Raw genomic sequence first — 72,089 nt, forward strand, 5'->3', positions numbered from 1 at the left:
ATGTTCTTGTTGTGGTCGTCGCCTAAGGATAGGTGACGGTATTGTTTTATGACTAAACGCAAGTAAACTCGCGTTAGGTTCCTAGGAAGGTTATAGACTAGGTCAAAGTATTACTAATAACCTAATTCCCTATAACCATTGGCTCTGATACCAACTTTTCTGTCACACCCCGACCACGTAGAACATACAAAACGTGGCGGAAACGTCGGGGAGTGTTGTAACAGAATCAATTGTTTCAAATCCACAGCAATTGAAGTTTCGTTTTATTAATCAAACATGAAAGTTTACAACGTTTTAAACAAGAACCAAAGAGTACATAACATAATTTAACTAGTTCTTGTCTTGTTTTAAGTCACTAAGGCACAGGTCCGCCTAAGTATATCTTGATAAGTCCTATGCATCATCTCCTGAAAACACATGTGAAAATAGGTACGTCAGCATAAAAATGCCTGTGAGATACATTGGTTTTGTGAAAACGGAATTCATGACTTATGTTTGAGAAAATGTTTAGTCATGAACCTTGTAATTTGCTTTGTCTTGTAAATCATCTGAAAAACGATAAGATCAGATGATATGTATAAATAAGAGAACACTGTATGGTTAAACGGATAACCATGTAAAATGTGTTTGTATAAGATAAGTCGTTTGTAAAACAATGTCTCGTGAAAAGTGTCTTATTTGTATAAAATGTCATATGTCTCAAATTGAAATGATTCAAATAACGCTACGATATGTAATACCATATAAACACTTATATATAGGAAGTACCAGCGGCGTATCCACCATGCTTGTATGATATTACACACGCCTTGTTACTTAATCACTTACTCAAACCAAACCATCGAGATGAAGTGTTTAACAATTGTAGAAATGTTCGTGTATAGTCAAATGTCTATTGTCAAATGTAAATCATGTCAACAGATACAACTGGTTCACACGGTTCAACGGTTACAGACGGTTCATGTAATCAAAGGGGTAAGACGGTTCACATAGTCAAATGGTTACAACGGTTCAAAATGTAGCATAATGTGTTCATATGCTGGATGAGCATATGCAACAAAAATGCAATGTAAAACCATGTACTAAGTATGCACACAATGGGCATATATAGCATGAAATGTAATGTATAACAATGTACTAAGTACGCACACAATGGGCATACATAGCATGTAATGTAAAGCAATGTACTAAGTACGCACACAATGGGCATACATAGCATGTAATGTAAAGCAAGGTACTAAGTACGCACACAATGGGCATACATAGCATGAAATGTATTGGAAAGTGATGTGCTAAGTATGCACACAATGGACATACATAGCATAAAGACAATGAAATCATGTACTATATATGTACTATCGAACATAGCAAGTATATGATGTGAAAACCGGAAAGCATGAAAGTAACAAGTAGGCACATGCGTTTCACCCCAAAACAGTTTGGAAAACAGTAAAAGAGGGGTTCAATGTACTCACCTAAGATTGCTTCGGAGTTCTTGTATAATAACCAGATAATGCTAGAGATTACGAAATATCAAACGGCACCTAATAGGTAGCTACATTAATATACCGGACCAAAATCGGAAGGATCGGATAGTATGCGGGTTTGTAAACCAAACGAGTATGGAGACTCGTGTAATATGGTTTAACAAAGCCTACATACTAAAATGAAACCTAACCTAAGTGCTTGCGACCCGTTACGACCCGTTTAGGTAGCTTATGCTACCTTAACGCGTCGTTCGCGTAGAACGCGTTTGGAACGCCTAACATCGTGACCACAAGGTATAACCTCGGAAGGTTACAGCTATGGTCACCTAATGTGTTTGGTCGGATCCTAATGATCGACCAAATGGGTCGGGTTCGAAAGTATAAGCGATGGTTTAGATCGCTTACCTTACGACCCTATATATGCACTAAACTAAAAGTGACGAGCTAAGCATGTTAGAACATGCTTAACTAAGTTTAGAAAACAGGTTTGGCATCAAAACAAACGGCTTTGATGCTCACGAGTAGTTTGGTTACAAAATATGCAAGAATGCACATTTTGGCCGAAACTACGACTCGTCACTGAGCCTAGATAACGTGGTGATCAGTAGGTATAGTCGCCATGGACTATAACCATCGTGATCACGCTCACGTCATGAAGTTCCAAGAACATCATGTTGACCATAGGCTGGTCAATGCAGAAAGTCAACAAACGTTGACTTTCGGACTCGAAAAGCGAATAAAAGAACGAAAGAAGACTTACGGAGGGTCCCCGAATGCTAATCTAGATCAAAGAGCTCAGGTATGAAGCAATGGCATCAACTTAGAGCATTTTGATCAGATTTGTGTGGGTTTTACATCAAAGGGGGGGGTATTTATAGGAAAGGTAGAGCCGTTAGGATCGTTTCTTGAATATCGTGCCACGATCCAAGCCGTACACTTGTCACAAAGTTGTGGTGGCTTAATATGACCCTTGGCTCCTGATTTGGTGAAAGGGCATTGCCCTTTGGGTTGTTTGAAAGGCCAAGTTGTGCAAGAAAGACAAAATTCTGTTACTGAAGAGGCCATGCGGCCCGCATCAGGATCTGCCGAAACTCAGGCGGGCCGCCTGGGCCTGTCTGATCTGCACATACTTTCAAAAATGGTAGTTTTGGTCCCTGTTGCGTATTTAAGCCATTTCCGACACTTCTAAGGCCCGTAAAGCCAACTTTAAGGCCCTAAAATGACGCCTAAACATTGTGGACATGAAACATGCTCAGAAATATGTCGGATGTTGGCTCGTTTGGCCGTACGATCGCGATGTTCGGTTAATTACGACGGAATGCGCATAAGCGCGAAAAATGATCCGAATGACGCAACGAATGGATTTTTCTCATGTCAAACACTAAGGCATAATATTAGGATGCTTACATAAATTTTTGGATGTCTGGATGTATTCAGAACGTAAGTTATGCACGAAAGTGCAAACTTGTGCACTTTTTGACACTTTTAGTCCCTGAATGATCCAAAAGTTTGTTTTAGCATACCAAACCCCTCAAAGCCTATTTCTAAGCTATGTAAATGATATTTATGGTATGTTTAACTTATGGACATGTTCCGGAATGTTCGTTACAGTTCAAATTGGCATACTTTCGCAGTTTGTCAAGTTTAGTCCCTGTAAGCGAATTAACTTGTTTTTGCCATACCAAAGCCTTCAAAACTTATTTTTAAGTCATGTAAAGGTTATTTAAGGTATGTTGAGTATATGTTGATGTTCCGGAGTATTTGTCTCATTAAACTGAGTACGTTTATGCACCAATTTGCGTATAATTCTCCAGAAAGCGTTGTAGAGTTTGAAATTGAACAAGAATTGATATGTGCAAAAGATACACATATTTATACAGGATCCCAAGTATGAAATACAATATTTCATCGGCTTGGTATTTGTTTGATGGTCGCGGTGACACAGGTGTCACAAGCTGGACTTGGTATGTACACCTATACGACACGATATCTCACTTATAGGCTTATACGAGGTCAATACGGGATCTATACCACACCTATACGATACGATATCACACTTATAGGCTTATACGAGGTCAATACGTGACCTATACTACACCTATACGACACGATATCACACTTATAGGCTTATACGAGGTCAATACGTGACCTATACTACACCTATACGACACGATATCACACTTATAGGCTTATACGAGGTTAATACGTGACCTATACGACGTTATACGATACGATATCACACTTATAGACTTATACGAGGTCAATACGGGACCTAATATTTGTATTATTTTTAATTCTTATAATTCGTAATATTTGTATTATTTTTAATAATATTGTTTTTTATAAATAAATATGGAAATAGCCCAAAATACACACAATTAATTTACTTTTTTTTATAAATAAATAAATGAATACACAATAAAAAAATACAAAAATGGAGCTTTGTATACGCTGCGTATAGATCCATACGCAGCGTATGAGACAAAAATGACACAACTACCCTTGTATTTGGCTTCGTATAGCCTCAACACAAGGGTATAAAAGACATTTTCAGACCTTTATATATGCTCCTTAGAGGTCTATACGCAGAGTATTTAAACTATAAGGGTTAAAAAGATAATTTAACCACATGTTTGGGGTTAAAAATAAAAACTACCCTTTATATACGCTGCGTATAGACCTATACGCAGCGTATATAAAGGTTTGAAAATGTCTTTTATACCCTTGTGTTGAGGCTGTACGAAGCCAAATACAAGGGTAGTTGTGTCATTTTTGTCTCATGCGCTGCGTAGGGATCGATACGCAGCGTATATAAAGCTTCATTTTTGTATTTTTGTATTTTGTATCCCTTTGTTTATTTATAAAAAAAGAAAATTATTTATAAAAAAACAATATTATTGGTAAATAATACAAATATAAATTATAAAAATTAAAAATAATATAAATATTATGAATTATAAAAATTAAAAAAGAAAATTATTTATAAAAAAAAAACAATATTATTGGTAAATAATACAAATATATTGTTTTGTTATCGTTTAAATTAAATTATCGTATTCTTTTGTTTATTTATAAAAAAAAGAAAATTGTTTATAAAAAACAATATTATTTGTAAATAATACAAATATATTATATTGTTATCGTTTAAATTAAATTATCTTATCGTATTGCATCGTATCGTATCGTATCGTATTGCATCATATCGTATCGTATAGTGTATAGTATATAAGTCTCGTATAGAGGCCTATACAGGTGTTATTGTATAGTATAGTATCGTATCGTATCGTATAGTGTAGTATAAGTCTCGTATAGGTTTCCTATAGGTCTTGTATATGCATATAGGATTAGACGGGACCTAAACCACACCTATACGATACGATATCACACTTATAGGCTTATACGAGGTTAATACGTGACCTAAACCACACCTATACGATACGATATCACACTTATAGACTTATACGAGGTCAATACGTGACCTATACTACGTTATATGAAACGATATCACACTTATAGGCTTATACAAGGTCAATACGTGACCTATACACCGCTATACGATACGATATCACACTTATAGGCTTATACGAGGTCAATACGTGACCTATACGACGCTATACGATACGATATCACACTTATAGGCTTATACGAGGTCAATACGTGACCTATACTACGTTATACGATACGATATCACACTTATAGGCTTATACGAGGTCAATACGTGACCTATGCTACCCCTATACGGTACGATATCACAGTTATAGGCTTATACGAGGTCAATACGTGACCTATACGACGCTATACGATACGATATCACACCTATAGGCTTATACGAGGTCAATACGTGACCTATACTACGTTATACGATACGATATCACACTTATAGGCTTATACGAGGTCAATATGTGACCTATACTACACCTATACGATACGATACGATATCACACTTATAGGCTTATACGAGGTCAATATGTGACCTATACAACGCTATACGATACGATACCACACTTATAGGCTTATACGAAGTCAATACGTGACCTATACTACGTTATACGATACGATATCACACTTATAGGCTTATACGACGTCAATACGTGACCTATACTACACCTATACGACATGATATCTCACTTATAGGCTTATACGAGGTCAATACGGGACCTAAACCACACCTATACGATACGATATCACACTTATAGGCTTATACGAGGTCAATACGGGATCTAATATTTGTATTATTTTTAATTCTTATAATTCATAATATTTGTATTATTTTAATAATATTGTTTTTTTATAAATAAACATGGAAATAGCCCAAAATACACACAATAAATTTACTTTTTTTATAAATAAACAAAGGAATAAACAATAAAAAAATACAAAAATGGAGCTTTGTATACGCTGCCTATAGATCCCTACGCAGCGTATGCGACAAAAATGACACAACTACCCTTGTATTTGGCTTCGTATAGCCTCAACACAAGGGTATAAAAGACATTTTCAGACCTTTATATACGCTCCTTAGAGGTCTATGCGCAAAGTATTTAAACTTTGTGAAAAAATGATCCCTCAAACCTACCAAAATGACTAAAAAAATCTAATGGTTTATATACGCTGCGTATAGACCTATACGCAGCGTATATAACCCTTGTTTTCTGTGCAATGATTGCTGATAAGGCTCTGAAATCCATGGTTTATATACGCTGAGTATAGCTCTATACGCAGCGTATTGAGGTAACCCTATACGCTGCGTATTGACTGATACGCAACGTATGTAAACCCTAAGTGTGCAGATAGCCTGCCAAGGTGTGCAAATAGTGAGGGCCTAACAATAATCACTTAAGCAATGTCGCAAAAAACAAAATTGTTTAGAATCAGTTAGGCTGACCGAGCTGCACATCATTCAACATCAACAAAATAGGACCAAGTTATATTATGCAAATGACATTTCATGCCCAAACAACCATAATCAACAACAAAACAGTCATAAAACAAAGCTCAGATGCCATAAACGGCTGCATTAAAAAATATCAAGCCTAGTCCACAACAACATCACAACTATTACTCTCAAATGAGCATCAAGTCATCTTCATTGACAGAATAAGCAACCAACAAAAAGCCTACCAATAGCTGTAAAACCATAAGGATTTCGGATGAACATTAGGTTTCATCTTCACCGAACCTTTAAAAAAAGGCTTAAACCAACCAAAAAGGTGAATTCAAACACAAACGTTAACTAAATATCTCAAAACATCTCATCAAAGCATACTAAAACCAAATAAAAACAAAATCTCAAACAAACAACAACATTCGACGGTCGATAATGAGAACCCTTTTAACATCAAAAAACGACATGCAAGAAGAGATCCTTGAAAGGACAATAAAACCCATAAGAAACCATGAAACGGAAACACCACCTGGAAAACCGTCATGTTAAAGGATGGTAAAACCCTAAAAATTTCGTGGTAAAGGTAACAATAGTTAAACATATACCTAAAAAAACAAAGATGTAAACAATCGGGGCAAAGTGGGCCGCCGTATATGGCGACAGTAGGCTAAGGCGGTGGTGGTTGGGATTTCGATGATTGGCAGAGAAGCAGGAAGCTTCAAAATGAAGCCAACTACCAACAAAGCACACCCTTAAATACCCAAACATAAAACAATAGCAACACCCTTAAATACACAAACATAAAACAAATAGCAAAGCGTAAGGTACAAACACAGTTTGCATAAGGAAACAATAAAGCATGAGATACAAGTAAACATAGCTTAGATATATTGCAAATTGATAATATATAAATAGAAGTATTGAATTTTGGCTTTACTAATTTTGGCTTTAAAATAATAAAGAAAAGATACAAATAAATATAGTTTAGACAAGTTGCAAATTGAAAATATATAAATTGAAGTATTGAATTTTGGCTTTACTTTCATCGTTCTGGAGAAAGAGGTTAGCGAAAATAAGTGAAAACTGAAAATTGCAAAGTTTGGGTCAAACATACCAGTTCTGAATTGATTTTTGTGCAAAGCTCTATTAAATTGTGGGATATGATAAATAGACTCAAAATAAGGATTAATCTACCAAATTAGTCAATTTGGTAATGATTAACTACTTTAATACATTATTTTATTTTAAAGTCAAAAGTAATAATTATGTTTTTTTTGTTTTGTTTTATTTTATTTTATAATACTTTTGTTACTTTTTTACTTTTTATATTTTTATACTATTATTAGTATTAATATTAATATTAATAAATAAATAAATAATCAAGACACTTTTATAAACACGAAAGTGAAAAACTTCATTATAAATAAATAAATAAATAAATAACGAGTCTCTAATAAAAAGGTAAACGTGCAAATATTAAAACAATTAATCATGTAGATCGACAAAACCATTTCACGACGATAAAGTGGGGTATATAATTCTAGGCGCCACCTATACATGGTCTCCCAAAAAAATAAAAGATCAAAAAACTTAATGACTCACCTAATATATTTACGGAGTTTAGGGTGGAGGGTATGGTTAATCACTCTAGGATGATTGAGTGAAATCCTACCCAATAATATTATGCCATGTCAACTCCCCATTCCACTACCCATTTTGCACTCAATCAAGGGGTATGGTTAATCACCCTAGGGTGTTTGAGTTATATATTTTTTATTTTCTAGAAATTATAAACTATGCATAAATAAATAAAACATATTTTAAAGGGTGAATTACACTTTTCGTCCTTTATGTTTGTAGCGGGTTGCAATAGATGACCTTTAACTTCAATAATTACAGACACAGTCCTTTATTTATAAAACCAGTTACACTTTACATCCTTTATTCATAACCTGGTTAAAATTTTCAGTTACATATGACATGTGCAAGGCACATGAGGGCATTTCAGTAATTTTACGTTACCCTTTTATTTAAAAGAATACAAATTACAGTCATATCTTTTTTATTGTTTTCTTCTCCACTTGCCCTCACCACCAACCCACCACCATCAGCACCCTCCACCACTACCATAGCACCACCCGTTCAACTACAAGTGAGCAAAATCTCTTTGTTAATTGTTAAGCAAACCAATTTCATAAAAACACAGTAATCCCTAACAGTAATAATGCAAGAAGCAAAATTGATCAGGATCACTTATGTGTCCTAACTAAAATTAGTAAAATCCAACAACAAAGAAGCAAAACTCATGAATTTAACCAAAACCGAAGCCCCATAGACTTACTTGGGTTAGCCAGAAACCGTTTACAAGTTTATCTCCGTCGTCGACCAACCTAATGCCAGATCTAAACCAATCCGCCGCCGGAGATGTCGTTGTTTCAGTTTATGAATCACACCAGTCACCGCCTTCAATTGACCGACCTACTGCCAGATCTAAACCAAGAAGCCGCCGGAGATGCGGTTGTTTCAGTTTATGAACAACACTAGCCACCTCCGGAGATGCGGTTTTTTCAGCTTATGAACAACACCATCCACCGCCTTTAATCGACGCTAGAGATGCCGTGCGCTGGGTTACTGCTCTCCAATTCACATGAATGGCGTGCGCCGAGTTACTGCCTGAGTTCGCCAGAGTAGGTTGAATATGATGTATTGATATGGTTGGGGTTTGATTGAAAAAGAAAGAGTGAGGGTTTGCCGCTTTGGTTATACATACAGGCATCTAATATTCACCCCAGAGCTCATGAGCTGCCAATTCACATGAATGGCGTTTGATTTTGTGTTCATCAGATCAAACGATAATGCTCTCCATAACTGGCTGCTATTAGAGTGAGGGTTTGATTGAAAAAGAAAGAGTGAGAGAGAAGAGTAAGACAGGTTTGTTATATTTATGTTTATTTAGTTTTAAAATTTTGTATTAAATAACTAAAATTACAAAAGTACCCTCATGTGCCTTACACATGCCATGTCTAACTGAAAATTTTAACCAGGTTATGGATAAAGAATGTAAAGTGTAACTGGTTTTACAAATAAAGGACTGTGTCTGTAATTATGGAAGTTAAAGGTCATCTATTGCAACCCGCTACAAACATAAAGGACGAAAAATGTAATTTACCCTATTTTAAACTAAATAAAAGTACTTTTAATTAAAAAAAACAGATTACATTTAAAACTAAAAAATTAAACCATAAAATAAACCTAATATTTAGAAATTGCATGGCCAATTATATTTTTTTGCGATATCTCGTTTCCTCGCCAGAATAAACGGCAACATCTCGGGTGGAGCATGGTCGTGTGGCTCAGTAAATGTCTTCAAATCCCGATCATACATAAGTTGTTTCACCGCCTTGCATTGTTCCGCCCCTAACATTATGGTGTCTTCTTCGCGTTTCTTTCGTATACTCGTCAACTCTATCGCCCGTGCTTTTTTTTCTTCTTTCATAAGAGTATATTGCGCGAGCTTCTTGGTGAGGGCCTCTTGGCTATCGTTTGATGATGTTGCGGGCCTCTTTTCTTTCCTTTTTGTCTTGTTGGTGACGGGTCTACGTTTATGTCCGGTATATCGATCGGTTACTCGGTTCTCGGTGTACCCGTATTGTAGTTGCCTGAATCGGACGACTTTCTTTTTTGTCCCGAACTTCCACTATCTTCACCCAACAATGGTACCGGTGCCCATTTGTCATGTTTACGAACGACCTCCCATGCCTCAATATGTTGAAAACCACTCGGATATTTGGGTTTGAAATCACTTAAAGCCCTATTCATGACGTTGAGGTCGCTAACCCCACTACCACGAATACGATCCTACATAGATAACAAATATAAAGTAAAAAAAATTAAAAATAAACAATGTTATGGAAAATATTTTTTAAATGTTCAAATAAATTATTACCGCTTGTTGTCAAAGACCGTTGAAGTGGTTTATCTTAGTCAACATAGGCATCCATTTTGAACGTACTTGATGAACTGTTCGAGTACTTCCGCCGACCCTTTCGTTGTAACGGGCGAGAACTTTTTTCCAAAATCTGTCTCATTTTTGTGCATTTCCTTGTTTCTTGTTTAAAGAACAATGAACCCATGCCTTGGCTAAGGCCTCTTCATGTGTTTTCGTCCAACTTTGACGCTCTGCCTTGACTCCCTTTTGTTTCGGGTCACTTGCTTCACCAATATCATCGTCTTCATCCTCATATTCTTCTTCGTCCTCGCCACTATCTACATCCAAATATTGTGTTTCGGGGACAACCTCTAAATCTTGGTGTTCATCGTAGATAGGAAGTGGGCACTCGACATTCTCTCTTGGTGATTGAATTGGTGGGGTCCTAAATCCAAATGGATCGAACTCGGTTGTGAAGCTTGGGTGTGAAAATATTTGTGGTGGAAAATTAGGTTGGGTGCTAAAAAAAAGTTGGTTGTGAAGTTTGGGGGTAAAAAAATTGAGGTTGAGTGGTTGGTGAATATCCGTAGGAGGTTTGAACCGATGCACTTGGACCTCTAAAATCACCTTGTCTCGTTTGCGAAGCCTTTTTTCTTGAATCCGATCCTCGGCTAGCGGAACCTTTTTTCTTGGGTTCACCTTTGTTTTGTTTATCCATGGTGTTTGTGGGTGTAGAAAGAGAGATTTTTGAAAGAGTTATGTGTTTTAAATTGATTGAAAATATGGGTTTTATATAAAAAATGGGTAACGGTAAAAAAAAGGTTCAAAAATAAAAAGCAACGGTCAAACAAATTAAAGCACTCTCTCTCAATCACTTCGGTGATTACACACCGATTTTGGTATACTCTCACCCACTCACCAATCAAGTTAATCAAGTGGGTATGGTCACCGATCGGTGACTCCCACTCCCCGCATAACTCACCGAACACTATACCCCCCACCCTTATAGGCATATTTATATGGACTTTCTATGCATATTTATATGGACTTCATTTTTGTCGTACAATATATATATATATATATACACACACACAGAGATGGACTTTATATGCATATTTATATGGACTTTATAACAAGAAACCACAACCAAAAAATATATACAGAGAGATCGAGATAGACAGATAGGGGGATAGAGAGAGACAAGAGAGAGGAGAGAGAAACCCTCTCCACCGGTAAACTTAGCGGTTCTGGCATCTTTCCGATTACCTAATCGGCGCGTGAGCAACTCCAAAAGGTTTGCCTCTTCATGGTGATTCTAAAGGTGCTCACCAATTTCATTTTCGAAATGAAGTGGAGATTCCGATGAGTGACATAAGTGTCACCGGTGAAGACGACAACCGAAGAACAGAAGGCGATGGCGGAATCGTTCGGTTAGGGTTACAAAAACTGTAAGCTTGTTTTTATTACAGATCTGGTTGTAAAAAGCTTGTTTTTATTACAGAGATCTGGTTGTAAAAAGCTTGTTTTTATTACAGATCTGGTTGTAAAAAGCTTGTTTTTTTATAGATCTGGTTGTAAAAAGCTTGTTTTTTATAGATCTGGTTGTAAAAAGCTTGTTTTTTATAGATCTGGTTGTAAAAAGCTTGTTTTTTTTGGAGATCTTGTTGTTTTTAAGTTTTTCGTTTTTTGAAGATCTTGTTGGTTTTTTCAAAAACGATAATGGAGGTGTATCTGATTAGTGACAAATTCAGGTGTCCTCATAAAAAAATCATCTTTTTCCATTGAGTTGTTTTCATGAGAAATTGACATCTTCAAAAATAATAAAAGCCGGTGGTGGCTGGAGATGTACGGTGGGTGGTGGTGGCCAGAGGTGTACAGCGGGTGGTGGTGGCCGGAGATGTTGTGTCAACTTATATAGTGTATTTTTTAAGTGTTAACTGTTTGAATATTAATTATCACTCTACTAACTGTGATAATCCTAACTGTATTTTTTTTTAAATTGTTTGCAACTGTAGATCTTGGAAAAATCCGTATATAGATGTTGGAACAGGTGGGTGGAAACAAAGATTACTAAACAAACCTTATATATCATAAAAAATTAAACAGTTGTTTAAAAAAATTAAAAGGATTTGTATAGATCTTAGAAATAATAATAGAGATTATTAAAAAAAAGTCAATTGCTTTTAACTGCTATATGTGCCACCAAAAAATAATATAAAAAAAGTTGACTTGTGAGTCGATTTAACGCAACACTAAATTGTTATACTGTCTAGTTGCTTTTTAGTAATTTTTTTTGTATTGGTAATTGTTGTTATGTTTTTTTAATCTACATCTAGGTACTTTTCAATGATTATAGATAGTAGTTTTGCATTGATTCTTTATCTATCTAAATTCTTAACTTGGCATCCTAAAAATTTAGGAGTATAATTAACCTGTAACAAGTAATCTGTTTTAAGGATCTGTTTTTGCCCGTGCTTGCAAAAAATCCTAGATTTTACTACACACTATGCATCCGAAACTATTTTTTATAATGACAACTTTTGCTCCTATTCGATTGCACCAATAATCATAATTTAATCTCATTTACCCATGTTTGAACCTAATACATTACCTTTAAGAGGCATAAGCCTATACCAAGTGGGCTAGCATCATATAAGCATTAGCATATGAAACTAATTAAAACATAAGAAATGCTTGTATGCTATTAAGTATTTAATGTGTGAATGCCCTGATGATGCAAATGTATTAATTCGTTTAACACATGAAACATAGTGTAATTAACTCATATATATTTATATCTATAATTTATAATTATATATACATGCAGTTACGACCATATGCGTCTACACTCTACAGTATACTAGAGATGGGCATAATCGGGTATTCTGAGAACCCGGAACCGGGTATGGATACAAGTGAGTGGACCCGGGTTCTTAGTGAAACCGGGTCCGGGTACAAACCGGGTACACGTTAATATATTTAGAACCGGCGTAACCGGTTTCGGGTACAATGGAACCGGGTACGGGTACTGTGTGGAACCGGGTACGGGTACTGTACGGAACCGTTTACAGTGAGTTTTTCAATAAAGCTGTTGTCATACTGCTAGGAACCAGTTCCTCTGATAAAGCTGTTTTTCTTTTAAATTTTGTACTGTTAGGAACCGGTTTTTAAATATAAAAATCGATTTCGGTTTTTATTCATTTCAAATTGCATCCATTCCATCCATCTTCTTTCTTCTTCTGTAAACACATTCAAAATTCAAAGAAGAAGAATATATGGCATCGGAAGACGGAGTTGTTTTGATTTTAGAAACCAAACGTAACCCCGCAATTTGGAGAAATTTTGATTTGTGTTTGATGTCGGATAACCATGAGATGGCTAGGTGCAAGAATTGTGGGAAGTTCATGAAGGCGGCAGCCAACTCCACCCTCAAGAAGCATACCGACAAACATTGCCCGGTGACAAAGACAAAAAAGGAAGAAAAGGGCGAAGGATCCGGTTCTTCTAATGTGTAGTTTGGTGAATCCGTTTGTTTACTTATGTTTATCTTTGATGTGTTATGTGTTATGTGTGATGTTTGTTGGTTTCACTTTATGATCAATGTAACCGTTTCGTTTGTGAAATAAAAGTTCGTTTGTGAAAAAAAAATCGCATTTATAATCGTTTAAGTAGTACAAAATCGGTTCCTTCGAGACTAATCATAATCGGTTCGCGTTTGTTTGGTAACAGAATCGGTTCCTTCGGGACTGATCAAAATCGGTTCTTTCGGGACAGCTCAGAATCGGTTCCTCATATTTATTTTTTTGCTCGTTTGCTTGAGGACGGTGCGGCACTTTCACTTGCGCTACGCTTTGGTGCGGGCACTTCGGTATAATCGTCTTCGGAATCATTGGTCTCTACCTCGTCTTCCTCTTCCTCCTCTTCTTCAATAATCTTGTGCTCCAAGTCCACCTCGTCTTCGAGACTCGACTTATGTTGAACACGATCAACGCCGTCCAAATGATCTTTTAGGCAAATTGCCATCTCTAGCGACTCCGGGGTTAATCTTGTTCTTCTAATCGACAATACCCTACCACTAAGAGAAAAAACACTTTCCGAAGCTACCGTGGAAGCTTGGACCGTTAGTAAATCACGAGCCATGGTGGCTAGAATCGGGAATTCCGATTCTTTAGACTTCCACCATGCCAAAATGTCAAAATTATTATACTCCTCGGCCGTCATAGTAAGTGCATTATCCCTTAGTTTATATCGGCCGAGTTCACTAGATGGTTCGTTACCCCTTTGTTGTTTCGCCGTTTCGTCTCTAACGACGTTCAACATGGTTATGATGGGATCGACAATTGTTTCATCGTTAGAGGCCGATGATGAAGCCCCATTAAAAATGGTATGATTTTTTCCCCATACTTTTTTAAATAATGATCATAAAGTTTATTCAAAGATTCCTCAAAAACTTTTTTAGTTTTGGCTTTTAATGTTGGATCCTCCTCGTGCATATCCAACTTGTCGTAAATTTCATCAACTAACGCGTTAACACCCGCTACGTTTAAAATTGGGTTTAAAGCGGCGGCACATAAAAATACGGGTGGTAAATCCAAAAAATATTTTTTAAATTTATTGATCATTGGTGTCAACATGTCACTTGAATTTTCAAACTTTTTAAAATTAGTTGTTATCAAATACAATTCGGAAATAACTCGAGAACTAGTGGGATAATAAACACCGGAAATTAAAGTTGTTGATTTTTTGAAAACTTTTAAAAAATCACTTAGTGTTTGAATGTTATTCCAAGCCGTGTCGGGAAAAGGGTCGACTTAGTAGTCATCACTTAAAGTTGTATGAAATGCTTTTAAAGTGCTCATTTGTTTTAAAGTCATTTCAAACATATGACAAGTTGAATTCCAACGAGTTGGGATATCCCAATTAGGACCAATTAATTTTTGGTTAACTTCTTTACAAAGGTTTTTATAATCTTGATATCTTTCTTTACCACTTTTAAAAACATCTTGAAGCATAGTTCTAAAAGCTATAATAAAATCCGCTACAAATTTATTTTTTAAACCGTCTTGCACAACTAAATTAATAATATGAGCAACACATCTTGTGTGGAAAAAAACACCATCACAAATTGGTTTGTACTTCAACTTTAGTTTTTGGATCGCATTTGAGTTGTTTGAGGCGTTATCGAAAGATATTGAAAATATTTTATCCTCTAAACACTATTTTATAATTGTGGCATTCATAATTTTATAAATATTTTCTCCCGTATGAGGAGAAGGAAACTCTTCAAATGCGATCGTACGCTTCATCATTTGCCATGTATTGGGATCAACCCAATGAGCGGTGACACAAATGTATTCGGGTAAACCGTGTGGAGCCGACCACACTTCACTAGTTAAATTTACACAAGTCTTTAAATTTTGAAAAAATGCAATTAAATCTTTTCTTGCATTTTCCCATATATTTAAACAATGACGTTTTAAAGTTCGACGACTTACATGTTTGTAGCTAGGTTGAAGCGTCTCTCTAATTAGCTTAGTGTGATCGGGGTCGTCAAAGTGTCCAAAAGGCAACGCTTTTTTGATGACCAACTTCGCCATCCTATCACAAGTTATCTTTTGTTCGTAGCGGAAAATCTTACCATCTTTTGAAAGTTGAACTTGACCGGGTGTCAAATCTTTTAGAGCTTTGCAATACTTTTTCGCATGCTTCGTTAAAGTGGAATTAGAGTCCTTGCTTAACAAGGAGCCACAATGCTTGCATTGAGCCTTTTGCGAACCATCGCTCATCTCGACTAAATCCCAATTGCACCAAACATCCATATTGCGGCTATGCGATAATGTTCCCACTACAAATGGAGCATTTGAACCTTGTGGAACATTATTGACGGATGGGGAGTTTGTGCTTTTAGAGTTCTTGGAAGCCATTAAAAATATGTAAAGAAGGAGAAGAAATAGATAGAAGAAGATATGTGAATAAAAAATGAGAAAAATGGGATATATATACTGTAACCGGTTCCAACGGTCATATAGGAACCGGTTCCAACGGTAATATTTTGCATTTAATGTGTTTTAGATACTCAAGATTCGGTTCCAACGGTCATATTCATATAGGATTCGGTTCCAACGGTAATATACCGGGTATAGATAGGAACCGGGTACATACAGGAACCGGGTACGGGTAGGAACCGGGTACAGATAGGAACCGGGTACGGTTGGTTTTTTTTACAGAATATGAGAACCGGGTAATACCCGTCGGGTTTTTTTTACCTGGGACCGGTTCCTCTGAACATCGGGTAGGGATCGGAACCGGGTCCGGGTCGAGTCCACTGGAATCGGGTAGGAACCGGTTTTTATGCCCATCTCTAACAGTCTACACAGCTATTTGTTAGTTCGGATATGGGCTAACAAATGGGCTTTGGCATCTTCAACAACCCGAACATGGCCTTATGATATTTCTCACTAAAAGTGTGGCTAACTGCCTTTTATTCATTTGGGAGTTCAAAAGCATGTATATGATATTCATCTCTAATTAGAGGAAAGTTGAAACATTCCATTTGAATATATACTCGTTATAGTATCATTTATGGTTGGTTATATTTCAGGTTTGTTAATAACTTTACGGATAATTTAAAAAATAATGAAATGTAAATAGCTAATGTGATGGAAAACCCAACAAGCTACGGCTTGAAAGGTTACGTTTCAAGTCTAGTATCCTACCTTCTTTTCTTTTTTTCCTTTAGAGTGGACGGAGTCCAACTTACATGCTCTCTCGGAAAAGAGGTCCACGTGGACAAAAGCATGAAGCTCGGGAAGAAGGGAGAGTGATCGGGAAGTGCTATCTGCGAGACCTAAAACATTGTGAGTGAGGGGGACATGGAAAGGGAAACAGGGGTTTGGGAGGTACGGGAACAATGTCCCCTCCATGCGGGAACTTCAAATTTGTGGTACTGGAGTGTTTTTCCTGTGACCACTCCGTCCACCCTTATGGAGAGAGATTTCCCTGTTATAAGCGTTTTGGTTAATTTGGTTATCAAAAAAGATTCGGTTAATTCAGTTCACCATCGACTTTGGACGTGAGTAGATTTAAGTTAATTTCGTTACAAATTCGATCACATCTTGGTAGCAATCCTTTCAATTTATAAAATAAAATAAATGACAACTAATATTTCTATTTATAAAAAAATATAACATAACTTGTTGGCAAATATATATAATTTATAAAAATAATAAAATGATAAATGATGCTTTTAAAATTGGTTCGATTAATATTGTTATTTTATCTATAATATATTAAAAATATTAAAAAGGAGAAGTGATGTACAATATTGTAATTTTATCATGTTTACAAGTTATAAAGCACCATGTACAAGGATGTGTAAGTCATTTTAGAGGAGTTTCATCCAAAATTTTAAGACGGTTAATTGTGGGATTTCAGCATTCCTATTGAATGCATCGGTTTCTAATCCATTCAGCTCCTTCAATCATGTTTTTCAATTCATGATAAGAGACAGAATAAATCTCCAGAAAGATAATCGAGGGGAGAGGGGCTTGGAGAGAGAGTGCACAGTCGCCGGCTACATTATCCGGTGACCCTCTGTTACTCAGGACACGACGACGAGACCAGGGTTCCGAATAACGACCAGGGTGATGTGAGTGAAGTGACATCCGCATTTTCCGCCTGCTCTCCTCCTCTAATTCTCCGGCAAAGGACTCCTTGTCGCTTTTCTAGGTGCGGTTGCTCTGTTCCCTGCTATTTCTCTCACCGTCATCATCGCCGGTCTACAACGGCACCGATTACAAAGGGGTTTTCTTCTTTCGCCGTTAGGTATTGTTGGTATAGAGCACAAGATATGATAGTAATAATAGCAAGAACAGGAAGCTTTTCTCTATTAGAATACTAGGGTTTTTTGAGATGATTTACATGAATCACCTAGGAGCTTATTTATAACAGAAAAAGAATAGAAAAAGCTCAACTAATCCTATAGACTAGGATCACCGGAAGAACCGGTAAAGCCTAACAAAGCTACCGTTACTTTATTTGACTAACAAAGCTACCAATACTTTATTTGACTAAAAACAAAGACTAAAAAATAACTGATAAGGATTGAAATAGAATGGACTTGAGATTGAATCAACAATGGTCAAGTCCTATTAACGTTCAGGAAACTCAATGGAAGAATGAGCTTCGAAAGGTCGTTAATGGCAGTTGAGAGATAGAGAGACTAAGAAGAGTTTGTTATTATTTTCAAGATGCCCTATTCTATTACTACATATCTCTTTTATACCCAACACCTAACAACTTTACAACTGTTCATTAACTACCCCTGTAACTTCCTAACTAACTAACAACCTCTGTTGCTAACCAACCCCTGTTGGCTAAACCACTGTCAGCTAACCCCTGTCGTTCTCTAACCCAATCCACTGCTGTGAATAACCCATGTTGCCCATCCACTGCTAACTAATCCCCTATTTATTGATCCACTGACTCGTGACAGACCTTTCCATCCACTGCCCTTTAAACCACTGACCTTTTACCCATATCAATACCCCCCTGATAACCTGATCCTTGACCCCAAGGATCAAAATTTGGGAACTTTTGCATTAGTACTTTAGCATCCTCCCACGTTGCATCCTCTACACCCCTATGTTTCCACTTAATCAGCCACTGTACTACCATTCGATTGAACTTTTTAAGAATCTTAGTATCCACCACACTTTCAGGCTGTTTCTCAATTGTTTGCAAAATTTCTTTAGTAACCTCTGAAGAAGAAATGGGCTCAGGACCATAATACTTTTTAAGCATTGACACATGCACCGTAGGATGAACAGAAGACCCTTCCGGTAATTGCAGTGTGTAAGCTACTTCTCCAACCCTTGCCAAAACTAAGTAAGGCCCAAAGTATTTGGCGGACAACTTCTGACTACTTCTTTGAACTACCGATTGCTGTCTATACGGTTGTAATTTCAAATAAACCCAATCTCCAACCTTAAAACACCTTTCTGTTCTATGTGTATCGGCTAACTGCTTCATTCTCTGTTGTGCCTGGCCCAAACTAACTTTGAGAATCTTGATAACTTCCTCTCTGGTACTTAAGCTTCTGTCTATTGCTTCTACATTGCTCTCACCCGGCAGATAAGGCAAATGAATAGGTGGTGGTTGACCATAAATCACTTCGAATGGAGTGTATTTAATAGCTGAATGATAAGAAGTGTTATACCAATACTCGGCTAATGGTAACCACATCGACCAATCCTTCGGTTTCTCAAAACACATACACCTCAAATAATTCTCCAAGCATCTGTTTAAAACTTCTGTCTGACCATCCGTTTGTGGATGATAAGAACTCGACATTTTCTGTTCAATTCCTTGTAAAGCCAATAATTCCTTCCAAAATGTGCTTACAAACACTTTGTCTCGGTCAGAAACTATTGATTTAGGAGGGCCATGTAAATGATAAATGTGATCCAAATATAACTGAGCTACATCCACTGCTGTAAAAGGATGCTGCAAGGATACGAAGTGTGCTCCTTTACTTAACCTGTCAACCACTACCCAAATGACTTCCTTGTTAGCAGATTTTGGCAAGCCTTCAATGAAGTCCATAGCAATATCTTCCCATACACCTTTAGGAATAGGCAGAGGTTGCAACATACCCGGATAAGCAACTGTCTCTGCTTTGCACTGCTGACATACAACACAGTTCTTAATATAATCCATCACGTCTGCCTTTAACTTTGGCCAGTAAAACAACCTGTTTACTCTATTTACCGTGGCATGTACCCCCGAATGACCCCCTTGCACCGAATCATGCATCCATTTAAGTATCTGCTGCTTTAAAGTGGACACATTACCAATGACCAATTTACCCCTTCTTCTCAGTTCATTGTTTTTCCAACTATACTGACTATGGGTTAAAGGATCATGCTGCAAATCTTGGATAATTTTTACTAATTCCAAATCTTGATTCCACCCTTCCCTTATGGCAGCCCATATATCAGTGTGAACCGAAGAAGCAGCCATTTGCAAAACTTCCCCATGGGTCACCCTTGATAATGCATCTGCCACTTTATTATCGACTCCCTTTTTATACACAATGTCAAAACTAAATCCCATCAACTTGGCCAACCACTTTTGTTGAAAAGGAGTTGAGATCTTACTATCCAACAAATATTTAAGACTATGTTGATCAGTCTTAATCACAAAATGATTATGAGCTAGGTATGGCTGCCCTTTCTGCATAAGTACTGCTCCAATACCATACCCCGAAGCATCAGTTTCCACTATGAAAGTATCATTGAAATCAGGTAAAGCCAAGACTGGAGGTCGACTCATGCTTGTTTTCAGCTGTTCAAATGCTTGTTGGGATGTGCCAGACCAACAAAAAAGAATCTTTTTTTAGCAATTGAGTCAAAGGCTTAGTGATGCTTCCATAATCCTTCACAAACCTTCGGTAATATCCAGTCAACCCCAAAAACCCTCTTAACTCCTTGATATTCTTTGGAACTGGCCACTGTTGAATAGCTGAAACTTTAGCAGGATCCGTTGCCACACCTTCTTGAGAAATAATAGGCCCCAAATATTCTAACTCGGTTGCACCAAACTCACATTTACTCTTCTTTGCTACCAATTTGTGTTGTCTCAAAACCCCCCAAAACATCTTCCAAATGAGATAAATACGACTGCCAACATGGGCTATAAACCAGTATGTCATCAAAAAAAACTAACACATATTTTCGTAAATATGGTTTAAAAACATGATTCATTAACCCTTGAAATGTGGATGGAGCGTTGGTAAGGCCGAATGGCATTACCAAAAATTCAAAGTGGCCATTATGAGTTTTGAATGCTGTTTTATGAATATCCTCTTCACCCATTCGAATCTGATAGTATCCTGATTTCAAGTCCAATTTAGAAAAGAACTTGGTGCCAAATAACTCATCCATTAAGTCTTCCACTAAGGGAATAGGAAATCGATCAGGAATGGTGGCTTGATTTAGCTTTCTATAATCAATACACATCCTCCACGTATTATCTTTTTTCTTGACCAAAACTACCGGTGAAGCAAAAGAGCTGAAACTGGTTCTGATAACCCCCTGCTCCAGCAACTCATTTGTCATCTTCTCAATAACATCCTTTTGTATTGACGGATAGTTCCATGTTTCAAGGGAATTCTATGATCAAATTGACCCCTAGAAGGTGGTAAAGACTTCAAATCTTGAAAGACATCATCAAAACTTTCTAACAACTGTTGTAACTGTTGTTGTTGTTGTTCTACAGATTTTTCAGCCTTTTGTAATACCACCGTGGTACTGGTGTTACATCCCTCAATAGCACATACTTGCACTAAAGCTAATTCCCCTCTTTGCATTTCTATCTTCTTCAAGCTACCCTTACTGAATTGAGTCAGCTTTTTCCCATATTGCCCTCTTAATACCACTTTTTGCCCTTTGAATTTGAATGCAACAGTTCTTTCTTTATAATCCATTTTAATGCTTCCCAAAGTAGTGAACCATTGTACTCCCAATACCAAGTCACAACCCCCTAAAGGCATCACATATACATCAGCTTCAAACCGAATGCCCTTCATAACCCATTGGAAGTCTTTAACCATCATATCACATACTTCGTCATGACCATTAGCTACCTTAACCAACATGGTTGGACCTTTTACCACCCTACAACCCAACTGTTTGGCCAACTTATAATCCAAGAAATTGTGAGAACTTCCCGTATCCATCAATATTTGCAACTCAATTTTACCAAAATGTCCCTTAACTCTAATGGACTTATACATGTCATTCCCTTCTACAGTATTTACTGAAATTTGAGCACATTCCAACACTTCTTCCTCTATTTCTTCATCAACACTCTCATCCTCTACCCATTCTACTTCTATATGATACAACTGTGGTCTCTTATTACCCCTACACACATGCTCTTTAGATTACTTTTCATCACAGTTAAAACATAACCCTTTTGACCTTCTCTCATCCATTTCACTCCTAGTTAAAGTTTTTCTAATTACATTCTTCTTATTATCTGTCACACCCCAACCGATGGCGGAAACATCGGGATGAGACGTACAAATTGCTCAAAACAACATAACACTAAATGTGACAATATAAATTTAATCATTTTATTAAATTCTAAAGTAGGGTACATAGTTCCAAATAAATAAACATATCATTCGACAATAATCAAAAATGCTAAGTGGGTTTCTAATGTCCATCCTAGCTTGATTCTTGTTTTCTTGATCATTCCACCTGCAATATGTATTAAAATAAAATCAACAAAAACATGTTGGCGAGTATACAAGTTTTCATACATAGCATAGTACGTATTTAAAATGTTTGCTCATATCCAAATGTGAAATACAATATCATGTTAACAGTATATACTCGAAACGATGTTACTCTATGTGCCCAAACCAAAGTTTAACGCAATTAAAGTGTACCCAAACGAGTTTGAGTATGTTGACATAGTTTAACCTAACAATACCTGCTCATAGAACAGGAGGGGCGTTTCTCAACCTATAGCGCTACCATTGTTAGGGGAGGCTTGTACGAAGTTAATGAACACATAGTCATGAATGTTTACATTAGCATAACATGTCTAACATGATTAAAATGTATCACATAGGGTAAGGATAGAGTGTGCATAAAATGTTTGATGTGATTGTGATGTTTGATATAGAATACATATTACACCCAAAAGTGGAAAATAGAAAATGGGTCATGTATACTCACCTTAGGTTGCGTTGCGTATTTCTTGGAATGATTAAGAATCAGGGAATTTCCCAAGAGGATGTGCACAAGAGAATTACCCTATTAATTTTGAGGATTTGATTAATATTTGGGAATTTGGGGGTTGTTTAAAATAACAAGGCAAAATAACATTTCTAAAATATCTAATAACAATATGCCTTATTTTATATATTTTGTATAAAAATAAATGACAATTTATAAGTAATTCACAATTATTACTGATTATAATAATATTACTGATTTTATCAAAATGATATAAATGTTATTACTAAATTGTTGAATTAAATAAATAGTAATTATGATATATATATATATATAACATGATAATTCTAAATATTATAAAATAATAATTCTAATTTAATGAAAATAAAGATATAAATTCTGAATAACATTTCTAATTGTAAATTTTAAATAAAAATTCTGATTTAATTAGAAATTAAATAATAATTCAGATTTAAATAAAAATTCTGATTTAAATAAACAATTTCTGATTAAAAATATAAAATATAAATTCTGAATATTATTTTGAAATAATATTTCTGTTTTAAATTTTGATTTTAATAATAATATAAATTCTGAAATAAATAATACAAATTCTGATTTAAAATAATTAATATAGATTCTGTTTTAATAATTTATTTCAGATTTAAAATATAAAAATAAATCTGTTTTATTAGTTATAACTATATAAATAAAACTGTTTTATATAATATAAATAATTCTGTTTTTATAAGTAAATCTGTTTTAATAATGTTAACAATTATATAAATCTGTTTTTATAAATTATATGAATAAAACTGTTTTATATAATATAATACATATAATTCTGTTTTTAATAATAATATTTATATTAATAATCTGTTTTGATAATAATAGTTAACATTTATAATAAATAAATCTGATTTAGAATATAATAATATTAATAATAATAATAATAATAATAATAATAATCATAATAATAATATGATAATAATAATAATAATAATAATAATTATAATAATATAAAACTGAAACATGAAAATAAAAATAAAAAAAGGACGAAACTGTAAATAAAGGAAACGGTTACCACGGTGGTGTTCGGTGGTCGACGGAGGTGCTCCGGCGGCGGAGTTCCGGCGAGGAGGTGTTCCCGGCGACGTCTGAGAATTCCGGCGACTTCAGGTCCCTCCGGTGGGTCGGTAACAAGGAACCGAGGTGAAGATGGGTGATGTTCGAACAAGGAGGGATGGGTGTGCGGTTTCCGAATGGGGGTTGTCGGGTTTTTATAGGGGAGTCGGGTGGTCGGAAAAATGGAAGGTGTGGAATAAATGGTAACCGAGTAAGTTAAGGCCGGAATTGAAGAAGAAAAGAAGGAAAGTTTGGCCGGAACCGCGTTATGTTTATGGGCGGTTAATTTAAATATGGTTCAGCGAACTTAACGGTTAAGATTTATGTGTTTCCTAATTCCTTCGGATGTGGCATGCCCGGCCGAGTGGTTAGTGAGTCGTTTGTTGAGTGAGAGGTCACCGGTTCGATCCCTGTTGCGCGCATAAGATCCCATTTTTTTTAATAATAGCTTTAGTCTAACTGGGTTAGTCACTAACTGAGTTTTCTGACTCAGTTAGTGCTGCCCTTTAATATACTTAACCTGGTTAGGCTCGTTTAACCGGGTTTTCACTAACGGGGTTAGATTAACTAACCAAAAATACTTAAAAATCAAAAAAAATTCAGTTTTTAATATTTATTTATTTATTTATTTAATTTTAATTATTAATTTATTTATTTAAAATACTAATAAAATAGTATAAAATCATTTTAACCCAAATTTTGATATTTCAACCGAATTAACGTACGAATTCCCAATTTTCGTACGGTTTAGGGTAATCTCTTGGCAACGATGAATTTAAGAGCTGAGATTTAGATGGAATTTCACTGTTTTTACATGCTTAACATAGTTTCAACGTGTTTCAACGTGTAATAACATAACATAGCATATAAACACAAATATGAACCAAATCATGCATTTTTCATTAGGATTCAAGTCTCGGAATGAAATTTGGGAATAAACGAGAGTACAATTGTCTAAAATAGGAAAGTACAAGTCAACAAGCTATAAATAGAAAGTTCAAAAACGCGAGGCGTTACAGTCTCCCCTACTTTAGGAGATTTCGTCCTCGAAATCAAGATGAAACTTTTGAAAAGATTATATCTAAAGGTTTATAAAATGAGACTTTGATCATAGGATTTTTATTTAGGAAAATTGGTTTCATGAATGCATCACATAGCACATTGTCTTTCACATTATTGTTCACATAGAATAAAATGAATGAAATGTCATAGATTTTCACATAGTGCAATATGTATAATGAAAGCATAATAAATTTAATTTGTTCACGAGAGGGTATCATTATTTATTTTGGGTTTCGACAACAGTGCGAAATGTGTCTCCTAGCTAGAAATGAATGAAACGCTCAAACGTAAAACACATAATAATTGAGATGACATAAAAGAGATTTAACGTAAAATATGGATTGTCACGGAACGTAACGTATGACACTTCAAAGTGAATCGAAGACCTTCTCGAATTAAGGAAACGTGCTTTGGCCTATAGGTATAGGTACTCTCATCGCTGGTCCCCAGGTAGGCAACGGGTCCTTAATGGATTTATACGAATGCCAAACCTAGACAGGACGTCCCGACTACCGGTACCTAACCCTTCCAGTTACTACACATCCTTAATCGATTGGGAAATCGAAACTTTGGCGAGAGTGAAAATCGAGGAGTGGGACTACTTAAACAAGATGCGAGTTTCACCTCTAACTTGATAACATCGTACCCTAATGTGGGTGGTACTTATCCTAAGATAAGGGTCCACTAGAGTATGAAATGGAAAACTCCCATCAAGGTTTGGATATCACTCCTAACTTGAGGGTAGATTTCGTGTAAAATCAAAGTATAGCTGAGTGAAAATCATCACCAAGTGTGGGAATCACCCCTATCTTGTTGAATCATTTCGATTGTGTTGTAAGAGTGTCTTCAAAGCCTCCAAGTGTGTATTGTGTTAGCCTTAGGAAAGGCATGTATATTAAGAGTCCAAAAGTAAGTAGAGGGAAGCAAAGAAGATAGAAAGGAAGTTGTTTTAAGCAACACATAGTGAGAAAGCTCCTAAACTATAGACTAGGCAAGGCATTCCTAATTCCCTATAGTTATGGCTCTGATACCAATCTGGTATCAGAGTACTCCTACTATAGACTAGGGACAAGTAAGGCAATCCTACCTAATTCCCTATAGTTATGGCTCTGATACCAATCTGTCACACCCCAACCGATGGCGGAAACATCGGGATGAGACGTACAAATTGCTCAAAACAACATAACACTAAATGTGACAATATAAATTTAATCATTTTATTAAATTCTAAAGTAGGGTACATAGTTCCAAATAAATAAACATATCATTCGACAATAATCAAAAATGCTAAGTGGGTTTCTAATGTCCATCCTAGCTTGATTCTTGTTTTCTTGATCATTCCACCTGCAATATGTATTAAAATAAAATCAACAAAAACATGTTGGCGAGTATACAAGTTTTCATACATAGCATAGTACGTATTTAAAATGTTTGCTCATATCCAAATGTGAAATACAATATCATGTTAACAGTATATACTCGAAACGATGTTACTCTATGTGCCCAAACCAAAGTTTAACGCAATTAAAGTGTACCCAAACGAGTTTGAGTATGTTGACATAGTTTAACCTAACAATACCTGCTCATAGAACAGGAGGGGCGTTTCTCAACCTATAGCGCTACCATTGTTAGGGGAGGCTTGTACGAAGTTAATGAACACATAGTCATGAATGTTTACATTAGCATAACATGTCTAACATGATTAAAATGTATCACATAGGGTAAGGATAGAGTGTGCATAAAATGTTTGATGTGATTGTGATGTTTGATATAGAATACATATTACACCCAAAAGTGGAAAATAGAAAATGGGTCATGTATACTCACCTTAGGTTGCGTTGCGTATTTCTTGGAATGATTAAGAATCAGGGAATTTCCCAAGAGGATGTGCACAAGAGAATTACCCTATTAATTTTGAGGATTTGATTAATATTTGGGAATTTGGGGGTTGTTTAAAATAACAAGGCAAAATAACATTTCTAAAATATCTAATAACAATATGCCTTATTTTATATATTTTGTATAAAAATAAATGACAATTTATAAGTAATTCACAATTATTACTGATTATAATAATATTACTGATTTTATCAAAATGATATAAATGTTATTACTAAATTGTTGAATTAAATAAATAGTAATTATGATATGTGTATATATATATATATATATATATATATAACATGATAATTCTAATTATTATAAAATAATAATTCTAATTTAATGAAAATAAAGATATAAATTCTGAATAACATTTCTAATTGTAAATTTTAAATAAAAATTCTGATTTAATTAGAAATTAAATAATAATTCAGATTTAAATAAAAATTCTGATTTAAATAAACAATTTCTGATTAAAAATATAAAATATAAATTCTGAATATTATTTTGAAATAATATTTCTGTTTTAAATTCTGATTTTAATAATAATATAAATTCTGAAATAAATAATACAAATTCTGATTTAAAATAATTAATATAGATTCTGTTTTAATAATTTATTTCAGATTTAAAATATAAAAATAAATCTGTTTTATTAGTTATAACTATATAAATAAAACTGTTTTATATAATATAAATAATTCTGTTTTTATAAGTAAATCTGTTTTAATAATGTTAACAATTATATAAATCTGTTTTTATAAATTATATGAATAAAACTGTTTTATATAATACATATAATTCTGTTTTTAATAATAATATTTATATTAATAATCTGTTTTGATAATAATAGTTAACATTTATAATAAATAAATCTGATTTAGAATATAATAATATTAATAATAATAATAATAATAATAATAATAATAATAATAATAATAATAATAACAATCATAATAATAATAATATGATAATAATAATAATAATAATATAAAACTGAAACATGAAAATAAAAATAAAAAAAAGGACGAAACTGTAAATAAAGGAAACGGTTACCACGGTGGTGTTCGGTGGTCGACGGAGGTGCTCCGGCGGCGGAGTTCCGGCGAGGAGGTGTTCCCGGCGACGTCTGAGAATTCCGGCGACTTCAGGTCCCTCCGGTGGGTCGTTAACAAGGAACCGAGGTGAAGATGTGTGATGTTCGAACAAGGAGGGATGGGTGTGCGGTTTCCGAATGGGGGTTGTCGGGTTTTTATAGGGGAGTCGGGTGGTCGGAAAAATGGAAGGTGTGGAATAAATGGTAACCGAGTAAGTTAAGGCCGGAATTGAAGAAGAAAAGAAGGAAAGTTTGGCCGGAACCGCGTTATGTTTTTGGGCGGTTAATTTAAATATGGTTCAGCGAACTTAACGGTTAAGATTTATATGTTTCCTAATTCCTTCGGATGTGGCATGCCCGGCCGAGTGGTTAGTGAGTCGTTTGTTGAATGAGAGGTCACCTGTTCGATCCCTGTTGCGCGCATAAGATCCCATTTTTTTTTTTTTAATAATAGCTTTAGTCTAACTGGGTTAGTCACTAACTGAGTTTTCTGACTCAGTTAGTGCTGCCCTTTAATATACTTAACCTGGTTAGGCTCGTTTAACCGGGTTTTCACTAACGGGGTTAGATTAACTAACCAAAAATACTTAAAAATCAAAAAAATTTCAGTTTTTAATATTTATTTATTTATTTATTTAATTTTAATTATTAATTTATTTATTTAAAATACTAATAAAATAGTATAAAATTATTTTAACCCAAATTTTGATATTTCAACCGAATTAACGTACGAATTCCCAATTTTCATACGGTTTAGGGTAATCTCTTGGCAACGATGAATTTAAGAGCTGAGATTTAGATGGAATTTCACTGTTTTTACATGCTTAACATAGTTTCAACGTGTTTCAACGTGTAATAACATAACATAGCATATAAACACAAATATGAACCAAATCATGCATTTTTCATTAGGATTCAAGTCTCGGAATGAAATTTGGGAATAAACGAGAGTACAATTGTCTAAAATAGGAAAGTACAAGTCAACAAGCTATAAATAGAAAGTTCAAAAACGCGAGGCGTTACATTATCCATACTAACTGACCTTGCATAAGGTAGTATCTGTTTGGTAGCAACTGTATTAGTCAGAACAGAATTTTTAGAGCCAAACCTGCTTCTTTTGGCCTTGATGGTTGCTTCTTGTAATTTTGCCAAACAAAAAGCCTCTTGAATGTTTTTTGGGTTAAACATTCTTACCTGCAACTGTATCTCCTCTTCCAGGCCAGCAAGAAAACAACTTAATGCATATTCAGTAGGTAACTGAAGTCGGCTTATGATAGCATCAAACTTATCATGATACTCCGGTACTGAATTAATCTGTTTCAAATTCTTTAAATCGGTCACAGGGTCATCAAACAATTCCCCAAATCTGACTTTCAAGGCATCCACCAATTCCGTCCATGACAATACTTCACCTTCAACCCTCTGGCTAGTAAGAGATTGATACCACTGTAATGCTTTTTCTTCAAAATGAATAACCGCCAACCTAACCTTCGTTGCATCAGAAACTTTATCAAGTTGGAAGAACTGCTCCACCTTAAACAACCATGAAGTAAGATCATCTCCTTTAAACCGAGGGAATTCAATTTTGGTCAATCTTGCTGCAAAATTGAACCCTTCTCCTTCATGTTGCGGTCCCTGCCTTTGATAATCTCTGTCATTACCTTGGTTATTGACCATCTGGGTCAACTGTAAAGATAATCCGGTCACCATGTTCCTCACTTCTTCTAATGCTTTTGTGTTTTCCTCGATTCGATTATTCATCTGCTGACTGCTTTCAGCATCATCAGTATCATTATGACCGTGTCTCTTTGTCATTTTGGTCGTGGAATTGATCTGAACAAAGATCAATTGGAAATTGAACTGAACGAACAACAATTGAAGGAATTCGATCGAAACAATGACCGAATTCAGAAATTGAAATTGAACGTTTGCAAATTTTCCCTAATTGATCGAATTAGGGCTCAAAATTGAATTGAATCGAGAGTGTCCAAGGATAGACAGCTCTGATACCAATGATAAGGATTGAAATAGAATGGACTTGAGATTGAATCAACAATGGTCAAGTCCTATTAACGTTCAGGAAATTCAATGGAAGAATGAGCTTCGAAAGGTCGTTAATGGCAGTTGAGAGATAGAGAGACTAAGAAGAGTTTGTTATTATTTTCAAGATGCCCTATTCTATTACAACATATCTCTTTTATACCCAACTCCTAACAACTTTACAACTGTTCATTAACTACCCCTGTAACTTCCTAACTAACTAACAACCTCTGTTGCTAACCAACCCCTGTTGGCTAAACCACTGTCAGCTAACCCCTGTCGTTCTCTAACCCAATCCACTGCTGTGAATAACCCCTGTTGCCCATCCACTGCTAACTAATCCCCTATTTATTGATCCACGTGACAGACCTTTCCATCCACTGCCCTTTAAACCACTGACCTTTTACCCATATCAATAACAAGGCTCCTCATGCATGCATAAAGCTTCGTCGTAAACTTTGGATCATCATTCTTCAGGTATCAACCCCCCACTCTGGTTTCTCTGCCTCTAATAATCTTTTCAACAAGAATTGCTTCGAGACAAAGATTGCAAATTCTGTTTTTCTGTTCAGGTATTTCGCTTTAATCTACGTTAATTGATCATATTCTCCGTATTGAATTCATGGGTCTCTCTGTTTCTGTTTTGATCTCGATTGGGATTTTAAAATTTTTGAAATTAACTAATTTTTTCAGAGATGATTGGAAGAGTTAATGGGGAAGAAAGGGGGTGGATGGTTTTCTGCAGTGAGGAAGGCATTTGTCTATAGTAATGATTCAAAGGAAAATACAGAATAAAAGGTGTTTCTTTTTTTTTTTATCAATTTTGTTGTTTATTTTGTGCACACCATGCGTTCGACGAAATGCCAATGTGATTATAACACTTGTTTATGTCTAATGTTTTAATATAGAAACCACCTTAGAAAACTGCTTCTAAGAAATCATGGCTTCAAAGTCAATCGGTCAAACGACAAGCAATAACCACTTTAAGATGTATGCAGACTCTAGCCCGTGTGCAGTCTCAGGTTCGAGCCAGGAGGATCAGAATGTCGGAAGAAAACCAAGCCCTTCAAAGGCAGCTTATGCAGAAACGCGAGCGAGAGCTTGGTAACATGAAATCCTATGTAAGTTTTTCATGTTTTGTTGGTTGGTGTTGATTATGAGGTGTGTAAAATGGTTTAATTTGATTCTATAGTGTTGTGTATAAATTCAAGAAATGCTTCTTTATTTCGTTTTGTGTTCTTGTTTATTGATTGAAATTTTGGGACGAGACTAGGGTTCCGGAGAACGACCAGGGTGATGTGAGTGAAGTGACATCCGCATTTTCCGCCTGCTCTCCTCCTCTACTTTTCCGGATTGCTCAAGAAACTGGATTCTGAATTGAAGCATGAGGTCTGTCATTGGGCTGCATATTATGTAAGTTCATGATAATGTCTCATCAAAGACTCATAAGACTGTAATACCCTGTTTATGGCGTTCATATCCTTAGGTATGGATTAGGTTGGATCTCATTGTGCTTATGAATTGTAAATGAAAAGGTGACCCATTTGATTCACAGTTTGTACTTGCTTCAACTTTATTTAAGTTGGCTGGTGTGCCATTTACTTACATGTAGAAAATTAGAACAGTGAAATAGTATTGTTGATTAATTGTGTTGTGTTTCTGAGCGATAGAGTTTTTTTTACTACCACGCCTCTGATTAGTTGTATTACTTTTGTTTCTGAGCGATTAATTGAGTTTTTTATTCGACCCAGTTACTTAGAATTGGCCTATATCGAGTCAAATGGGCCAAATCAAAAGTTTAGCTTAAAAGGAAACGGGTCAAACTTACACACCTGATATGGACAGTACGGAAATTTTAGTGAAAGAAGATGCACAAAGTCCTTTAACTTACATTAGCAGGCATGGGTACTGATATAAAAATAATAAGAGTTATTATCAGCTTTACTGAACATACACCGCGTGGTTCTTACAGGATGCCTTACGAGTAGAGCTAGATCTGGATCCGGTATTGCCTGTGGTCTTGTTGATGGGAGGTGGTGAAGGAATCGGCCCGATGAAGAAAACTGCAAAGGCTCTTGCAGAATCTTTACTCGATAAAGAAACTGGGAAACCGTTTGGACAAATGGTAGTAATATGCGGTCGAAACAAAGCTTTAGCTTCTTCCCTCGAGTCTTTAGAGTGGAAGATTCCTGTCAAGGTAAAGAAGATTTTTGTTTTGCTAGAAGTATGTAGCAATGTTGACCCGTTTACATATGAATGGGTCGATTCCGGTTAAATTTGTTTGTAAGGGTTCAAACAAGTAAATTCCAAAGGAAACAAGTAAACAGTAAAATTGCGAAAATGCATATTTTTAATCCATAAACCCCTAACTCATTTTATTTTAATAAATTATAGAATCATTTTAAATAGTATTCATTTTGTAATTGTATTGTACCATATACTTGACACACTTATTTTTTGTATGAACATAGAAAAAGTTGGGCAAAAAGTGTGTCGACCAACCCAAGCCGACCCATTTCCATAAATACAAAAAGGGCAAATTTTGACCCGTTATCTGATCCGCCCATTTGCCACCTTTAAATCTTGAATTTAAAGCAAAAAACATACGTGTGGTTTGCAGTTTTTTATTATAGGTTAGAGGATTTGAGACACAGATGCAGAAATGGATGGGTGTTTGTGACTGCATTATAACCAAGGTATGATCTAGTCAAATCCTACATTCGGCTTTATCAGTTTATGAATACCAGCTTTTAAAATATGATTTTTTGGGTTATTAAATACGCAAAAGGGCTCTCTAGAAATTTACATCTTTTCAAGTATATCTTTGTTGGATTTTAATTTCAAAAGCTTTCTAGGTATTGATTAATCTCATCGGATTTTGTAGGCGGGCATGGGACGATTGCTGAGGCGTTGATCAGGGGGCTTCCAATCATCCTCAACGACTATATTACAGGACAAGTATGTAAATTCCACTTCTGTATGTTTTTTTACAATTTTCTATGAGCAAGTCTGGTGGGTTGGGTAACGGGTCAAAACAGTTTCTCATATAATTAATGTTTTCAATATGATTAATGTAAATAAACTTAGGAGGAGGTTTTATGCACTTTAGGTGATGTTTGACTCGCTCAACCCGTTAAACCGGTTTCCAGTTTAACCAAAATTAACCTTTTACCTGACCCGTTAGTAAAAAGAATAACCTAAATTGACTTGCTTCATTTTGGACCAACAGGAAAAAGGAAACGTCCCATACGTGGTGGGCAATGGGGCGGGTGTGTTCACCCGAAGCCCAAAAGAAACAGCCCAGATAGTGGCTGGATGGTTCAGCACCAACTCAGATGAGCTCAAGAAAATGTCTGAAAACAGCCTGAAGTTGGTTCAACCAGAGGCTGTGTTTGACATCGTGAGAGACATTCATGACTTGGCGGGTCAACGTGGGCCCCTCGCTTACGTACCGTATGTTTTAACATCATCGTTTACCAACTTAATTTAGTAAGATGTATATGTAATTTGTAGAATATGCTTTGATTACCTACCATTTTTTGAGCTTGGGAAAAGCCTGTGTGGCAAATTGTAAGTTATGTGGTTATGTATTAATTTAACTAGTTTTATAAATAGCGTCGCGTTGCGACGCGTTCAACCAGGTCGTTTTTGGTGTGATATCATGTACGTTCTACATTACAACTCATAAATCATATATAAGTATCATTATCAAGATTGTAAAATATCTCAAGTAAAACAATGAATGCTAAAAAATGCCACCTTTGGTGTTCCGGGACTAAGAAAGTGATCAGTAGGGCATATATAATAAAAATTTTAACTAACCTTTTTTTAAGTCCAACAAATTTATTCACTGCTAGAACCAAGAATGCAAAGTAGCAAGAAGCTAGCTTGCAATCAGTGTACCCCAAGGTTCATAATCAATCACCAAAACAACCAGATTACAACCCAGAGATCAAGCAGAACATAGACCCAGGACCAAAACAACCCAATACTACACAAATTGAACGCTCTCTAGTCATCCCATGTCATAGTTAAAGTCCGTGACCTGTTCCTACTCCACAAGAAGCCCAACACTTTAACCTCTTCCACCACCTTAGTAATTGATGGCGCCTTTCGACTAAAAAGAGATTCGTTTCGCATTTTCCAAATGGACCTGAAGACCGTAATGAACACAACATTCAGGACTTTCTTCTTCTTTGACCTAGGGATATAATTCTGCATCTCCAGAATATCACTAATACGGAACGCAAAGACGGATAAAATGTTACACCATAAAGCAATAACCTGCCAGACAGTTTGCGAGAAATGACACGAAACAAATAAATGCTCCGCAATCTCAATATCATCAGCGCACAAAGGATAAAGTCGGAAGTCAACATTTATGTTCCTTGCAACCAAAGCAGCCCTTGTCTAAAGACGGTCCAGCTCCGCTCGCCATTCCACGATGCACACCTTTTTGGGCATGCAACTGTTCCAAACAAACGACGTATCTTGCTGCACACAATTTCTCACCTCCAACCTCTTTTTCAAACTGCTAACTAAAACACAACCCGACCCGTCCAGCTCCCAAACCCGGCTATCTTTCCCATCCGATAACACCATCGAACCTACTAAAGGTCCAATCTGAGCTAATTCACTAGTCTGTTGTTGACTTGATGCTTAACTTGGTGGTGTCGTCACACCTTCTTTCTTTGGCGGCTTAGGATGGAAACGAACGTCGATTGCTGATGTCTCTCTCATCTCCTCCTCTAGAAGTCTGAACAGCCTGCAATAAAAGATAAGAAAAACAATATCAGCAATTGTTTTTGTTCGCAACAATAAACACAACCTTTTTCTAGGGGCGGCACAAATCTGGGTCGCTTCAAGGTGACGACTTATTTATATTTATTAGTTTAGTTGTTTTGGCATTTACACCTCTCTTTGCCAAAATATAGGGTAACTATAGTTGCCTTTATAATTTCTATGTAATGTAACGTTTGATAATGGGGAACAAAACATAAACTAATAACATCATCCCAGACCCCAACTTTTAACATGATGACCATCAAGTCCCAATCGAATAATCAAACACAAGAACAAGAACGAATGGAATAACTCTCCAATGAACTTTTATTATAACCAAGAAAATATAACTCAAAAAACTTGATTACAATAACTCATAAACCATAACTCGGTTTATCTTCTCTTGACTCTTGACTCTTAATAATGTCTAACCCTACCTTGGTTTATATATGCTACCCCTAACTTGGTGACCAAGACATTACCATATAACCCTAACTTGGTGATCAAGACATTACCAAATATAATTATAATCTAATTAGGAAACTTAACCAATTATGACCAACTTGTCAACATTGATCCCTCAAGTTCATCGACTTGTGACTTGAACTCCTTTTGTCACCCTTTTCACATCACCGACTTGTGATGAGTCGGGAATTACCGCCAACAATCACCCCCTTAATTTCCGACTCGAAATAGGTAGGCTCTAGAATGTCTTCTTTGTTTTGATTTTCATAGAACTCATCTTGATCTCTAACTGTGTTTTTCGGCTCCTTTCTAGCTCGAACATTCTTGCGACCTTGTACTCGACTAGTCCTTTTTCCACGACTCGTTTTGGTCATAAGAACTCGCATCACCATTGACTCGGCTGCGATCTTGAGCAAACACCCGCTTTCTTGGATCATTAAATGTACCTCCTTGGGTTTGAATCCCTTGCTTAACCTTTTCTTTGAATTTTTGAACATTTTTCTTTGGACTTTGAATTTTGGGTTTCTTCATTAAACTTGGATCTTTGAGAAGATTCTGACTCGTACTTGCCGTATCATCTTTCAGTTCAACTCTCTGTAGATCCCTACCCACAAAATTCTTTATTCCATTCATGTTAGCTTGTGTACCGGAACTTGCTATCTTGAGGTTGATCTTGTACAAACGGTTCTTGGTCCTTGTCACCTTCATCATAAGCTTTCCTGTATCATCATGAATGGTTAGCAAATCACGTTTCATGTGAATGTCGCATCCACCTTCCGTTGCTTGACCAAGACTTATGATATTGCTTTGCAAACTCGGTATGTAGTAAACATCGGTTAACAGACGCTTCTCCCCTGTTTTCCCTTCAAGTAATACCGATCCCTTTCCCCGTATATCAATACAAGATCCATCTCCAAACTTCACCTTTCCCGTGACACGTTCATTAAGTTCAAAGAAATAAGCTCGATTACCCGTCATGTGATTCGATGCTCCGTTGTCGAGATACCAAGTGTCTTTCTCCATTGGCTCAGTCTCGAAACGCTTTGGGTTCACCCATTCTTCATTTAGAAAAACCGTCTCTTGATCACATCTCATCATGAATAATGATGGATCAAAATCATCGTTTTTAGCTAAGTTAGCTTCATCTTGTTTCTTCATACGATCCGGACATCCTGACGCGAAGTGACCAAATTTATCACAACGGTAACATTGAACTTGTGATCTATCTTTCCTTCCTTTTTGGCGATCATTGGTTCTTCTTTGACCCGTTTGCTTTGACCCATGATCTTGACCATCTCGGCTTTGAGTTCCATCTTGGCCCTCATCATCCCAGTCTTGACGTCTACCTCGGTAACTTGAACCGCCTCGCCCACACCCACGCGTATTTTCATAGGATTTGGATTTTGAGGATGACTCACCATTGGCAAACATTAGATTACCTTGATTTTCTGCTAAAGACTCGATACCCTTAATCCTGTCTTTGAACGTCTTCAATCTACCGATCGCTTCCTGAAACGTCATGGTCTTCAAATCTGCAAATTGTTCAATTGAAGCTACAATTGGAACATACTTTGCTGGTACTGAGCCTAATAACTTTCTGGTTAGCTTTCTGTTTTCATAGGTGGTTCCCAAACTGGCCGCCTTGGTAACCAACTGACTTATTCTGCTCGCGTAAGAATCAACTGTCTCTGTTTCTTTCATCTTCAAGGATTCGAACTCATTTTCTAGTTGCTCAAGTTTTGCCTCTCGAACCCGTTCAACCCCAACATACCGTGTCTTCAACGCTTCCCAGATTTCCTTTGCAGTCTGAAACTGAGCTACCTGAAACACGAGCTCTTCGGGTATTGCTTGAAGTAGAAGTGCAACTGCCATGTCATCCTTTTTGGCATCTACCTCCTTTTCGCCTGGTTCTAAAGCTTGCTGTATTCCATGAACCTTGAATACTGCCTTGATACGAATCGCCCAGATGTTGTAATTTGCTTCGGTTAACATTGGACACTGTAAAGTTGTGGTACTTTAATCCTTGACCACAACCGGTGGTGGTCTATCCCCGTTCGTCATTGATTTCTGAACAACTTTTCAGAACTGAACGTGTTTGCTCGCAAAAACCCGGTCACGAATACCTCTCGAAAACCGAATAAAAAAGATCTTGAATTGAACCCGCTTGTCCAACCCAAACAACGTTTAGTGTTTAAACCCAAACTTAGTTTAAAACAAAGAATAAAAATAAACCAACTTATGATTATTTTTTCAAACGTTGTTCCAAAAAAAAAACAATAAATTGTTTTAATTTCTTTTTGTTTCTATGCAAAGAAAACAGTTGTTTGAAATAAAATATTTAGTTTTTTTTCCTTCGTAACTGAAATCACCTTTGCACATAAAGACAAATCCCTTTTGAGTTTTTTTTTTTTCTTGCAAACGAAGGAAACAAATTTCTTTTTGTTTTTCCTTAATAGGTGCTATAGAAACAACTTCCGGTTCCTTTTTCCGATTTCTGCCGTACGACAACACAAAGTTATAGTCGCCGCTAATTCCGGTCACGTCTTACCTACCGTCTCCGCCGTACAAGTTTGCCGCTGCTAACCTCCTGATTGGCGATGTCGACGAGCTTGTCTCCTCCGGTTACGGCTTCGTTACTCGAGTTGATATCGACGATTGAACTTGGCTCTGATACCAATTCAAGTCCCAATCGAATAATCAAACACAAGAACAAGAACGAATGGAATAACTCTCCAATGAACTTTTATTATAACCAAGAAAATATAACTCAAAAAACTTGATTACAATAACTCATAAACCATAACTCGGTTTATCTTCTCTTGACTCTTGACTCTTAATAATGTCTAACCCTACCTTGGTTTATATATGCTACCCCTAACTTGGTGACCAAGACATTACCATATAACCCTAACTTGGTGATCAAGACATTACCAAATATAATTATAATCTAATTAGGAAACTTAACCAATTATGACCAACTTGTCAACATTGATCCCTCAAGTTCACCGACTTGTGACTTGAACTCCTTTTGTCACCCTTTTCACATCACCGACTTGTGATGAGTCGGGAATTACCGCCAACAGACCATACTTGAAAGTGTGTCAGTTTTAAATTGAGAAAGCAATAAGATTTCACCACAAAAAGGCAAGCTATACCCCAATAAGAATATATCACGCTTACAGTTATGGTACTCTCCTGTAACATCTCTGGTGAATCTGCAAGCTCCATGTGTTTTGAAGCAGTATCAAATAGGGCCTGCCAAAAAAATTAAACATTGCACGTTACTTGTACATAACACGTTATACTACCAAAATACATCTTAGTCATTATTGACAAACATATCAGTTAACATAAACGCAACAAACATTAAATGACAAAAAGATCTAAAGATCTTTAAATGGGGTCAACCGTAATCACGAACCAGGCCGGCTCAATCTTGACCCGGACTGGACCTGCATGAACCCCAGAGCTCCAACCAAACCGCATCTGTATAGCCCGCATGAACCCCAGAGCTCCAACCAAACCGCGTCTATATAGCGGTGCAATAAGGTTGGACCGTCATGACCCACGGCTAGTGCATCCACATCATCGCACTTTTAACTTCTTGTCTCATAAGAACCTATGTTCCATGGTCATGTGTGACACTTGACATGACTGAACCCTAACCATGACCTGAGTTAGCAATCACCCCTCTTTTTTAATAAACTTTTTGTATATCGTGTTACCTTTTTTGTCTTCGGTCAACAAAGTGATATAGGGGATTCACTAACACGACAAACCGAAACGGGCTTTTATCCTCCTTCAATAAAAGCGTTGACCCGCCCACCTAGCCATGTGGCTCTTGACACCTAGGCAACTGTTTCAAACATTCTGAAGAAAGATACCCCAACGAAAACGTTTCTTCATATTCACTATTATGTACACAGCGCCCACATTCAGCACACCTAGGAATGCAGATTATGCAAGCCCGACATTCATCTTTTGGTCGACAACCACCAGCTGGACAGTCATAGACGAGCCTCAAATTCGACATCTCGAGCAGATTTCAACATCTAAAGTGCGATCGTCGTCACATGGTGCATGCAAGTTCGCCCGGTGATAATAGTGTGGAATGTGCTTGTAATTCTGAACTCCCAAAAAGTTATTCAACTGTTCATAATGATCAAGTGTTATGCCGTAAAATCCACCTGTTCAACTCAAGTATAGAAACTGCTGGACTAAAACACATAAGAACAGGTGGATTTTACGGCAAGTTGACCAGTCCCAGATACAAATATTTTTTGGTAATTATTTTAAAAATAACATAAATATTTTGACGAAATGTTTTCCAATTCAAATTCCAGTTAATTTCACGAACCATACGGGGCCTGTTGGTTAAAAATACGACCTTTAAGCAAAGAAAAAATTGATCTTGCCCCTGTAATGGTCAAAAGGAAAATCAACTATTATTCGTTTCCAATTCGATCTACAAAAAATCAACAATTTGCATTTTGAAAGAAAAAAAAAAAAGAAAAAGAAAACACATGATGTATCTTCTTCTAAACAAATAGAATATTCACGTATACGATTCATTCATTTGAATTTGAAAATAATAGAAAGAAAGTATTTCAATATTAATAAACTTGTCATATAAATCATGTACAAGCATTGCAATGTGTGTTCGTTAGGGACAATTTAAAGGTCAACATTAATTAATAGAGATAGTATGCAAAGTTGCAAACTATATTAAATAACATATACCAATAACCAATGTAGAAATTACTGACCTTGGTTAATTTTGGATTTGTTTCCAATACGCGCCGTAGACCATCATCTGTGATCTTTGGGCATTTTATTAAGCTTAGAAACCGTAGATTACCTTCAGCACGGTTTGTCAACCGCACAAGAATATCATCGGTTATTCTCTCATTCATGGCTGATCAATGTAAAGATTTCTCCATAATAGAGAATCATTGCGGATCGTATAACACAAAGATCTACAAACACGCTCCACCATAAGAAGATCATTCGTTCCCAGATAATTAAGAGCTAGAACGAACGCGTCATGAGGATCTCCACCAATAACATCAGGACAAACATGAAACCCATTTACAGACTCTCTGCATTTCGTGACAACAACGCTTTTACTTACACGATCAAAACCCTTAATGTTGATCATGGTACATCAAATTGGTCAGAAACGACTGAAACTTCATAGCACTGTTCCAAAAGAAGTTAAAACCAGCAAACAATCTATAATCCTCTTTATGATTCACAACCTTATTCCTCATACGATCCCCATACTCGAGTTCCAAATCACCAGACCATCCCGTAATCGCCGTAGATGTGGTACTAATATCAATATCCATCCCAAACGAATCCGATGGCAACAAATCATCAATGTCTTTATTTTTATCTTTCTCATCCCTATCAACTATCTCTCTCCGGTAACCGAACCGATCATTGATGAGGATACGTCCTTGGTCGGACCGAACCATCGACAAACATAGAACCGAGTCATAATACATCGAGGATGGATCGAACCGAACACCATAAACGGAACGGACAAACCTATTGATACGCCATAACTAACTGGGCCCCACGGGCATAACCGCCATGACAGTGACTGGTCCGGCCATAACTAACTTGTCACGTCAGCATACCCAAAGACTATAAATACCATACTTGGACTTCCAAAACGGGTAACTGCCATTTTCTCTCTCAAAACTCCTCTCTCTCTCTCCCTGACCTACTTTCTCCACACAAATTCTTATTCTCACGACCGAGCTTGGTCACAGAGAGGCCCCCCTCCCTGTGACGAGGCTAACGGTGTGTTGTTTCCTTGTGATCTTGCAGGTCCTTGCTAGGTCGTCTGAAGTCATAGCTCTAACCAGGTCGAATCAACTGGTTTTTGAGTCTTCAGTGGCGCCATCCCCTCGAATTCACTCAAGTCATTTTGCTAAACCTGTTTATTCCAAGTCATGGAATCCACAACAGCTGCTCCTACAAATACTTTCCCGTCGTTTAACGACATCTGGGAAGGAAATGTCTCCTCCACAACTGCTTCAACAGCAGTTGCTGCAGCGGCCTCAGCTGGTTCAGCGTCGGCACCTCCAGTTGCAAGTTCCGTAATCGCGAGCTCTGTCACAACGCTCTCGGTTACCGATCCAGTCGCAACACCGCTGCCAACTTTCGACAATGCCTTCCTATTACGGAACGCCGACTTGTTACGACAGCTACAACAGCAGCAGCAGCGAGAGGAAATGTTGCAGAGTCTCCGCACGAACTTGTTCAGCAGCGTGTATCCAGGGAGCAACCCCGTTTCTATCGGCGCTCTCACCTCTGGATCTATGGTAAGTTCTGCAATCCCTACTCCCATAACATGTGTTGCACAATTCTCCTCGTTTACGAACGCTCCAATGAATAACGGTCTTAACGACCTGTTTCGCCAGGGATCTATGGGCTTAAACCCTCAGGATCAGGAGCTAATCATGCCGTATCATCCCACGTCTATGACTTCTCAGTCAAAGTTCACGATGCGGATTGTTAATGCCCCACTCCCGGCCAAGTTGAAGATGCCCCCCACTTTGAAATTTTATGATGGTACGTCCGATCCGGACGACCACATGTTCGCATTTGCCGGAGCAGCTAAGGTCGAACAATGGCCCATGCCGGCCTGGTGTCACATGTTCGCTCAAACTCTCACCGGATCAGCTAGAGTATGGTTCGATGGGTTGCCAGAAGGGTCGATTGATCATTTTGAGGATTTCCGGCGTATATTCTTGCAAAATTTCTGCCAGCAGCGTCGTTGCAAGAAAGACATTACCGAGGTACACCACATAAAGCGCCGCGACGGAGAGTCCGTAGAAGATTTTATAGATCGCTTCAACCGAGAGAGCATGCAGATAAGCGGAGCAGTCGACCAGCTCCGGGTCTCTGGATTTTGCCACGGGGTAAGGAACAATCAGTTGGTGGAAAAGCTCCACGAGGATCTCCTAAAAACCATGGAGATACTCATGGAGCGAGCTCGAGCCTTTGTCCGGGGGAAGAGTGCCTGTGGTCAGCCGAATGAAGCAACCGCTAGAAATTCCAAAGCTCGAACCACGTCATGGAGACGGAACGCATCGCCACCAAAAGATAGAAGCAATAATTAGAACAGGAGTCGCGGTCAGTATCAAAAATCCGATCGAAGCGGTTTCCAGACTGGGAACGTGCGATTCAACACTTTCTCCGAACTAACAAAGTCACCGAGCGAAATCCTCAATACGGAAACTACTCGGTTTCCTACACCATCATAGCAGCGACCCACTTCGGATAAGCACTCCAAGAAGTATTGCGAGTATCACCGAGACAAGGGCCATACAATTGATGAATGTTGGGCATTAAAACAGGAAATTGAAAAGGCCGTACGGTCCGGTAAACTTTCTCATCTTGTGAAAGAGGTAAAGGACGGGAAAAAGCCCGCGACAGCAAACGATAACCCGAACACCAAGGCCGGAATCAATATGATCCGGTCTGCCAAGCCAAGAGGGGTAAAATGATCGAATCAGCATATGGCAGCCTGGATGCACCAGCCCACGTATTTCCCTCCAATTGATCCGGAAGATGCTCGAGACGGACCAATCACGATATCAGCTGTAGTCGCAGGACACTTGGTCCGACGAATCTACGTGGATGGAGGAAGTGCTTTTGAGATAATGTATTTACAATGCTTCCAACAGCTAAACCCCCAAACGAAGAAGAAGTTGATCGAAGTATCCACCCCTCTGATAAGTTTTTCAAGAGAGGTAGTTCGTCCGATAGGGCAGATTACTCTTCCGACCACATTTAAAGATGGTGACAAGAGCAGAACCGTACAACTAACATTCCTGGTTGTTCGAACCCACTCTTCACACAACAAAATACTCGGGCGACTCGGATTACGAGCTCTCGGAGCAATCAGCTCTACGATACACGGTGCCATTAAATTTCCCACCGAAGCAAGTGTCGCCACTATACTTTCATAGTCAAATTCGTTTGTAGCCGAAGTACGACATGCGGCAGAAACAAGCTCCAAAAAATCTGAGGTACCCACAGAACTCTGGGCGATCAATCCGGATTATCCCGAACAACAGGTGGCTATCGGCGCCCAGCTCTCAAAACGAACAAAGAAACTCCTGTGGGAACTACTGAGTAATTCGATTGATGTCTTTGCGTGGAAGCACTCCGACATGCAAGGGGTTCCCCACTCCATGGCACAGCACCACTTGAATGTAAAGGAGTCGATAAAGCCGATAGCACAAAGGAAAAGGCACATGGCCCCGGATCGAGCCAAGGCAATTGCAAAGGACGTAAAGAGTCTCTTGGACGCCGGAATCATCCGAGAAGTCCGGTATCAAACATGGGTATCGAATCCGGTCATGGTTCGAAAAAAGGACAACTCCTGGCGAATGTGTATCGATTTCACTGACTTAAACGACGCATGCCCCAAGGATTGTTTTCCATTACCAGAAATTGATGAGAAGATCGATTTCGTCGCCACGTTTAGGTTGAAGTGTTTTCTAGACGCTTACAAGGGGTACCACCAGATACAAATGGCAGTTGAAGACGAAGACAAGACAACGTTCGTCACCAATGAAGGAGTTTACTGCTTCACCAAGATGCCTTTTGGATTAAAAAACGCCGGAGCTACATACCAGCGTCTAATGAGCAAAGCCTTCAAAGACCAGATCGAACGGAACTTAGAAGTGTACGTTGATGATATAGTGATCAAAAGTCACGATGAAACTACCATGTTGAAAGACATACTCGAAACTTCACCCGGCTCCGAAGCATCAACATGAAGCTAAACCCCAAAAAGTGTACATTTGGAGTAGAAGAAGGAAAGTTCCTGGGGGTCATGGTCGGATCAAAAGGTTTGCGAGCCAACCCAGACAAGATCGACGCTGTTCTTACAATGAAAGCTCCAAATTCGGTTAAAGAAATTCAGTCCTTGAACGGACGACTAGCCGCTCTCCACCGTTTCCTGTCAAAAGCAGCAGACAGATCTCTCCCATTCATGGACGTGCTCAGGAAAAGCTTCAGGTCGGAGTTCAAATGGACCGAAGAAGCCGCACGAGCTTTTGAAGAACTTAAAACTTATCTCAGTACCTTGTCGACGCTCACCGTACCAGAAAAAGACGAAGTATTGACGGTCTACCTAGCTGCATCGTACGGAGCAATCAGTGCAGTACTCATTGCTCACCGAACCGGGGCGCAAATCCCCATTTATTATGTGAGCCGAACATTGAAAGATTATGAAACGAGGTACTCAAGCCTGGAAAAACTAGCCCTGGCACTAGTTCATGCTTCCAGAAGACTTCGTCGATACTTTCAGGCCCACCCAATTGAGGTACGAACGGATCAAAGAATCCAGCATGTTCTCCGGCGACCCGAAGTTTCAGGTCGTATGGAAAAGTAGGCGATCGAGCTGGGTGCATTCAATATTACTTTCAGAACCAAGGGACCCTTGAAGGGGCAAGTAATAGCTGATTTCCTAGTAGAAATGCCGGAAGAAAAAGCAGTCGAAGAAACCGAGAAAGCTCCAAACAAACCATGGACCCTATACACAGACGGAGCCTCGAGCTCCGAAGGGTCAGGGGCAGGCTTAATTCTCACCGATCCAGATGGTACGGATATAACGTACGCGCTTCGTTTAGAATTCAAGAGCTCCAATAACGAAGCCGAATACGAGGCCTTGTTAGCAGGTCTACGTCTGGCGGTAAAAGTCGGAGCAAGAAACGTCGTAGCTCATGTAGACTCGTTACTCGTGGCAAATCAGGTGAACGGGGATTAGGAAGCAAGGGAAGCCAACATGATCGAATATCTCGAACAAGTAAAACAAGTTATGGCATCGTTCGAATCATGCAAAGTTGAACACGTCCCCCGAAGCAAAAACAAAAAGGCCGACGCGCTAAGCAAACTTGCATCCGTATCATTCAGTCACCTGGCCAAAGAGGTAAGGGTAGAAGTGTTAACCGCACCCTCGATTGCTGCCCCCCATGTTATGCAAGTAGAAGCTCCGACCCAGACATGGACGACGCCTATCATCAACTATCTAGTGCACGATGTCTTACCAGTCGATAAAGCAGAAGCAAGAAAGATTCAAATCAACTCCCTACAATACCAGATGCAGGAAGGAGGTTTGTATCGAAAGACTTTTCTCGGCCCACTATTGAAATGCCTCGATCCGGAGCAGGCTAGCTACATTATCAGAGAAGTTCATTATGGTATTTGTGGTATTCACGTGGGACCCAAGATGATCGTGACGAAGGTAAAGAATGCAGGGTACTATTGGCCCGGAATGCACGAAAGTGCAGTTAAAGAACTCCAGCAATGCGATGAGTGCCAAAGGCACGCACCAATAAGCCTCCGAGCCAAGAATGAAATAATTCCGGTAACCGCTGCATGGCCCTTTCAAAAGTGGGGTGTTGACATAGTTGGTCCTTTCCCGCGATCGAGCGGAAGTGCCCAATATTTGCTAGTCGCCGTGGATTATTTCACCAAATGGGTGGAAGCTCGACCGTTTACAGTCATCTCCGGCTACAATGTAACGAGATTCTTTTGGGAGCAAATCGTATGCCGCTTCGGTCTTCCACTCTACATCGTAAGCGACAATGTAAAGCAATTCGCGGAAAACCCGTTTAAACGCTGGTGTGAAAGCTTGAAGATCAATCAAGTCTTTTCTTCGGTTGCCCATCCCCAGGGGAACGGGCAGGTCGAACAGATAAACCGACGGATCGTGGACGGGATAAAACGAAGGCTGGGATACGAAGGCAAAGGATGGGCAGATGAACTGCCAAACGTCCTATGGGCCCACCGAACATTGCACAAGACCAGCAATGGGGAAACGCCGTTCAGTCTCACCTACGGAACCGAGGCCGTAATTCCCGCGGAAATCGGGCTCCCAAACCAAAGATGCAAGAACTGGGAGGAAAATGAACGGGAGCTCCGATCCAATCTTGATCTGCTGGAAGAACGTCAAAACGTCGCGGCAATCAAAGAAGCCCGATACAAGAAAAAGTTCGAGAAATACTACAATGCTCGCGCCAAGCTTTACAAGTTCAAAGTCGGAGATTTTGTACTCCGAAACAATGAGGCAAGCCGTATCGAAGCGCCTGGCAAGTTAACCCCGAAATGGGAAGGACCGTATCGAGTCAAAGAAGCAAGCGAGAAAGGCTCGTACGTATTAGAAAAAATTGATGGAACCCCCGTGCCAAGAACTTGGAACGGGGTGCACCTAAAGAAATGCTTCATGTAAACAGCCGGGTACGGCTAAAAAAGATCGCTTTTTTGTTTTTTACGTTATTTACGAATTCCGTATGTAAGTCGGGAGGGTAATACCCCGAACAAATTTCTGATTTCCTTGTAACCGGGAGGGTTTTTCCCCGGATTTTCGATTAAGCAATCAAATAAAGTGATCCGTACTTTAGTAAATATAAAGCATAACATCCGTGTAAGTTCGAACAATATCAAAAAATGTGCACAAATGGGCCTCGACCCATGCCTCGCGCCGATCGAGAAGGCTTAAATAGTTCTAAAAGCAGTAAAATCTATTAAGCAGGCGGTACGCTCCCAATTCGGTGCGACCGCTAAAACCTACGAATCAAGGACAGTTAACAAAAACTCCTTGCTATATTCAGTCACCTAAGTGAACCGAGGAATAAAACCTGGGCGAACAGTAAAGTTTGGACACAAACTAAGAACTAAGTAGCCAGGAGTGGATACCTGATTATCAAAAGTCATGACATCATGCAAAACATGTTAGTCAAATATTCTAAACAAAGTAAATTGTACGGATTACATGCCAAAAGAAAAGAAAATATTGTACGATTACAAAGTAAAAGTGTTAAACTTGAGTTACATTGTCATCCTCCTCGACAATAGGAAGTTTGCTTCTCTGCTGGATGACAGACAGGGGCTTGTCTATCAAATCCGCAACCTTTCCAAGAACGGAGATCTGGAGCTCATCGAAAGCCTTTACCGCAACATCTAATGCGTCTTGAGCTCCCTCGTCATAACCCGGAACTTCTTCAGCAGAGCGAACCGAATCATGGGCGGCCTTGAAGCCCTGCTTAATTCCCTCGGTCGCCCCCACCGCATTAACGCTGTTAACCAGGTCGGCAACGACCTTCTCCAGCTCGGGACTCTGCTGAACCAGCTTGACAACCCAAGAACCCCCTCCGTCAGAAACCACTGCTTCAGAAGCATAAGCTCCGACGCCTGAGCATAGAGTTCGACCATCTCGCTGTCACAGCGCGTTAGCATTCCTTTCGCTTCATCAATCACCGCGTTGTGTGACTCAACAGCCTTGTCACGAGCCCTTTCAACTTCACCCTTAGCTGAAGAAAGGCAGAAGTTCGGTAAGATAGAAATAAGGTATACATACGAAAAATAACTTACGAACGTACCAGTTATTAAGCGATGATAGTCGGCCAAAAGTTGATCATATGATGTTTGCATCTCTTTCAATTCCGTTGCATGCCTTTCCTCCGTACCAGCTAGCTTTTTCTCTAAATCAACAAATTTTCCCTTGAAAGCTTCCAAGTCTTGGAGGGCTTTATCTCGAGCCTCGTAGGCAACCGCAGCCGAAGCTTGGGAAGACTTGTTAACTTCTTTCGCCTCTGAAACTTGTCCTTTCAAGCGATCGATTTGGGATCGGAGGGAAGCCAGCTCTTGTTTCGTCTTCGATCGGATATCACCTTCACCTTTCAGATTAGCAACTTCACGCTGAAGCTTGTGACAAGATGACTCCGACTCAACCCAGTGTTTATACGTTTCCACTACTAGAGAATTTGATTGAGCCTGATTCAACATTAGGGCATTCCCAAGCTCCGGCCCGCTCATCTTCCGGTAGTAAGAATGTTCAGCCGGGGTTCCCAAATGAAATAAAGCCATCTTGGCTGAAAGAGCGTCCACAATCCTATCTTTGTTCGCTAATGACCACTCCGGTACATACTTCTCCAACGCACGAGCCGAATCCATGTTTTCAATGCCGCCCGAACCTAACTCCCGGGATAAGAAGATAGCTTCAGTGTTATACCATAAGGGAGAAGAAGAGGCACTGTCCCCACCATCAATTGGCAAAGGGCTCGGCCTAGACATATTAGATGTGACCCCCATGGTAAACTTACCCGAAGGAGAAGGTTCGGTCTTTTTGGGATCGGACGTACGGACCTCAGTAACAACCTTGATGCCCCCTCCTCCGAAGGATAGTGGACTTGATGGAATCTTTACCGGACGGTCCCTCGGAGTGCGACCCCCATGAAGATGGGCATCCAAATTCTCCAATATGCCTCCGGCAGTAGAAAACTCGGTAACTTGGTCATCATCATCGAGTGTGAGAGTCTTGAATTCTGCCTTCTTCCTCTTCACCTGTTTGAGCTTCGGGTCAGATTTAGTCGAAACAGCCCGCTTTCTTTTTAAGCTAATCTGAGGGTGCTCCTTTTCACCTTCTTCGCCCTCTTCGTCCTCATCTTTGTCGTCACCACCTCCTTTTTCACCACCAGCATGAGCTCCATCAGCCCCAACAGAAAGATGGACTCCTTCATCATCTATCACGAACCTAGAACCGGATCCTTTTGTTCCAATCGAACCGGTCTTATTACCTTCAACATCATCAACCACAACCACAGCTTGGGCTGGAACAACATTTGCTGTCTGCGCCGCAGGAACCGAACCCGAACCTCCCTGGTTATCCGGAGCCTCAGGTTCCCGAATCTGATAAAGGTTTCCCTGCACAATACTTAGATACAGCGGATCACCTTTTGGTGTCTTGGTGGCCCGGATATCAAGCTCCTTTGAGTCGAAAGACTTTAGCCTCAGGGCTTCCTTTAAACCCATAGTTGCACAAAAAGATAAATGATAAATAACACCAATGGTCCGACACAGTACAAAATGTGGAAAGAAAATAAAACAATCAACGTAAATACAGAAAGCACCGCATAACTAACCCTCTTTATTCCATCTGAGGGTAGGATACCACTCCGGTTCGGCCCAAATCGTGCTAATCCGCCCCATGACAAGGATGTGTTCCGGATATTTCTGTATACGTCTGGCCTCCTTAATTAAATCTGCATATAACTTTGTATTATATTCGAAGTCTTCAGGAAGAGGAGGCGGGAGCTTCGATTTCTTTAACCTCCATATCATAAACTCCGGAACGCATCGATCATCAACCAAGAAAAAGTGATCTTTCCAGTCCTTAATACTTGCGGTAATCCATGTATAACAACAAGAGTTCTTGTCTCTAACTTCGAAGGTATACCAGTTGCCGGACCGGTTCAACTTGTAAAAAGCCCGGAACACATCCAAATCCGGGTCGGACCCCAAGCCACGACAAACCAACTCAAAATGACACACTTTGGCAAGGCCAAAAGGGTTCATCTGAGTAAGGTGAACCTCGTGGAACAAAAGAACTTCGATCAAGAACTTCGTCAAAGGAAGACGATAGTTGCAGTAGTCGAAAAGGCGAGTATAAATTCCTATCTTCCCCGGAACGAAAGGATAGATAGGAGTGTTCTTTTTGGGAAGAACATGGTGTAACGAGGCGGGAATCGCATAACTACTAATATACCAATCTAAACCTTTCTGAGTCAAAATGTTAAAACAACCAGATAGATTACTCTTGTTCGCCATGATAAAAGAAGGGTACTGACCTGTTTGAACGAGTTGATTCACCTCAGAGAAGAAGAAAGGAAAATGAAGAGGATGAAGTAGAAAAGTGAAAACAAAAAATCGTTTTTTCGCCTTCTTTTATAGGGGGAATACACTGCCTCAAAAGGAGGCAATGGAAAGATGACACGTCACGACAACTGACGCACATCAAGTGTCACATCAAAGGAAAAAATTAAAGTTAACCGACGGTTACTTAACCAAGGTCACCGCCCAATTTCAAATTTTGAAATCGATAAAAAACCGTCAATGGAGACCCCGGGCCTCAAAACGCTCCGCCAAATAGTTCGAAGTTTTTGCTAAACAAACACTACGAACTAGGGGGACTTGATGAGGATACGTCCTTGGTCGGACCGAACCATCGACAAACATAGAACCGAGTCATAATACATCAAGGATGGATCGAACCGAACACCATAAACGGAACGGACAAACGTATTGATACGCCATAACTAACTGGGCCCCACGGGCATAACCGCCATGACAGTGACTGGTCCGGCCATAACTAACTTGCCACGTCAGCATACCCAAATACTATAAATACCATACTTGGACTTCCAAAACGGGTAACTGCCATTTTCTCTCTCAAAACTCCTCTCTCTCTCTCTCTCCCTAACCTACTTTCTCCACACAAATTCTTATTCTCACGCCCGAGCTTGGTCACAGAGAGCCCCCCCCCCCTGTGACGAGGCTAACGGTGTGTTGTTTCCTTGTGATCTTGCAGGTCCTTGCTAGGTCGTCTAAAGTCATAGCTCTAACCAGGTCGAATCAACTGGTTTTTGAGTCTTTAATAATGTACCTCCTTGTGACCCCCTTTCTCACCGTTTACCGTTCTCAACTGCGAAACCATATTGTCTTCCGATGTATGTGCAGGGAAAATCGGTAACGATTGTATCACCGCTAACGTGTCGCGTCCGATTGACCAAAACCGGCTTCACCAATAGGGTTCACGGCGGAGCCCTAGGTCATCTTCGGTTAGACCACCATCAGTCACCACTGTCGCTAGAGTCGTCGGGTTAGCGGCTGTCGTGAGAGAGTACCAATTCGTCTCAGAAACATCTGGTAGTCACCGTTGTAAACCACAACCATGACCCGATCTGACTATAAAGGATACATGCGTACCTGGTTCAGGTAACCAGGTTCTCACCGGACCTCGTCGGAACCCTAGAATCACAAGTCTCTCACTGCCAGAGAACCCGACACCGGGTTCTCACCCATTCCGACGGTTTAACCACCGTCTCTGCCGCCGGAGACGTGGAAGCGCCCTACCCTGTCTCTCTATCTACTATGTCGCATATCTTCTCTGATCTCTCTCTGTCTAGCAGAACCCCCCCCCTCTCTCTCTCTCTTTCAGATCTCTCTATCAGTGATTGATTTCTTCAATCAGGAGGTTGGAAATTAGGGAAAGTAAGCCCCCTTTAACACGTCTTCATATATGGCTGAATGAACAGATGCCAGCAAGTCTTTGGCACTGTTCATTCAGTTTCCCTATTATCATATATGAATGAATGAATTTCCCTATTATCATATATGAATTAGGGTGTTTTAGAACTTTAAGAAGTTGGTGTGCCACTTTTTAGTTTAATTGTGACTGTAAAAAAATGTAAAAAGAATCTTGTTTAATCGATGATCATGGTTTGGTTTATCAAGTAAATTGATTCAGTATTCAAGAACTTTATAATTAAAAGTTTAAGGTAATTATTTTATGAATAAGTATCTCATAAAAGTAGTGTATCCGAAAAATGGATTTCAATCTTAATTATTTTCAAAGTTCAACCCCCTGCCGTAACGTGCAGGTACGTGTACTATACTATATAAATGATTTGAGACGGGCACTATGGTAATATCACACTAATTGTTCACACCGCCGCAACGCGCGGGTCTCCCACTAGTACAATATAAGCATTAAAATAAATCATAACCGATCCATTATCATTTAGTTTATACTCGCCTCTCTTTCTAAATTTCAACATACTTACATCTTAAACAATAAATACAATATGATTCTATATAGGGGGAGGTTCACTTGAGAAGAAAATTTAATTAAGAAGAAAAAAAACAAAGGGTATAATTGTAAAATGTTAAATAGGTTTTATTTCATCTCTTTTATTACTATCTTTAAGTAATTAATTACTCATAAAAACTATTATTCTCTACACTAATTTTTTTTTTGCTACACACATAAAAAGTTACCCTACACATTTCAAAATTTATACTACATATATTTAAATTTATCCTACACAACTCGTAATTTATCCTACACAGCAAGTAATTTGTTCTACATTCTAATTTTTTTTTTTTTTTTTGAAAAAAAATATATATTTTGAAAATAATTTACAAAATTAATGTAGTTAGCTATTAAAGAGTAAGCATACAAATTAACGATCTATGTAAATTTACAAATATACTCTTATATTAAAATTAAATGCAAATATTAAATGAAGTAAAATGAAGCATTCTTATTTGTTGAAACTTCTACTTTTTTCTTCTTACAAAAAATTTCTTCTCATTTGAACCCTCCACTATGATTCTCTACGTAAAGTGTGTTCCATACTTCCATCTTAAACACTTTATATCCATATTAATAAAAGAGTAAACTGTCATTTTGGTTCCTGTGGTTTGGGCACTTTTGCCATTTTAGTCCAAATCTCAAACTTTTTACATCTGGGTCCCTGTGGTTTGCATTCTGTTGCCATTTTAGTCCAAAATCCAAAAACCTTATTTTTTTGACTGTTGCAACCTCCTATTTTGTCTTTTAGTTCAGGGGCATTTTGGTCATTTTGCTTTTCATTTAACATTTTCTTAATTCAAAAATTAATATATATATATATATATATATATATATATATATATATATGGTAGGGTTCCAACGTGAACCTAATCCCATTCGTGAACTCCGTGAACTAATCTGGACCATTGATTTCCTTTTTAGTTGTTAAGGGTATGATTGTAATTATATAAAAAATTAGATTTAAGTCATTATTTTAATAATTGAATTAAGTTACATCTTTCCTATTTTAAATTCATTATCCACATTATCTTTTATTTCATTTTTATTTTTTAGATTTCACCACCAGAATTCGGATTATGATTTTTAAGATTCACGTAACCTTCATATTTCAACGGTATACACATGTGTACTTTGATATGAATTGAACAGTACACATGTGTACTCAGCATGGTAGATATGTGTAATTAGCTACATAATACATACATATAAACAAAACTTGTAAACCTATTTTATATTAAGCAAATAACAATTTCCATAATGTTCGCCAAACCAAAAAAAAACATACAATTGCAAGTTCCAGTTTCGTGAAAACAATAAAACGCAACATAATCGGAAAAATAAAAAAGACATAGTCTTTTACAACTATTCGCCGCGTTGTATGCTGAATCATCCTTATCGACCAAGCAAACAAACATACGTGAATCATCCTTATCGACCTCATACGTGAATCATCCTTATCGACCTTCCATCTCCACTTTCCTCGTTTACGACGTCTCCTATAATAACACAAAAAACTCAGCAATTAGTACTTTGCATAATTCACAAGTGTACATCAACAACTTTACACATTCAATAAACAAAAAAAAAATATGAGATATCACAAAAACATACGCTATACACATGTGTACATCGCATTAAAAACATAGCAAAACCAGAATACACATGTGTACAGCGCCTTAAAAACAGAGCAAAATCAGAATACACATGTGTACAACGCCTTAAAACCAGAGCAAAAATCAGAATACACATCTGTACAACGCCTTAAAAACAAGCAAAATCAGAATACACATGTGTACAACCCTGCAACAAATGGAAACTGACAAGAACCCATCAGAAATAATACAAGTTGGAGGATCTGGAAGTTTGGTTACAACTTACAAGTTCAATAAAACGACCTAAGAAATCGGTTTAAATGGATCTGCGAAGAACACCATCCGGAATGGTTTCGAAACGAAAAAATGAGTTGAAAACTTACAGATCTGGTGTTATCACGGGTTGTGGGAGTTCGTCGATACCCTAAAACCTCGCCGCCGCTGTCGGCACCCCTCTCCGCCGCGAGCCACTTCACCCCTGTCGCCATCCATCACAATCACAGCACCAATGATTCCGGCACAAAATTCAATCTTATTGGATCTTTCTGGTACGATTCCGGCGAGCTCGGTGGCGGTGGTGTCGTAACCGTGGTTGGTGGCGACGCCGCACTGCCAGTGCCAGGGGTCTAGATCGTCGCATGTTCCGAGTAAATCGGAGTTGAACATGGGTGGGAGGTCGTAGACGTAGATTGTGCCGTCGGTGCAGAGGTTGTCGGTTGGTGGGAGTAGTGGTTGTGGCGGCGGTGAGTGGGAGCAGAAGAGGGTGATTTGGATGAGGAAAAGGGTGAGGATGAAGATGGAGATTAGAGGGTGTGAAGTGATATGTGAGTGGATGGAATGAATAATGGTTTTGGGTTTGTTGAAGGTGAGCATGGTGATTTTTGGATCTTGACAGAAAGATCTAATCACAGCACCACCGATTCACTACGACCCTCTCTCTAGATCTGCACAATGTGTTTGTTTGTGTGTTTGGATATTTGTGTGATTAGATTTTAATATAATGGAAAGAATTTAGGTTTCTTTTTTTGAATTATTTAGATTGCGTAATTACGGTTATACCCTTTTTGTATTTAATTAAATGGAAAAAATTAACCAAATAATTACCATCATGCCACTCATTTAAATCTTAAGATCATATAAATCAACGGCCAAGATCAGTTCACGCAGTTCACGCTGGAGAAATTGTTCATGTTTGAACCTAATCCTATATATATATATATTGTACTGTCTCTCAGAATTAAAAAAAGAATATAATGTCTTTCTCTCAGAACTCTCTTATGCTTTCTCTCTCTTAACTCTCTCTCTCTCTCTCTCATCCTATCTCTCTAAACACCACACCACTCTAGCTCCACCACCACCACCACCATAAACAACCCACTTTTCTCTCACCAAAGCTACAACCCAAACCCAAATATACTTTCATCATAAACCAGCCGTCGCCCACTGTTCTCCTCTCTCTCTTTATGCAGACAACAACAAACCCTACAATTCAAAAGTTTTCAGCCGACACCCATCTCTCTACGATGAAACAAATAACAAGAATTGATTAATGGGTTCGAGTTGTGGGAAAGATTTCTTGGCAAATTGTTGGTGAGTGTGACAGTGATGTAAACGTGGTGGTCGATGGGTGTTGATCGGAGATAAGTAGTGGTGATGCAGTGTTGTTCGCGGCAGAGGTGGTGAGATCGACGGCTGTGCGTGAGAGTGACGAGTGTGCAAGTAAAGGGGAGATCTGACGGTGGTGGTGTGTATGGCGTTGGTCGTCTGTGAGTTCACCGGAAAACTCGTTATAGTTAGAAGTTCGAAATAGTTAACCCGACCACAACAACCACCCGGACACCGCCATCCAACCCCAACCACAACCAACACCCGGCCACCACTACCCATCTTCTCCAATCTTAGATCTGTAACATCTCTGCCGCCACCTCCGCTTTACACACATAATAGCCGGCTGATTTTCACCTATTATTAATGAAGCTTTTGAGAGCATCCCACCCTTCTGCCACCATGGCCACCGGAACCTGTTCTGGGTTTTCTCCTCCGACTAGTTTCCGAGATGGGTTTGGCCGGAATATTCCTCCGGTGCTGAAGATAGAGATATATGTATTATTCATGTTCATCAGTTTCAATTTAGTTTCGAATTTGGATTTGAATCAAGTTTTAGCTTTGGTACTAATTCGGCCTATTTTGGTATATGGTGACCAATAGTTGTGTTCTTGTTAACTTTATGGGATTTGAATTAATGGGAGCTTTTCTTTTATTTGATTGAATTTGTTTGTTTTTTTAGAACTTGAATTCTGCTTATATAAACTCAGGATTGATGGTGATGGCGGAAGTGTTTAAAAAGGAGGCGGTGACGGAGGTGTTAACGGGGAGGTGGCGGTGGCTAGAGTGGTGGTGGGTGAGATGAAAGTGGGTTGTTTATGGTGGTGGTGCTAGAGTAGTGGTTAGAGAGAGACAGGAGGAGAAAGAGAGAGAGAGGGAGAGAGAGAGAGAGAGTCAAGAGAGAGAAATGACTGAGAGTTATGTGAGAGATCTGATTATCAGTTATATTTTAAAATCAATTAGAAAATGAAAGGGATTATTTATGTTAATTAATAATTTGTTAAAATAACTCAGCAAAATGACCAAAATGCCCCTGAACTAAAAGACAAAATAGGAGGTTGCAACAGTAAAAAAATAGGGTTTTTGGATTTTGGACTAAAATGGTAACAAAATGCAAACCACAGGGACCCAGAAGTAAAAAGTTTGAGATTTGGACGAAAATGGCAAAAGTGGCCAAACCACATGGACCAAAATGGCAGTTTACTCTAAATAAAATCATGGGTAAATTACTTTTTGAGTCCCTGTGTTTTATGGGTTTTAACTAGTTGAGTCCAAAAGCAAAAAGTTTAACGACCTGAGTCCACATAAGCATTTTCTTTAACCATTTGAGTCCAAATTTAACACTATTAGAATTTTTTGATTAAGTATTGCTAAATGACCAAAATACCCTTATAGTTAATATATAAAAATGTATTATTATTAAATTTCTCTCTCTCTCTCTCTCTCATATATATATCTCTCTCAAAACTCACCAAATTCCTTTTACACAGTTGCACAATCCAACAAATATCCCAAAATTCTGGATTCAACACACATTATATCCATCAGAATTCATCCGTTATCTTCATAAACTCATGGAATCTAACGAAGTAATCTCTCCATTCGTTATGAAAACCTACCAGATGGTGAACGATTCATCGCTAGATAACCCAGTCCGATGGGGAACCAAAAACAACAACTTCATCGTCGTCGACTCGTTAGGTTTCTCCCAACGCCTCTTACCTACATACTTCAAACACAACAATTTCTCCAGCTTCATCCGCCAACAAAATCCAGTTACACAATCCAACAAATATCACAAAATTCTCCTAAAACCTAACAGTAACATGATCACAAAATCAAAAACAGACGAAAATGAAGATCAAATCATCAAAAGTTCATTCAAAATCCTGAAGAAATCCACATATGTTACTGTTCCTCACCTTCCTTCTTCTCATCTGCCCTAATCACCAAAGCACCGGAGACTCAAACGCCTGAAGAAATCGTGATCTGTCGATCGTCGTCGCCGGAACCATCTTTTAATCGTCGTTGCCGCCAGAACCATCTGTCAATCGTTGTGCGAACAGATCGGAAGCATCGTGATCTGTCAATCGTCGTCGCCGGAACCATCTGTCATCGTCGTCGCCGGAACCATCTGTCGTCGGAACAGATCAGAAGCACCGGATTTCTCTCTTAACTGTTTCTCTCTCTAGGAAGAAGAAAAGAAAGAAGTGGTAGAGAGAGAAAGAAAGACCAGAGATATGAAGGGTGAAGAAAGAGACAGAGAGTGAGAGTTTTTATTTTTTTTAATATAAGGGTATTTTGGTCATTTAACAATACTTAACCAAAAAATTCTAACAGTGTTAGAAATTTGGACTCAAATGGTTAAAGAAAATGCTTATGGGGACTCAGGTCGTTAAACTTTTTGCTTTTGGACTCAAGTGGTTAAAACTCATAAAACACAAGGACTCAAAAAGTAATTTACCCTAAAATAATTTTTATCTACTTCTTATTAAATATATGAACTAGGATTTTGACCCGCCGCGCGTTGTGACGGCGTCGAAAGTTAAAGTAACTCGTATTTATACTGTATATTTGACCCGACTCTTTACTTAAAAAAATTACATCGCCATCGAATGAAAACGTATTATATTTGACCCGACTTGCTTTCAAATACAGTTTACGAACGTACACAAAATAAGTATAAAACGTATTATTTTTTTACCAGACCCGCTTGAGAAAAAAGTTTATGTCAAAACATGAGTCCTTTATGTTGAAACGTGAATTTTAAAACGACATGTAAAGTTGTAACAATATTTTAGACAACTGTGTAAAATCGTAAAAGTACTTTATACATTAACATGGTAAGACATAGATAAAAAAATATATATTAATGTGTGACACTATGGTCTAAAGTCGTAGAAGCTATTCAAATAAAATGAGACGTTAAGTTATTAAGTAGAAAAAGTTGACAGATCAAAATTGTCAATTACCAAAAGTTAAAAGTGAATGATTAAGTTACCTAGTTTGAGGGTATGAATTGTAAAAGTATAGAGGTTAAAAAGTAAAAGTATAGAAATTAGAATTGTAATATATGAAAATTGAAAGGAGATAAAAGTATAAGGGCTAAGTGTGTATTTTTGTAAAAGTTGAGGACTTAAAGACACACCGCCCTTTGTCTTTAAGATTATATTTACCTGTGCCGCGCGTTGCAGCGACAACGTCGCGTTTGCGACTTCGTTACACACGTTTGATGATGCCATTAACATGTGGTGTCTGCATGTGACTTGGCACTTTTTTGACTTTGTTACACATGTTACGTTTAATGTGGTTAGTCAAAGATAAAAAAAAAGTAGAATGTCTTACACGTTATGGTGTAAATTCGTAAAAGTAATTTAAACAAAATAATTGAAATGTTGGAGAAGACGAAGTGTGAAGTTTTTAAGTAGAAAAAAATAGGGCTCAAAGTTATCAATTACCAAAAGTTAGGGGTCAATGTGTCACTTACCAAAAGACAAATGCTAAATGTATTAAATCTCTAAAGTTGGATGTCTTGCATATTGCCGTGTAAATTTTTTGTTTTTTGTTTTTTTTTTTAATTTTATTAAATGTATTAAATCTCTAAAGTTGGATGTCTTGTATATTGCCGTGTAAATTTTTTGTTTTTTGTTTTTTTTTTAATTTTATTATTTCTTATTATATAACTATTGTTTTTTTTTCAGTTTTTTACATCGAAATAATAATTTAAGATAGAGAATGGAAACCAGTTTTAATAATGTCATAAGAAATCTAAAATAAAAGAAAAATCAAAATAGGTGGTTTGTGTGCAAAAATGAAATTTGTTGTCACGTGAGAAAGGTATGGTCGAACCACCGACCTTTATCTTTCATATTATATAAATAAATATAAGTTATTTCTAATGATACAAAAACCTCTAATAAGAAGCCCAAAAAAGCATTCATGGCTTGTTTGTTATCTAATAAGAAAGCCCAAAAGAACATTCATGGCTTAATTGTTATTACGTTTTTTTGGGTATTTTTTAGCAAATAAATACCAAACATATTTTCATCTATTTTCCCTCCTCTCTTCTTATTAAATGAGACTCGAGAACAGAGTGTAAAGCATTTAAAATTATTAAAGAAAAAATAATAATAACAGTTTTCTAACAGAACGACGGAAATTTTGGAATATTTTACTTACTTGGTGATACTCAAAAAGATTTTCCTTCTAGAGGGTCCACTATCTCTTTATCATAGTCTTTAAGATATATGCGATGTTATGTTAGATAATTAAATAATATTATTTAAGATTTTAATTCAGAGTTACTTTATTGCTAAAAGATATTAGTAAATAGGATTATGATTCGGTTTCCTTAGCTTGTTTTTATTTAACCACTTTACTGATTTGGAATCTTAATAAAAAATTATATGAAAAGCTTATGCCTAATATTTTATTGAAATAAAGTATAAGTGTAGTTTACATGCAACAAATCATGTAATTAGTTTATTAAATTTGCGGCTAATAAGTTAAAAATTCTTAAAAGTACTTAAAAACGTTAAAACATGTGAAAATAATGTGTTAGGAGTTAGGACATATTTAAGTGTTGGGCATCACGATTTAAAAGATTTTCTTAGATAATTATATTTTTACATATCAGTAAAAAAACTAGCTATGTTACAGTAAAAAAAAAAAAAAATTATAGAACATAAGAACACAATAAAAAGCTCAAATATATATAAAATCACATGAAAACTAATATGTTTTATTGTTTTTGGTGTTGTGGTAATTAAAACAAATGGTAAATGTAATGAGAAAGGGTTTCACCAAATACGACAACAATTTTCAAGCATCGAAGACTCGAAGTCTACCCAATAAATTAAATAGAAATATATACGGTGTGAAAAAACATCATTTAAATAAAATTTAACTATAATTACTACGTCTAATTGTCTAAATAGCATTTGTTGTATTTAAGTTACATTTTCTTAATTGTAAAGTATTGTTACATATTATTTTATTACTACTTTTTTTTCCAACATTCTTTTCCAGACAAGATCGATGGATGGGGTATGAACCTTTAGAAGCAAATCAGGAAAAAGTAAAAATGTTTCTTAGATAATCATCGAAGGATATATTTTCAGATTTTCTTATACATAGCTATGTAACTAGTTATTTATCTACTTTTCTTTGGTTTGTATATCAGATTTTATTTTGATTTTAGTTAACACTTATAAAACAACTTTTATATTATTTTCTTAACGAGTTGACGTTAACCCGCACGTTGCAACAATTTATTGATTATGTATTTCTTTAGTATTAGTATATAATTTCTTGGTTAGGGCCGTCGTTTAGGCGGTGTGACATTAGATCTTACCGGGGTTTCCCCCCTTGTAGGCTTACGGGATACAGGTTTTGTCCCTGGTCAGGCAATTGCAAAGGCGGCAGCGAAGAAAATGGACAAACATGCAAAAGCCTGCGAGGAAAATCAACATTCCTTTATCCCTTTTGCCTTTGATACCTTTGGCTCGCTAGCCCCAGAAACCATCAGATTTCTTGAACGGGTCCAATGGGTTGTTCACAACAACATTTCGTCTCCTAGAGATCGGGGTTTCGTTTTTACTAGGTTAGGTTTCACTATTCAAAAGAAGGTAGCGGCGCAGTTTGTTGCCCGCTTACCGGCTATCTTGGTGTAATTGTCCTTAAAGTCTTTACAATTCTATTTTGTGATATATATGTTATACTCATTATCCCATCACACCGCGAAACTTCCGTTCTCTCTATTTGTAACCCTCTTAGTTAATTACTTAATATACAATTTATTGATTTATGTAAACTGTTAGTTTTATTGTTAGTTATTATTGTTTTAGATAACTAAAAGAGAGTATTGATTTCCATGCGAGCATTTCTTTGGCTAAATTTTTCCAACCAACTTATTGACTTATTGACTTAATTAAAAAGTCAAATAAGGAGTTTTAGTGTTTAGCAAATGCAAAAGTTATTTTTAAAATGACTTTTTAAGAAAGAGAAAAAGTTATCAAAAAGTCATTTTTGAAAAGTTAGAATGTTGTGACTTTTTAAACTAACTTATTAACTTATTAGCTTTTAGTCATTTTACATCAATAAGCTAAGCCAAACACTTTTTAAAAAACAACTTATTGATTTATTGGTTTTTCCCACACCATAAGCTAATCCAAACACTTTTTTTTTTTTTTAAAAACTACTTTTCAAAAAGTTATAAGTTAATAAGTCCTTTTCCCAAAAGTCCTTTTTAACTTAAATAAGTTTAGCCAAACATGCCCTAATAGTTAAAAATACAATTTAGATATGCATATATCTATAGGGGTCAAGTTATTCTACAAAGGCTTCTAATTGTAAGAAGTGTAAGAAGGATTTATAGAGTGACAAGTGTCCAATAACCTAAAACTAAACCCACTACATCACCACTAAAAACCTAAACACCCACCCCCACCCCCCCCCCTTCCCAAAAAAACCTAACCCCCCCCCCCCTTACCAAAAAACCTAAACCCCCCACCCACCCACCCACCCACCCCCGGCAAAAAAAAAAAAAAAACAAAAAAAAAAAACTATACCTCACCAAAAAACCCCCAAAAAACCTAAACCCCCACCCCCCAAAAACCTAAAAAAAACCTAACTCTCCCCCCCCCCCCCCACCCCAACCCCCTAAGAACCTAAAAAAAACCTAATTGTAGTGGGGTTTTTTTGTGTAGTGGGTTTTTTTAGGTTATTGGACACTTGTCACTCTATAAATCCTTCTTACACTTCTTACAATTAGGATCCTTTGTATTTGATCCTAATCCATATGTATAGTTCGATCTAACTTGGCACATATGTTTGAGATCGCTTGGTATAGTTATCATAATTATTTTCTATTGGTAATTCAAAGATTACAATTACAAAAATATTCTACAACTCCCTCATCCTGATCACTCACTTAGACTGTTCGTACATAATGAATGTGCATGATATAATAAAAATTGATCTAAAAAATGATCTCTAACGGGTGAGATCTATTTATACAAAGTACAAATATCTGTTATTAATCAGGACTGACATCTCCCTGATAGCGACATCTAATATTTGTAATAGAAAAGATTTCACAAATGTTAAAAACATCTGTTCTAATACTAGTAAAATCTGTTTGGACATACACTATTACATTTAAAGGATTGTTCTTTAAACCTATGTTTCCTTGATCCAAACATTTGTTCGGGCAAAAATAGTTGTTTGGTCTTCTTCATCAGTGTTTTGTCTTCAAAAGGGTTTTGACCATGAACAGACTTTTCTTCTTCTTCTTCTTCAATATTGGTTTCATATGTTCAATAGATCTTTGAAGTCTTCAAACAAATGCTCTGTAAGTGTTTAAGATTTATTATCTTTGAAAAGAGATGCATATCATAACTTATTTATTTCTTGATCAAGGTATCATCTTTAATTTTATCTTAGTTTGGTGACTAATAAAATTTTCATATTTTTTTAGATTTTACTTTTATCTTAGTTTGGTTTATAACTCGTAAAGATGGTGAGCCACGCTATTAAGCCAAAGAGTCTTGTAAACGTAGGGTGTTTTCACATGTTTAATGTGTTGACTAGCAATAATATTATTATTATCATTAATATCTTTAATAGAGAGTACAACATTGAATGTACGTAATACACATTTAAGAAACTTCTTGTTACTTTACTTACATTCACAAGGATATACCGATATAGTGGTCGAGACGCGGGCCAATGTGTGAACTTTGCCTTTGTGAATCTTGCAACTTTAAGTAATGTTATTAAAGCTACCACCTTTAATAAAAAAGAAAGCGACCAGAAAAAATGAAAAACAAAATAAATATATATATAACATATCGAACCTTTTTTAGCACATTAAATGTTTATATATACGTAAATTATAAAAAAATACATGTTTGTTTGTATTAAAAAAACAAACATTTTACCTCTTAAAAAACAAACAGCACCTGTATATTTGAATCTTTTCCGCTTATAAATATATTAAAATAAGTTACAAAATAATGCTTGACAAAAAAAATATAGGAGTTCAATTCACATACATATATTCGGATAAATTTGAATTTTATGCTAGTTTAACTTGTGTATATTAGATGTAATTTTAGATTGTAAAATAGTTTATATATTTTTGTTTAATGACATCTTACACTCTCTATTTCGACGCTAAACTACATATTTTTTTTTTTCAACACAGGTTGAATCCTTATCACTTGAAAAGACAAAAATATATTCTACAACTTAACACCGCTAGAATAAAGACCATTTGATTTAAATATTTTTGTTTGATGTAATGTGTATGTTATTAAAATAACATACCATAAGATATACCAACTTATAAATAAAAATTTCATTTACTTAAGTGCACTACAAGAGAATGATTTTATTATAAACAAAATCACTTGAGAACAGTATTTATGTAGTTTAACGTTTATAATATTAAACAGAAAGAACAAGATTTATGATTCACTTTCAGATGATACAATCAGTTGCGTAGAGTAAAACAAAGTAGAAAACCAGTCATGAAGAAAATGTTTATGTTTTTATTAATTTAATCTAAAACCTATAAAATTACATAATATCAAATAATATTAGGCAAGTAAAAAAACCATAAAAATACAAATTTTAAACTTATTTTAGAGTTTTTACATCTTTGACTCAAATAATATTAGGCAAGTAAAAAACCCATAAAGATACAAATTTTAAACTTATTTTAGAGTTTTTACATCTTTGACTCAAATATATAAACATGAAATTGAAACAATAGGATAAATTTACTATAATACACGCACAAAACTTCAATGTAGATGATTCTTAGTTTGTTTGATTTTTAAGGATTTATATGTATAATGGAAGAGATTTAATACGTATCGACCACAGTTAGTCATAACTTTTAAATTTACATTGTGACATATGATCGTCCAACCCTAATACTACAAGTAATCGAATCTCAAGATCTATAGATTTGGCATGAGTTCTTTGGTATGACCAATGCAAACAATGATATCCAAGCTTACAACCATCAAATTTGTTTGACGATGTCGTAGACCTGCTGCACCAGATTCATCATTTTACACAAATGATGTGGAGTACAAATATGGGTATTATCTTGTCGATGGTATTTATCTTAAGTGGGTTGCGTTGGTGAAAATTCTTTCGCGTTCAGATGACGTCAAACAGGTGTATTACAAGAAGAAACACGAATCGGCAAGAAAAGATATCGAACGGGCGTTTAGAGTTTAAAGAAACGACAAGCTATCATTGTCCAACCCTCACATATGATTAAAGAGAGAAAAATGAGAAAAGTAATGTATACGTATATTATCTTGCATAACATAATCTTGAAGGACACGGGCAGAGCCATATGTGCCGACTTCAATGACACCTTTCAATCGACAAACCCACTACTTAACTATGTCCACCAAGAAGCTATCGAAATGAAGATACGTCACTGGGAAACACACTTGAATGTTCGAGCGGATTTGGTTGAACGTCTATGGAGTAAACGTGCTGGCAACAACGACGAAGACGAGTATAAATAACTTTTTTATTGCTTAACTGTCATGTCCCATGTTTGAATTTAATATTTATTGTTGGTGCACTTGTGTCTGTACTTTGTCTGTATTCGGTCACGATGTAAACGATGTCTTTGTAAGTCATGTAAGTTGACCAAGTCAACCGTCCTCCTGGTTTGACTCAGTCAACAGTAAGTAAACTTGTTGAAAGTTGTCTGGCTCGAAGGATGAGTGATCGAAGGATAATGTAGATCCTTCGATCACCTCGAAAGATATGCTTCGACTGATGGTCCTCGAAGGATGATCCTTCGAGGTCCTTGCAGATCCTTCGAAAGCATTGTATCCGAAAGATGATCCTTCGGACCATCTATCGGATCCTTCGAGCAGACCTGCTGTGTTTGGGTATATATACCCATGCAATGTGTTGAGTTCAGATAGACACACAGACAGAAAGATACCGAGAGATAGGCTGAGAGCATTCTGTCCAAAACTCACACACACACTTAGAGAGTTTATAGAGCATTTCTGTAAACATTGAGCTTGTAACCGAACCCTCATTGCATTAATACAAGTTGTGTTAATCGGTGAACTTGTGTGTTTGTTTCTCTACTTGCTACTAACTCGGTTTGCTTGCTAGCTTGGATTCCGCACTCGCTAGTAGGTTTGTATAACAAGGTTTAGGTTCGTAATCCTCCGCGAAAAGGGACCTACAAGTGGTATCAGAGCTAAGGCTCTTAACCTTGTTTAAAACCGGGTTTTTACAAGTTTTGGTGTGTTGAAACACTTGGTTTTGCACCTGTTTTTACTTGGTTTCTTGCATTTTCTTTGAGTAAAAACGTGTCTAAACTAACCGGGAGTGTTTAAAGTTGGGTTGGGTAACTTGGAAATTGGTTTTTAAGAAACTTTGTGTTTTCCGGCCAATTTCCGGTGTGTTTCCGGTGACCGGACTGTGTGGATAAGGTTATCCATTTTTGGCATAGTTTATTTCAAATCTTGGTTGGTAAGATAGTTGTCAGCCTGCCATACCCTTTTGCCGAAAGTTGACTTACCAACCAATCACCTTTTCACCAACCTATCACATCGGTGTCAGTGTGTCAGTGCACATTCGAAAGATATCCTTCGACATCGAAAGATATCCTTCGTCATCGAAAGACCATCCTTCGATCAGTGACAGCTCGATAGATAAACATCTTTCGAGTAGTCCTACGAAGTTCGAAACATATCTTTCGATCAGGGAATCTTTTCGAAAGATAGTTGTTTTATCTCGAAAGATAAGGATCTTTCAAGTGTGAATCTTTCGAGATTTTGAGTCTTTCGAAGCCAGTGCTCGAAAGTCAACAGTGATCCTTCGAACACTGTTGATCATTCGAACAAGTGTGATCCTTCGGAAGTTAGCTATTCGAAAGATAAGTGTCCGAAAGATAGGGATTTGACTCGAAAGATAAGGATCTTTCAAAAGGAAATCCTTCGAGTTCTTGAATCTTTCGAAATTATTGTTCAAGACTCAACAGTAATCTTTCGAGTACTGTTGATCCTTCGAACAATAGTTGATCTTTCGATTGTGGTCTGTTTATTGTTAACAAGTTTCTGTGATTTCAGATCTTTCGAACAGGATCGTTCGGCTGTGTGATCTCTCGGATTATTCACTTAGCATTTATTTTGCTTATCAATCATGAATCCGAGTTGGTGGAATCCTGCTCCAGATAGTGGTAAATATACAAGTTCAGGAGTTACTCCTTCATGGTGGGGTACACCGGCTCCTGATAGTGGAAAATACACGTGTACAAGTCTATCACCATCATGGGCCGAATCTCCAGTATCTACATCTTCACAAGTAAATGCTTTACCGTCAAATCAATGGGCATTAGTAACGGGTCAAACTCCGAGTGTACAAAGTATCTTATTAAGCGAAAGCGAAACAGGAAGTTTGAATCGACCCCCAAAACTGATGAGTTTGAATGAATATCCAGGATGGGCTGAGAGGTTTAAAACATATGTTCTTGGTCAAAATACGGAACTGTGGATACGTTTCACCACAGATTTCGATCAAGCCATAGAGGTTGCTGCTTCAGAGACTGCGTCATTTGCTGATCTTCCCGAAGATAAAAAGAAAACGTATGATCTGGAAAAGAAAGCATACGCCATTCTCACCCAGGCTTTGAGCAAGGATATTTATCACCAGTTTGTCAGCTTCAAGACAACTAAGAAGTTGTGGGACGGGTTGAAAACAAGAGGAGTAGGGAATGAAGCAACACGTCAGCTGCGTCATGATCTACTCAAGAAAGAATTTGACAGCTTCGCTTGCCTGGGTAAGGAGTCTCTGGGAGACATGACAAGTCGTTTCTATCACCTGCTTACTGAATTGAACAATTTTGGAGTTACAACAACTCAAGCAGAGGTGGTAAAGAAGTTTGCTGATGCCTTACCTCCGCAATGGAGTAGTTTCTTGGAAATCCTTAAGTATAACGGAGCGTTGAGAACTACAAGTTTTAACGACTTCGTGCAGCTTTTGGAAAACAAGGATCAGGAGGAAACATTGAAGGCGAAGAGAGTTCCATTGCCACAGAATCCAGAAATGTATTATGGAACTTCCAGCTCTTCGTCTGCAAGAACTGGTTCACATGCTCCAATACAAACGGCGTTTGTCACAAGCACAGATTGTTTTGGCAATCCAATACAAGTCCCTGTTAAGCCGCCTCCCACCACAGACATATTTGGAAATCCAATCCAACCACCTCCACCTCCTCCTGCTCAACAACAACGTGCATGTTATGGAGGAACATCATCTGCTGGTCAACAATCAAAGCCAAATACAGTACAGCTCGACACTTCAAGCTTTTCTAAAGTCAGTGTAGAAGTAGCCAAGGAACACATGGAGCTACTTAACACTATAGTGAGCGCGTACTGTGGGTTGATAGAAGGTCAGATTGGTAACATTAATCTGACACAGGAAGACTATCGGCAGATAGATAAAGAAGAGATGGACTTGATGGACATCAAGTGGGCCTTTGCACGTGCTGTGAGAAGAGCAAAGGATTGGATGGAAAGTACTGGAAGAACCAGCTTGGAAAGTAAGCGAGACACCAAGTATGGTTTCGATAAGCAGGCCGTTAAATGCTTCAACTGTGGTGAACGGGGTCACTTTAAACGGGAGTGTGCAAAGCCAGCACAGCATGGAAACCAGAACCCCTTCAGAAACCAGGGCAACCAGCAGAACCAGAACAGGAATAATGAACGTACATTAGTGCCTGTCAACAATCAAGCCAACCGGGCACTTGTAGTTCAGATGGATGAAGGTTGCGACTGGTCAATCCAGTTTGGTGGTGATGCTCCAAATGGTACAGCTTGCTTTGCTCAAGTTGTGAAGAATGTTGTTAACACCAGTGGTGGAGAATCTTCCGCCAGTGGTGGTGAATCTTCTGAAGATGAAGACTCTTCTGGGTACAGCAGGAGTGTTGATGAAGATTCTTCTGGGTCAGGCGATGAGAATATGGGTGAGACATCTGGTGTCTCAGTTGATGCTGATATTGATGAACTTTTGGAGGAAGCTGCAGCAGAAACTCAAAGAAGATCTGTTCTGATGGATCAAGCTGCTTGTACTTCGTCTTCTCTCCATTCAGCCTTTATGGCTAATGTCGACAGTTCTTCAAGTCAGGTATGTGTCGATGAACCCATTGCTGTAAACTGTGATAACTGTGATAGCTTGCAGGCTAAATGTGCTGAGTTTGAGGCAAGCATGTCTGAGTTGCAAGCCAAACATGATGCTTTACAAGCTAGTTTGTTTGACTTGCAAGACAAACATGGTTCCTTGAATGATGAGTGGTGTGCATTGCAAAGCAAACACGAGGCTTTGCAAGAAAAATATGATGTGACATTCATCCACAATCAGAAGTTGACTGTGGATCTTTCAAAATGCACAGAAGCTAATATGTTTTATGAAAACCATGAAAAGGAATTTAAGTCAATGATTGAGACATTAAAGAAAGATAAAACTGAATTGACTAAAATGGTTTCCAGAAAACAAACGGACATTAATTTGTACATCTCACGTCTTGAGGCAATGCAAAAAGAAATGGTCTGTGTAAAAACGGAAAGTGAGGCAATCCAACTCAAGCTAGACAGCTATTTGAGCTCTAGCTACGTGTTGGATCACATCATTGACGTTCAGAAAGAAAAGAAGGATGTCACATGCATAGGATACAAAAAATGCCCACCACCAGTCAGACACAATTATGATGCCATGCCTGATGAGGAGGATAGAGTGTTCTTCGAACCATCTGTTCCTCTTGATGTGAAGGAGTTTGCAGCAGGACTCGGATACCAGAAAGAAGTATCCTCAGATTCGGATGTGTCAGCAGATACATCTGTAACTGCTGAACAGAAACAGGATCCTCCAGTTGAGGTTGAGGATGCTGATTCTTCAGATGATGAATCTGATGATGCTGCTCCAGCAAAGTCTGATGCGGTAGTCAAAAATGAGGACATACCTCTTGAGAATCACATTCTATGTGATCCCCCTGCCACACCCGCTAAGACTGTTGCAACTGAGTCCTCGTCTGAGAAGGAGTCGGAGAGTGTGACCTTGCTATACACTTTGGTTGGTGATGATAAAATTTACTCAGACAAAGATTTTCCTATTAAGAACGTTAATCAATCCTTAATCGATAAAGTCTTTGAAAATTCGACAAGTAAGTTTTTGGGGAAGAAAGGACCACATGTTACAGTTACACAGTGTCCTCCAATCCCAAAGGCTGAAGTTCGAAAACAATTTGGCAACAAGAAATTACCAGCAATGCCAAAACAGCAAAATCACACCAAGCCCAAAAGAAAGGCACCGGCTCAAGTCCAGAAGAAGCCGAATCAGAAGAAGAAGAAAAGTGTTAACTTTGTGAAATCGACGGGAACGGACAAAATTGAAACGTTTGAAAATAAATCTAACTTAGATTTTGTCAAGAAAGCTACTGTTTTGAAAAGAAATGAACAAAACAGTTCACAGCCTAGTACCTCGGGTTCACAAAGTTCAACATCATCGGCTAAGAGAACACATGATTCTTCGAGGTATGTTGAACGAAGATCATGTTTTGAGTGTGGAACTATTGGGCATATAATTCGGAATTGCCCTTATCTTCATAAGCAAAAAGGAAAGGTTGATGATCCCCGTGGTAAGACTGACCGTAAGCCATCTGTTTCCACAAAACAAGATCCCCGACTTGTAAAAGAAAGGGAGAAGAAGCAGAAACGCCAACAGGTCAAAAGGATTGAAAAAGCAATTAAAACCGATGTGGTTCAAAAACAATCTGTTTCTGTAAAATCAACAAATTCAAAAACTTCAAATTGTAATGAAGTTAAAATTTTAAAGAATGACACTGATAAAACAAAACAGACATGGAAACCTAAATCGGTTACTGAATCAGGGGGACCATCACAATTTACAAACCATCAAAGACAAGAAGTTATTGTCATTGATGAAAATGGAAGACCCAAGACCACAATGGCTTGGGTCCCTCTCTCCAACTAATCTCTGAATGAGTGTGCAGGAAGTTCCAGGAGGAACTATTGATAGTCTTAGGATTGTTGATAGTGGAATGTCCTTGCACAAGATAGGCGACAGAAGAAATTGTTGCCTTTGATGGAGAGAGAGAAAAGAAAAAGAAAATTTGGATGAATGAAGTTGCAAAATTCGACCAAATGAAGAACGTGTCAAAATTTGGTCATTATGGTTTTTGATCGGGTCCACAGGAACGAATGAAGTGAAATGTGTGTTGATGCCTTTGCGTGGATTTAACATCCGCACACCATTTCTGAAAGAGAAAGTCAAAGACCTTCGCTGGTGAAATGTGGAAGACCAGCCGGACCCGGAGGTTTATGATTTTATTGCTGTCAAGAGACTTTTCAGTAGCTGCACATTCGACCTTGAAGTTCACACCGGGTGAATATTAAGTTGGGGGAGTGCTTAGATTCCTTGCAATGCACGGAACAGTTGCAGGAGACGCCTTTAAATCCTTAATCTCTCCTATACTTGTCGATATTTAAGCTACTTTGTGAATTATTATTATCTCGAACAGCACTCTTTGGCCTGACACGTTGATCTCGGATATCACCTCACACGTGATTGTTTCAATATGAAACTCATCAATGTTGTCATGGTCCGCACCGCTTACCGACATGCCAACTCATTTTTCCAAAATTTGTTAAATCTTTTCTGATAAAACTTAATTTTGGTAAACGGCATTAAGGTCAAGCACAAGAGTAAACCAACATCGGAAAATCATTTTTGAAAATATCTTTGTGTGTTTTAAATTTATCTTAGTTTGTTGATTTTAGGGGGAGTATATCCAAAAATCAGAAAATACAAAAACATCGAAAAATTTCAAAAACACAAAAACAATAGAAAAACAAAAATGAGTTTCCTGGCGAGCAAAAGAGAAAATGATAGTACATCAGTGGTCTATCCAAACCTCTTTAAACCTTAAATGCAAAACGATAAGCAGCTCTATATAAGATGTATCGGTAGGCTCACAATCATTTTAAAGTGTGCAGGGTGATATAAACCTTAATCGACTGAAGACCAGGTGGGAACCATTCATTGGCATATGGTCTTAGTACCGAAATTTCGTTTGATAGATTGCCGAGGTTCTGAGATATTCGGTCTTTATGTTGCTTATCATCTGGGTATCATGGTTGTATCTTTTACCGAAAAATAACGGGGACGCAAGTCTAGATCTTCCATGATACTATACATACATGTACATATTACATACTGCATTCGACCTCAATAAGTGATAAACAATCACATGTCCAAATCAAATAAGTGATAAAATATCACATTTATCCGGGTGTCAAGTTCGTCTCTCTGCTGTACGGAAGTACTGACCTGTTCACGGACTTGCACCTGTGCCCTCATGCATATGAAAATCAAGTTCCTCATCAATAAGTGATTTTATCACAAAGGGCTTGTTTTCAATTCAAAATAAGTGAGTATCTCACAATTTATACGGTCAAACAGATGATAATCGGTATACTCACCGGTAAGATGAACTCTCGTGCATACCTTGATACGGGAATGTGTCGTGATGTGGATGAACACCGGTCGGTAAGTATAAATCATACCTTAACGTATCCTCTAAACATGATTACATCTGATAAGTTGAGCTTAAGTGGACAACAATACCGATAATTGTTATAGGATG

The 72,089-nt window shown here is 37.6% G+C and overlaps 1 protein-coding gene and 1 long non-coding RNA gene across 2 annotated transcripts; both read left to right on the top strand.

Moving 5' to 3' along the window:
- The first annotated feature begins 18,032 nt into the window (after positions 1 to 18,032).
- Positions 18,033 to 31,048, top strand: LOC118480448. The gene is made up of 3 exons (XR_004862757.1): positions 18,033 to 18,124; positions 30,728 to 30,822; positions 30,944 to 31,048. It is a non-coding gene; the product is annotated as an uncharacterized LOC118480448 (long non-coding RNA).
- Positions 31,049 to 31,561: 513 nt separating this feature from the next.
- Positions 31,562 to 33,890, top strand: LOC110868640 (probable monogalactosyldiacylglycerol synthase 3, chloroplastic). Its single transcript, XM_022117868.2, has 5 exons — positions 31,562 to 31,663; positions 32,223 to 32,447; positions 32,884 to 32,946; positions 33,135 to 33,208; positions 33,480 to 33,890. Exons 2-4 carry the CDS (start codon positions 32,277 to 32,279, stop codon positions 33,162 to 33,164), a joined length of 264 nt encoding a protein of 87 aa, XP_021973560.1. The 5' UTR covers positions 31,562 to 31,663; positions 32,223 to 32,276; the 3' UTR covers positions 33,165 to 33,208; positions 33,480 to 33,890.
- The last annotated feature ends 38,199 nt before the right edge of the window (positions 33,891 to 72,089 follow it).

This window comes from Helianthus annuus, chromosome 7 (assembly GCF_002127325.2).
Source record: "Helianthus annuus cultivar XRQ/B chromosome 7, HanXRQr2.0-SUNRISE, whole genome shotgun sequence".
Classification (NCBI taxonomy): Eukaryota; Viridiplantae; Streptophyta; class Magnoliopsida; order Asterales; family Asteraceae; genus Helianthus; species Helianthus annuus.

What these genes read in the sequence shown, in the direction of transcription:
- LOC110868640 (XM_022117868.2), top strand. Translation starts at nt 32,277, where the DNA reads ATGGGAGGTGGTGAAGGAATCGGCCCGATGAAGAAAACTGCAAAGGCT. An exon ending in AGTGGAAGATTCCTGTCAAG is followed by an intron (nt 32,448 to 32,883) that starts GTAAAGAAGATT and finishes TTTTTATTATAG; the next exon opens with GTTAGAGGATTTGAGACACA. An exon ending in GTGACTGCATTATAACCAAG is followed by an intron (nt 32,947 to 33,134) that starts GTATGATCTAGT and finishes CGGATTTTGTAG; the next exon opens with GCGGGCATGGGACGATTGCT.